The 72,089-nt window shown below is 44.8% G+C and overlaps 1 protein-coding gene across 1 annotated transcript; it reads right to left on the minus strand.

The window, feature by feature from the left end:
• Positions 1-31,541: 31,541 nt before the first annotated feature.
• Positions 31,542-57,238, minus strand: AQP1 (aquaporin 1 (Colton blood group)). The gene is made up of 4 exons (XM_073582201.1): positions 56,703-57,238; positions 41,825-41,989; positions 34,598-34,678; positions 31,542-34,425 (listed from the first exon to the last, which is right to left on the minus strand). The coding sequence occupies exons 1-4, from the start codon at positions 57,096-57,098 to the stop codon at positions 34,249-34,251; spliced, it is 819 nt and encodes a 272-aa protein (XP_073438302.1). The 5' UTR covers positions 57,099-57,238; the 3' UTR covers positions 31,542-34,248.
• Between the last annotated feature and the right edge of the window lie 14,851 nt (positions 57,239-72,089).

Genomic DNA, 72,089 nt, shown 5'->3' on the forward strand with positions numbered 1-72,089 from the left:
CGATACTTGCGGTATCGGAATGCTCAACACTAGTGACAAATAATATCAGCTGGTGCAACTGATGTCTATAAAAAGGGGTCTCATTACTAAGGTGCCACACAAGAAACATCTCATGATGGGGAAAACCAGTGAACTGCCTCAATACCTTCACAACCTTATTGTTGCAAAACAAAGTGATGGCATTGGTTACAGAAAAATGTCTAAACTTCTTAAGGTTGCAGTGAACACTGCTAGAGTCATAATCTGGAAGTGGAGGGAACATCATTTCACCATAAACTGGCCACGACCATGTGCTCCTCGCAAAATTTCAGACAGAGGAGTAAAAAGAATTATCAGAAGACTTGTCCAAGAGCCAGAAACCACCTGTAGAGTTACAGAAAAACCGGTTTCAAAGAAAACTGTAAGGCCGGGGTAACACTGCGTTATAGGCAGTCCTATAGGTTGTTACTCTGCTGAGAATTTCATGTCAATAGCAACTTTAGACATAGATTTAGAAAACTGGTGTTGTGTTCAATACTTATTTTACCTGTTATAGATGTGCCAAGCTGCCATTCGAGGGAGCTGAATACTTACAGATTTATACAGTCATCACTAGAGGGAGCTCACTACATACAAATTTATACTGCCTCCTCTAGGGGGGGCTCACTGCATACAGTTTTATACAAATATCGATTTAGACAGCCAACAAAAGGGGGATCTCACTACATACAGATTACACAGTTATCACTAGAGAGAGCTCAGTACATACAGATTTATACAGCCACCACTAGAGGTAGCTCACTACATATAGATTTATACAGTCACCACTAGAGGGAGCTCACTACATACAGGTTTATACAGCCACCACTAGGGGGAGCTCACTACATACAGATTTATACAGCCACCACTAGAGGGAGCTCACTGCATACAGATTTATACAGCCACCACTAGGGGGAGCTCACTACATACAGATTACACAGTTATCACTAGAGAGAGCTCAGTACATACAGATTTATACAGCCACCACTAGAGGAAGTTCACTACATATAGATTTATACAGTCACCACTAGGGGGAGCTCACTACATACAGATTTATACAGCCACCACTAGGGGGAGCTCACTACATACAGATTTATACAGCCACCACTAGAGGGAGCTCACTACATACAGATTTATACAGCCACTACTAGGGGGAGCTCACTACATACAGATTTATACAGCCACCACTAGAGGGAGCTCACTACATACAGATTTATACAGCCACCACTAGAGGGAGCTCACTACATACAGATTTATACAGTCACCACTAGAGGGAGCTCACTACATACAGATTTATACAACCAGCACTAGAGGGAAGCTCACTACTTATAGATTTATACAGCCACCACTATGGGGAGCTCACTACATACAGATTTATACAGCCACTACTAGAGGGAGCTCACTACATACAGATTTATACAGTCACCACTAGGGGAAGCTCACTACATACAGATTTATACAGCCACTACTAGAGGGAGCTCACTACATACAGATTTATACAGCCACCACTAGAGGGAGGTCACTTTATACAGATTTATACAGCCACCACTAGAGGGAGCTCACTACATACAGATTTATACAACCAGCACTAGAGGGAAGCTCACTACTTATAGATTTATACAGCCACCACTATGGGGAGCTCACTACATACAGATTTATACAGCCACTACTAGAGGGAGCTCACTACATACAGATTTATACAGTCACCACTAGGGGAAGCTCACTACATACAGATTTATACAGTCACCACTAGGGGGAGCTCACTACATGCAGATTTATACAGCCACCACTAGAGGGAGCTCACTACATACAGATTTATACAGCCACCACTAGAGGGAGCTCACTACATACAGATTTATACAGTCACCACTAGGGGGAGGTCACTACATACAGATTTATACAGTCACCACTAGGGGGAGGTCACTACATACAGATTTATACAGTCACCACTAGAGGAAGCTCACTACATACAGATTTATACAGCCACCACTAGAGGGAGCTCACTACATACAGATTTATATAGCCACCACTAGAGGGAGCTCATTACATACAGATTTATACAGTCACCACTAGGGGGAGCTCACTACATACAGATTTATACAGGCACCAGTGCAAATGTTTAGTTACAGTCTTATGCAAGCGTTTGGGCACCATATTTTTAATTATATTTAAAGATTATTTTATAATTGAAAATAAGTTTCTGTACCCAATTTACTGAATTTTTAACCCTTACAGGGGTTGTCTGAGAACTTTAAATTGATGGTTTATCCTTAGGATAGGTCGTCAATATTTGATCAGTGAGGGTGCGACACCCGACTCCCCAGCCGATCAGGTTTTACCGGTGCCTAGAAGTGCGCCACTAGCTGCATAGTACTGATAGCTGGGTCAGGGATGTCTGCCTCATACTCAAATCAATAGGGCGTCTGTGCAGCGCCCAGCCGTGGCCGGTAGCCAATTGACGTATTAGTGCTGTGCAGCTCCACAATTGATGGCATTCAGCCGCTACCGGTACCAGGAGATGATCGGTGAAGGTGCCGAGTGCCGCACACACCCACCGATCAGATATTGATGACCCATCGAGGTTACGAGGCTTTGCAAGCATTCAAGGGGCTTTGTATTTTTTAAACCTGCTTTTGTTTTTATTGATCATTTACCGCAGGTGAGCTGGCTCGTCTTTCATTTGTTCTCCCTTTTTTATTGCTCCAATTATAAAAGCAATTTGAAAATAGTTTTAATAAAAACCATCTTACACCGTTGAGTGTACACAGCTCCAGGCTCCTTTAGCTGTACAGAATACGCTGGGCATTTGTGTTGCTTCCTTCTATCACCCATTGTCTATTGAAAGAGCAACAGGGGTGAAAGTGACTGAGCTAAGATGAAGATGCAATGTGATCCGAAAAGTTGGTGAAGTAAGCTGAGACTTGTAGTTCTACAGTCACCATTTGTCTGAGGTAAGTCATAGAAAAGTATGTAACAGCGAATGTTTGGGTTTTTTTAATCTGGTCGCCCAATGGTGCATTGTGTCAGACAGATTATCCTGAAGAAGTCATATCAGCAGAGACAGCCCTGCCTGTAGCTGTGACTGCAGACTATCTCACCATCGCTCCTCCCGAGCACCACCCTCCGCCCCGGCTCTGCTGCATCACAACCAAGATAGGGAACTTGGAAGAAAAAATAACAGAAGTTTAAAAAATGTTCAAAACATTTCCTTTGTTCCTGTTCACATTATGTGATGTGATCTTGAATATACACTGTGCGTATCTGTGTATATACAGTGTTTATATACAGGGTATGTGTGTGTATCTGTATACAGTGCGTGTGTGTATATACAGTTCGTATGAGTATATACAGGAGCTTCTCACAAAATTACAATATCATCAAAAAGTGAATTTATTTCAGTTCTTCAATACAGACAGTGACTCTCCTCTATTCTACAGAGTCATTACACACAGAGTGATCTATATCACGGGTTTATTTCTGGTAATGTTGGTGATCATGGCTTACAGCCAATGAAAACCCAAAAGTCATTATCTCAGTAAATTAGAATAATAAACACCTGTAAAGTCTTCCTAAGTGTTTATAAAGGTCCCTCAGTCTGTTTCAGTAGTTCCACAATCATGGGGAAGACTGCTGACCTGACAGATGTCCAGAAGGCAGTCACTGACACACTCCACAAGGAGGGGAAGCCACAAAAGGTCATTGCTAAAAAAGCCGGCTGTTCACAGAGTGCTGTATCCAAGCAGATTAATGGAAAGTGGAGTGGAAGGAAAAAGTGTGGTAGAAAAAGGTGCACAAGCCACTGGGATAACCGCAGCCTGGAAAGGATTGCTAAGAAAATGCCATTCAGTAATGTGGGCGAGATTCACAAGGAGTGGACTGCTGCTGGAGTCATTGCTTCACACCACACACAGACGTCTCCAGGACATGGGCTACAAGTGTCACATTCCTTGTGTCACCCACTCATGACCAATAGACAACGCCAGAAGCGTCTTACCTGAGCCAAGGAGAAGAAGAACCGGACTGCTGTCAGTGGTCCGAGGTGTTGTTTTCAGATGAAAGTAAATGTTGCATTTCATTTGGAAATTGCGGTCCCAGAGTCTGGAGGAAGAGTGGAGAGGCCACAATCCAAGCTGCTGGAGGTCTAGTGTGAAGTCTCCACCATCAGTGATGGTTTGGGGGCCATGTCATCTGCTGGTGTAGCTCCACTGTGTTTTATCAAGACCAAAGTCAGCGCAGCCGTCTACCAGGACATGTTAGAGCTCTTCATGCTTCCCTCTGCCGACAAGCTTTATGGAGATGGAAATGTCATTCTCCAGCAGGACTTGGCCCCTGTCCACACGGCCAAAAGGACCAATACCTGGTGTACACACAACAGTATCACTGGGCTTGATTGGCAGCAAACTCGCCTAAACTTAAAGGGAACCTGTCAGCAGGACTGTACACAGTAACCTACACACACTGTCAGGTCCGCGCTGTTATACTGAATAAAATGATACCTTGGTTGCTGAAATCCCTCTTGTTGTTGTTTCTTAATCTTTCTTTTCAGTTTTTAGTTAATTATATGCTTGTGTCCTAAGGCGGGGCTGGGGGTTGGGGTGCTCTGATTAGCTATTCATAATGCAGACTGCTGACAGGTCACTGATCATTCAGTTACCCGCCCCCTAGTTTGCATAATAAATATGCTAATGTGTGTATTTGAAAAAAGTATGTCACTTAATCAAAATGGCGGTGCCTGGGGCACCTGCGGACCTTCTCTTATCGGTTAGTGCCTATTATCTTCCTGTGATTAAAAAAAAATCAACGTGAATATGGCGCCATCAGGTGCGCCTGCGCATTAGCATCTATCGTGTTCCGATAGGTGCTACGGCGCAAGCGCCTCCGTCGGCTCCTAGTTGCTGCAGTCCAAAAAAATTTACACTACAACAAAATGGCGCCAGAGGCGGCGCATGCGCAGTAGCATCTATCAGAACACGATAGATGCTAATGCGCCGGTCGCACCCAACGGCGCCATATTGACGGTGATTTTTTTCTTTGAAACACAGGAAGATAATAACTACTCAACTAATCAATAACACTACTCAGACAACACAGGGTGAAGGTAAAACAGTGTAGCAATACTTTATTGTACCACAAAACAGGCAAATAACGCATAAAACAGTCCCAAAAAAAATACCCAAGATGATGCACATTACAGAGTCTCTCCATTCTGCTGACTCGCCGGGATAAGAGCTGCTGTGACTTCAGAGCTTCCAGGGCTAACTACCCACCTGTGGAACGCACACAGAGAGGAGGTAACGACAAGCTTAGGAAGATGACAGTCCAATCAGGTACAAGGCCAGATGACAAGAGGGTCACAACCTGACTTCTCTTAACATCGCCATGGAGCCAGGCGACTGATAGGTCCCAATCATGACTTTCTCCAAACGTATCTGTGGGGAGGAGGACTCCCGTAGAGTGTCTGTGCCGGAACCAGGGGGGCCGCCATTTGGGTTCCTGAAGGAACGGTACCGGGGGGGGCAATGAAGGAGAGGGCACGACTGGAGGTGACAGGGCAACAGGGGGTGGGGCGAGGATAAAAGTATCAGGGAGCGCGCTGAAAGTTCAGTTGGCAGAGAGGCTGACAAGAGACAGGAAGCCGTGGAGGATAGAGAGAGCCGGCTTAACTGACGTTCCACGGGGAGACCGTCGGGGGTCTGTGGAGGGTAAGCGACAAACTCACTGACAAGAGACTTGTGCTTTACTCGAATCCGGGGCCGCTCCCGACCCACGGTCAGCTACAGCAGTTACCGCTGTTCCTCTCTCTGGTGCGGCTGGTCCGCGACCCTGAGCCGCCTCTGAGATTTCACATCAGCCCGCTGCGGCGTCTTTCCCACTTCCTCCCTGCCTCAGCCCACGGCTGCGGCCTCTTCATCGCCGACGGCAGTGTACGCCATCCCATCACAGTTGGCAGTTGAGGCCTACTTCCCACCTACAGAGGAAGCCTTAGCGTAGGCCTGCCAGCGGTCACCTCTGGAAACTGCGACACAACCTCGCATTGACACGGGAGCCTGATAAGACTTTCTGAAAGTCCTACCCCGCTTTGTTTACAGGGGGTCATCTCCACAAAGGACTACTCCAGGGCCTGTTGCGCCCCCAGCTGCAGGATTACTTCAGGGCCCATTGTGCCCCCAGCTTCAGGATTACCCCAGGGCCTGTTGCACCCCAACGGCAAAGAACCTTCAGGGCCTGGTGTGTCCCCAGCTTCAGGAATACTCCAGGGCCTGTTGCCCCCCAACGGCACAGATCCTACAGGGCCTGTTGTGCCCCAGCTGCAGGATTACTTCAGGGCCTGTTGTGCCTCAACAGCAAAGATCCTTTAGGGCCTGTTGTGCCCCAACTCCTCCTGGGTGCTGAGATGCCCAGGGGTCACGGCTGTTCTTCAGCAGCTGAACTTAGCAGCTGCAGCGTCAAAGCAGCCACATCCGCGACGCCGAAGCAGACGCACCAGCGACCCCAAAGGGCGTCCGGAAGGATAAGTTGACTTTAGGAGATAAGTTGAGTCCCTGCGTGGACAATTGTTGTTATCCCTTTTTGGTTGCCCAGCATAGCCCTAGAGGCTTCAGTTCATAAACGTTACTTTCCAAAATCACATTCAGTCTCGTGTCTCGTCACTGCATCCTGAGAACCTGCTGTTACCCTACATTTGGTGTAGTCGCAGGATGCAGTCTCCGAGCGCGGACGATGGTGCCCCAGATCAGGGCAGAACTGTGAACTCTACAAATAATGAGGGTCCCTGGTCCAGCATTTCATTGGGGGCTATGCTGAACAACCTGCCTAGAATTTCCAGCTCCAATACTATGCTATGGAGTTGAACGGAACGGATGCGGGGACTCTTTCGGATGCACCTAATGACTCCTGACCTGGAAGCTGAAGTGGCCCTCATGGCATTAGATGGGGAGGTACGGAGGTCAGTGATGTTGAGACCCCCGGGACACCGTAGCACTTTTGATAAGGTTTAACAGATAGTAGAACAGACCCATGGGGACCCAACTAATGTGGGAGAATTAAGGACCCGATTGTTCAGTCTAATGCAGGGAGAGGGGGAGACGATCATTCAGTATATGATTGTCCTCCAAGAATTGCATACGGCTATTGAAAGAAAGGACGGAGTAGGGGTAGGACCTACTGACATTACCCTACGCGACCTACTGGTGACTGGACTGCTTTGATAAAACAGGCATTACGGGAACAGATCAGAATGAATCCCCGTATAGGCTTTTCAGAGGTGGGAAGTCAAGCACGAGTTTGAGAGCAGGAGCAAGGGATGGCGGTCCCCGTGGCGAAGGTCCGGGGTGTGGAGGCTTCCGTGAACGCAGTTGAGGAGCCTCAGTGGGTGGAAGAGATGAAACAAGAGTTGAAGAACATTAAGGGCGAGCTGGCCGAAGTGAAGAGAAGGACTGAGACCGGGACTGGACGAGCTAGTGTTAACCCCGGCCCCTGGGGGTCACGCTCCCCGCGGGGCGGTAGGTCTGCACAGGCCCGGTGTTATGAGTGCGTAGAACCAGGCCACTTCGCCCGAGAGTGTCCACGGCGTGAGAAATACCCACCCCGGAGGCCATTAAACTAGAGGGCTCCGGGCTGGGGGGACGCCGCTCGGAGCCGAAATCCACGATTAGGGGTGGTGGATGTCCCGAAGATTTGGTCGCAAAATGTCCGGTGGTTTGGGCAGAGGTGGAGGGCCGGGCCGTCCGGTGCCTGGTTGACACGGGGTCACAAGTGACCACTATGCCCGCAACTTATTTTCAACAGAATTTCCCGGAGGCAGCGAGACCTCAGTGGGGGCCCATGATCACACTAATAGCTGCCAATCAACTACCGGTCCCGGTTGCCGAGGTAGTGTGGGTGCAGGTGACGTTGTGCGGTAAATCCCTTGGTCGCAGAGGGGTGGTACTGACTCAAGGAAAAACTGCTAAACAGCATCCAGTCACCCTAGGCATGAACATACTACGGGAGTTCGGCAACCTACTTCTCAATGATCCTACGCAGAAGATTCTGAAGCAGTGGGGTTCTCGTACGGCTCAGGGACAGGTATTCTAGCAGTTCGTGCAGGAGGCGCGGGTTCATCAGGACTGCCAGGAAGGCGAGGCTCTGGGCAAAGTCATCACGCCAGCGGCTCCCCTGCTCGTGCTACCTCCTGGGCAGACTGTGGAGGCCCAGCCAATTCGAGCCTCGATACCCTTGGAGGGCATGGAGATGCAGGTGGAGCCATGCCACTCAGAGCGTTTGCCTCCTGGCATGCTGGTGGCCCGTTCCCTGGCTATCGTGCAAAAAGGAACCGTCCTGGTGCGCTGCGTCAACCTTGAAAACCGAGACATCGTTCTCAAAGCGCGGACCGAACTGGCCAAGCTAGTAAGGCCCTTGGAGGAAGTGCTGCCGGCTCCTGCGGTTCAATTAAGAGTACAATGCGAGGATCCTTGGGAAGTAATGATTCGAACTCTACATGCAGCAGCAAAAAAGCAGCAACTCTGATGCAGCAGCAAAAAAGGCAAATGCAATTCTAGGATGTATTAACAGAAGCATACAGTCTAGATCACGTGAAGTCATTATTTCCCTCTACTCCTCTTTGGTCAGACCTCATCTGGAATATTGTGTCCAGTTTTGGGCACCACATTTTAAAAAAGACATCAACAAACTGGAGCAAGTTCAGAAAAAAGCAACCAGAATGGTGACCGGTCTGCAAACTCTGTCTTATGAGGAAAGGTTGCAGGATTTGGGAATGTTTAGTTTGCAAAAGAGAAGACTGAGAGGAGACTTAATAGCTGTCTACAAATATCTAAAGGGCTGTCACATTGTAGAAGGATCAACTTTATTCTCATTTGCACAAGGAAAGACTAGAAGCAATGGGATGAAACTGAATGGGAGGAGACACAGATTAGATATTAGAAAAAACTTTTTCACAGTTAGAGTGATCAATGAGTGGAACAGGCTGCCACAAGAAGTGGTGAGTTCTCCTTCAATGGAAGTCTTCAAACAGAGGCTGGACAGACATCTGACTGGGATGATTTAGCGAATCCTGCTTTGAGCAGGGGGTTGGACCAGATGGCCCAGGAGGTCCCTTCCAACTCTACGATTCTATGATTCTATGATTCTATGATTCTACAGGCCACCGAGGTCTCGGCTCAGGAGAAGGGTCGAAATATTCTGGAGCAGATGCAGGCCGAGCTCTCCAGGTTAACTTCAGCCCAGTTATCACAGATAAAAACATTGCTCGGACAGTACCATGAAGTATTTGCTAGTCATGAGTAAGATTTTGGGTGTACCACCGCCATCACTCATGAAATTCCCACGGCAGGAGCGGCCCCCATCCGGGAACGATACCGACAGATTCCTCCACAACTCTACCAAGAGGTGAAAACTTTGTTGGTCCAGATGTTGCGAAAAGGGGTGAAACGAGAAAGCCAAAGCCCCTGGGCGGCCCCTATCGTGTTGGTCCGAAAAAAAGATGGTACATTACGATTCTGTGTGGATTATCGGAAGCTGAATGCTTGCACTATTAAAGACTCATACCCACTGCCCCGCAAAGAAGAATCCTTGTCCGCCTTGGGGAAGGCGACATATTTTTCGACTCTGGATTTGGCCAGTGGGTACTGGCAGCTGCCCATGTCAGAAGAAGATAGAGCCAAGACGGCGTTCATATTGCCTATGGGACTATTTGCGTTTAATCGAATGCCGTTTGGACTGGCCAACGCCCCGCGGACCTTTCAGCGGTTGATGGAGCGGTGTCTGGGAGATCTAAACTTTGAGGCCACGTTGATCTACCTGGACGATATCATCGTCTATGCTGCCACATTCGAGGACCACCAAAAGCGGTTGGGACAGGTGCTCGGCCGGTTGCAAAAGTACGGGTTGAAGGTAAAACCTCAGAAATGCCACCTATTTCGCTCCCAGATCGAGTATCTGGGTCATGTCGTCTCGGCAGAAGGTGTGAGGCCAGCCCGGGAGAAGGTTGCTGCTATTCAGGGATGGCCTACCACCGAGACGGTCAAAGACGTGCAGGCTTTTCTGGGGCTAGCCGGATATTACCGTTGTTTCGTAAAGAATTTTGCTCATCGAGCTTGAGCCCTGCATGACCTGCTAAAGGGGGCTCCTGCTGGGGCAAATGGACGAAGAATCCAGTGGCAACAACCTCAGGAAGTGGCCTTCCGAGACCTCAAGGCTTCGCTCTCGGATGCCCTGGTGTTAGCCTATGCAGATTTCTCACAACCGTTCATCTTGCACACTGACGGGAGTCTTCACGGGCTGGGGGTTGTGTTGTCACAAGTTCAAGACGGCCGGGAGAGAGTGATCGCATATGGAAGCCGCTCACTCCATGACTCTGAGCATAACCCTGACAATTACAGCTCCTTCAAGCTCGAGCTCCTCGCGGTGGTGTGGGCCATGACGGAGACTTTCGCAGAGTACCTAGCGTGCTCCGAGGTAGTGGTACAGACCGACAACAAACCGCTGGCTCATTTGGAAAACGCCAAACTGGGGGCTCTGGAACAATGATGGGTGGCCCGGATGGCGAAGTTCAACTATAAAATCATCTACAAAAGAGGGGCCGAGAATGTACATGCTGACGCCCTCTCCAGGATTCGACATACAACTCCAGGAAGGAATCGAGACGAAGAATTAGAAGGGGAGGAGATACTGTTCGCCCTCACCGCTGCTGTACTCACAACTGCCAATCAAAAACTATCTTCCCCAGAGACACCAAGGGGTATATTGGAGCAGTCTCGAGATAAGTGGATACAACAGCAACAAGAAGACGAAGAAGTTGGACTTCTCCGGACGTGGGTCGCCGTTGGCCAATTGCCTTATGATTCCCAACGACAAACTTTGACTCAAGACATGTCGCTGATGTTGCGACAATAGGAGAGGCTGGTTATCTAAAAGGGACTATTGTACCATAAAATAACATCGCAGACAACCTTAACGATGGTGTGGCAGGTGGTTACACCCAGAACCCAACTCCACGAACTGGCTCGAGAGGCTCACGAAAAAGGGGCTCACCTCGGAGCTAAAAAGACCTTGTAATGGCTGCAACAGAAAGCTAATGTGGCGCCCCCAGGAGTATGGCCGCCACAGTGGCTTTGCCTTCCTCCAGGGGAGGGTAATGCCAGGCTTGGAGGCAATGATGGGTCTCTCTCGCAGTCAATCCATACATGCAACACAGTTTCACTCCAGGCCAGCAGGGGGAATTCTGAACCAGGATTAAGGGGAGGAGTGCTCTCTGAGGGCCAGGAGGAAGGGGTAGTCAGTTAGTCTGCGGAGGATGAAGTGTGCAGACGTGTAGAGAGAAGCTGGAGGTTGAGCTAGGAAGGAGAGCTCCCTCAGCTTGAGAGTGCAAGAACTGGAGCCTGGTCTCCATGGCTGTATGGACACTAACGGTCCTACAGCAGATACCAGAGGAGTAGGAGGCTGTAAATTCCCTACTCCCATCTAAGACTTGAGGCACAACAGCAGCTTGGATAGAGAGCCAGGACTCAAGAGAGGAGTCCCCAGAGGCTACAGCTGTCTGCCGTGCAAGTAAGGATCTTGGGAACATCTGACAGGAGGAACTTCAGAGTACCTTAGTACTGGAGTACTTCATTCAAACAAGCGCTAGGAAGGAGACTTCACAGCCCGTCTGCTGAGAGAGAATCCCTGAGTTGCTTCCAGGCTAGCCTGCTCTGTTACCATGTATAATCAGGACCCTGGACTGCAGTTATCAAGTAAAGGTACAGAAATTGCACCCCGCTGTGTCTTGTCTGCTTCCTACCCTTATGGCATTGCTACATCACCGTGCCATCCACATCTACACTGCCCTGGGACTATAGCTTCACCTGTGGGGAGCTTTTACACCCTTGCTGCACCCTACCATCAGTCCCAGCGGATCTGTCAGCAGCGTCGGCTTAACACCTCCCTTGCCAAACACCACAGGTGACGTCACGAACTATCCCATTCCATTAACTACATTCCCCCATTGCTTGGGCGCCCAGGGCCACGGACCGGGTCACCGCTGCTGTGACACATTCCCCTGACACTGGCCCGGTACCGAGTACCCCGCAGCCCTGGGAGGGCGACCCACTTACCACCCACCCTTGCCAGCTGTTGTGGACGAAATTTGCCAGACCTGCCGCTCATGTGAGTTAGCGAAACCGCCCACTCAACGAGCCCCAATACAGACAATTGTAACCTCAGCACCCCTTGAGCTCCTGACGGTAGATTACCTGACCATTGGTCCCGCATTCCAGGGATACGAACACTGCCTCGCCATGATGGATCATTTCACCAAGTTCGCTGTGGTCACCCCCACTCGAGACCAGACCGTGGAGTCGGCCGCCTCGGCAACTTGCAGAAACTTCATGCAAATGTACGGCTGCCCCCAACGAATACATTCCGATCAGGGAGCATGTTTTTTGGGAAAAGTTATGGAGGAAATACACCATCTCTAGGGGATTGATAAATCCCGGACTACACCATATCACCCACAAGGAAACGGGGCCTGTGAATGATTTAATCGGACATTGATTCAAATGTTGCGTACTCTGGAGAGTGACAAGAAGGCCCGTTGGCCAGAATATGTTCCTGAATTAGTATGGGTCAACAACAACAAGGTGCACCGAGTTACTGGCTATACCCCCTACTCCATGTTGTTCGGACGAGAGGGTAAAGGGATCACGGAGGTGGAGTTGGACCCCAAAGAGCCTCAGCCCTGGACCGGAGTGTCGTCTTGGGTCCGAAATCATCGTTACCGGCTGCAAACTCTTTATCGAATCGTATATACCAAACTCCGAGACTTGGAATACCCAGGAAGGAATACAACTCCACAGCGGAGACTGTGTACTTGTACTAGATCAACGACCCCAGAGCAAACTGGAGCCACGCTGGGAAGAGAGTCCCAATCGGGTCCTACGCCGTATCAACCCTGAAGGACCTGTGTACGAAATACGACCTGAGGAAGATGAAACGTTGCCTACCCGCATTGTGCATTGTAATATGCTATGCCCGTGTATTTTCACCAACCTAAAGCAACCGGAACCTGCCCCTTCGACATCTGAGCCGCCGCCCGTGTTTTGGGACCCGGACGACGACAAAGATTTTCCTCCGATATCCATAGGCCCTCCACTCAATAATGAGCCGACTGACACAATTAGCCCGCCCAGACCAATCGACCCACCACCATCCACCACCCCGGAAGACCCCACCCCAGTCGAACTAAGACGCTTCGAGCGGTGGGGTCTTTACAGGATGTAGGAGTGTGGGGAGGAGGACTCCCGTAGAGTGTCTGTGCCGGAACCAGGGGGGCCGCCATCTGGGTTCCTGAAGGAACGGTCCCGGGGGGGCAATGAAGGAGAGGGCACGACTGGAGGTGACAGGGCAACAGGGGGCGGGGAGAGGATAAAAGGAGCAGGGAGCACGCTGAGAGTTCAGTTGGCAGAGTGGCTGACAAGAGACAGGAAGCCGTGGAGGATAGAGAGAGCCGGCTTAACCGACGATGTTCCACGGGGAGACCGTCGGGGGTCTGTGGAGGGTAAGTGACGAACTCACCGACAAGAGACTTGTGGTTTACTTGAATCCGGGGCCGCTCCTGACCCACGATCAGCCACAGCAGTTACCGCTGTTCCTCGCTCTGGTGCGGCTGGTCCGCGACCCCGGGCTGCCGCTGAGATTTCACATCAGCCCGCTGCGGCGGCTTTCCCACTTCCTCCCTGCCTCAGCCCGCGGCTGCGGCCTCTTCATCGCCTATGGCAGGGTACGCCATCCCATCACAGTTGGCAGTTGAGGCCTACTCCCCGCCTACAGAGGAACACTTAGCGTAGGCCTGCCAACGGTCACTTCTGGAAATTGCGACACAACCTCGCTTTGACACGGGAGCCTGATAAGACTTTCTGAAAGTCCTACCCCGCTGTGTTTATAGGGTGTCATCTCCACAAAGGACTACTCCAGGGCCTGTTGCACCCCCAGCTGCAGAATTACTTCAGGGCCCGTTGTGCCCCCAGCTTCAGGATTACCCCAGGGCCTGTTGCGTCCCAACGGCAAAGAACCTTCAGGGCCTGGTGTGCCCCCAGCTTCAGGATTACTTCAGGGCCTGTTGCGCCCGAACAGCAAAGATCCTTTAGGGCCTGTTGTGCCCCAACTCCTCCTGGGTGCTGAGACGCCCAGGAGTCACGGCCGTTCTTCAGCAGCTGAACTTAGCGGCAGCGGCGTCAAAGCAGCCACATCCACGATGCCGAAGCAGACGCACCAGCGACACCGAAGGCATCCGAAAGGATAAGTTGACTTTAGGAGATAAGGACCCATAGTCGGCCATCGCGAGGCCCATAATAGCCGGCCTTGCCGGGTTAGTCGCATTCTTGATAAGAAAAGTATTGTTATTGTTGTTGAGTCCCTGCGTGGACAATTGTTGTTATCCCTTTTTGGTTGCCCAGCATAGCCCTAGTGGCTTCAGTTCATAAACGTTACTTTCCAAAATCACATTCAGTCTCGTGTCTCGTCACTGCATCCTGAGAACCTGCTGTTACCATACATATCATCCATTTACAAAGATCAGTTTTAACCTACAGGAAAAGTCAGCATTTCACACTCTTGAGGAACTGAAGAAAAAAATGCCTAAATTCCAAAGTCAACATATAGATAACAGATTTTTTTTTCTTCTGGCTTACTGAAAATAGACATCTGGTTAATTAAGATAAAATGCTGTGTCCTCACATCGCTCCCCCATCTTAATTAGCCAGACATGATAGGATTCTGGTCATCCTTCTCCACTTGTCGGGGACAGTCCACAACATACACAAACACGAATGTAAAAGGTTTCACCTTCATGAGAACGAAACTTTGTATCATCCATTTTCCTCAAAGCATATTCCATGTCATCCTTGTGAATAAACTCCACAGTCCCCATTCTACTATGGTGGACATCAATATAGTAGACATCTCCAGCTTGTCTCATGTGCTCTTTCAGATCCTGACAAGGAGACGAGGACTCTGTATTCAGTTTGCTGGGACAGGGGTCTGCTTTTCTAGCGGGGTCCTCCATATCCTCCCTCTGATCAACGGTTTGTCATGGGAAACTCCACACATACCCGAGAACCGAACTTGTATCCATTGCGCCCAACCCAAGAGTGCTGACCCACAGCTAGGGGGATGGTCACTTGGCGACCTGGTAAGTAGTGTTCTGGGGGGACAAGGGTGATGGTAGACCCCGTGTCCCGAAGTCCCTGGGCCTCCTTCTCTGATGTAATTTACCTCCCCCAGGTCACATTCCCTCATGGTAACAGTCACTGCATTTTGTGCATTACTCACCAATGGCAGGGGGTAGTCAACATTTTGAGATTGCTCTGCTCCCTCTCGGCTGACGCAGTGTGAACCGCACCTTGGCTTCGGGTTACAACATTGTTTCCCAGCATCACATATACTGGTAGGTGCTGCACTACTCCTACATCCACCATTCCATGACTGTGACCCCAGTGTAAATGTAGTCGGGCCCTCCGAATGTTCAAAGATTCGCGCAAAGCATTAATGGGACCGGAAGATGCCGGGAGCGTGGTGAGTGGCGGGAAGGACTCCGGGGGCCGCCGGAGGGTGAGTATATCTCTATTTTTTTATTTTTATTCTATTTTTTACAGAATTATGGTACCCAGAGCCTGGAGGAGAATCTCCTCTCCTCCAGACTCTGGGTACCATCCGCACATGATCTGCTTACTTTACGCATGGTGGGCCTTTCAATGCATTCCTATGGGTGTGGAATCACCACGATTCCGCAAAAATAATGAGCATGCTGCGTATTTTTCCGCTATGCGATTCCGCAACGGTAAAATCAGCAGCATTAGCACAGCATTGCGGAATCCCATAGAATTGCATGGGATGTGTTTTTTGCGTCTTTGCTGCGATTCCGAACGTAAAAAAATGCAGCAAAAAAAAAGGCAATGTGTGCACACAACCTTAAGCTCACAGAATTAAGCCTATTCCATAAGCCCATCACCTAGGACTGCATGTAAGATCCCTGTGGTGACAGATCCCCTGAGTCTACAATCCCCATTCACACTATGGACCTACCTATCCCCTGTATCCGCTTTACCTGCTGTATCCTCTGTATCTGCTCTATCTGCTGGTTTTTCTGTATCCACTGTATCCTCTGTATCTGCTTGTAATGTAAGATATGGCTATAAAGTATATCTGTAAAGTGTGATGTTTCTGTAGCATGCTAGAAATCTCCCATTTCACTCTACTGAGGACATTGTAGCTTTGTCACATAGCTGCAGCATTCCCTCTTGCCTTCCCCCCTCTGTGCCTGCATTTTGCATTTGGTAACAGGACACCGTCCATTTCCTGTTACAAGCATTTGGCCCCTCTCCACAGAAAGGAATGTTGATTAGTTAAGGGAAAGCATTTCTTTGTTGAGACATGTGGCTGAAATAAAACAATGAGAGATATTAAAGAAGCTCTAGCGTGCACCTCCCTCGCGGCAGAGATATAATAATTACATTTCTGTGAAGGGCACGAAACCAGCTTTCTAACCCCTAATTTTCACGGTCCTACCCCCTCCAGAAACTGAGATATGGATTGCTCCCAAATGGAGAGTCCTAATTACGGCATGTTTGATGTTGTTTTATTATATTCTATAAACTACAACCAATGATACCATATGTGTGTTTATACGAGCTTCCCTCGTTAAGATATAGTTATTATAAGTTTTACAGTGAAATTGCAACTTGGAGAAAGGGGGGATGAACTTCTCCAGACTGCCCCTTTCGTGATGTAACCGACCCTAGGGTATAGGATACCCCTCCCTTACAATTCTTCAGTTGAAGCTGGAGTTTTGATGCTGAAAAGACCTGCAGATGTCCGGGGACGTCTGGCTAAGCAGCCCATCCCCCTTGCCACACATGGTCTGCCTAATACCAACTAAGCACATGTAAGTGTTACTCTGTTTTATAATCCTTGTTGTTTTATACTTGCCTTGTACATATTTAATGTCTCAACTTTGTAACAACTTTTATCTATGTAATCGCTGCCCACCTTTTGGGAATAAATGATTAAATTATCAGTCTGTCTTCATGCTCTAAGAAACGAACTATGCGCATTTTTTAGATAATCGCTACTAATTTGGGGGCTTGCCACAGACCCTCTTAATTAACTCTTTGATTAAGTGAATCGTGGCTGGTGGCAGCGTGGTGTGCGCGGCTGGCGAGGCTAGCTGGCAGTACAGAAGGGTCTTATATGCTGAATGAGTGGCTGTGGCCAAAGCATTGATAATTCCCTTACTGCAGTAGTCTAATTGCCCATGCACAACAAGCAGCCCATCCGGTGACTAATTATCCTAGGTTTAGTTACCTGACTGACCTGAGGATAAGGGGGGTGCCGGAGAGCTGCGAGTTCCAAAGTGGAACTGAGAATGTGGGATATCCATAAATCCCTGCAGTTCTTGGAAGGTTGTTAGCAATGGTGGGGCATCCAAAATAACCCCCCTGCGATAAATTGTTAGGGCAAGATTAGCTTGCTGTATTTTTGTCACATGGTGCCAGTGGTGGTATAACTAAGATAAGCCCCCACTGGGCCTGTGATAGCCGTGTGCTGGTAGTGCGTTGCGTCCCTCCGTCCACTGACATACCAGTGTCTGCGGTGGGATCGTGACATATTGGTGGCACAGGGTGCGCTTTCGTCACACTGCTGTATCTTCTGTATCCTCTGTATCTGCTGTATCTGCTGTATCTGCTGTATCCGCTGTATCTTCTGTATCCGCTGTATCTTCTGTATCCGCTGTATCTGCTGTATCCTCTGTATCTGCTGTATCCTCTGTATCCTCTGTAACTTCTGTATACACTGCATCCTCTGTATCCGCTGTATCCTCTGTATCAGCTGTACCTGCTGTATCCTCTGTATCTGCTGTATCCTCTGTATCTGCTGTATCCTCTGTATCTGCTGTATCCACTGTATGCACTGTATCCACTGTATCCGCTGTATCTTCTGTATCTTCTGTATCCACTGTATCCTCTGTATACGCTGTATCCTCTGTATCCGCTATTTCCTCTGTATCTGCTGTATCCTCTGTATCATCTGTACCTGCTGTATCCTCTATCTGCTGTATCCGCTGTATCTTCTGTATCCTCTGTATCCACTGTATCCTCTGTATCTGCTGCATCTTCTGTATCTGCTGTATCTTCTGTATCCTCTGTAACTTCTGTATACACTGCATCCTCTGTATCTGCTGTATCCTCTGTATCTGCTGTATCCTCTGTATCTGCTGTATCCTCTGTATCCACTGTATCCGCTGTATGCACTGTATCCTCTGTATCCGCTGTATCTTCTGTATCCTCTGTATCTGCTGTATCTTCTGTATCCGCTGTATCCTCTGTATCTGCTGTATCCTCTGTATCTGCTGTATCCTCTGTGTCCTCTGTATCCCCTGTATCCGCTGCATCTTCAGTATTGGCTGTGTCCTCTGTATCCTCATTATAGCTGTTCTGAATCTCTACAAGAAGTTTCCATTCAGTGACAGAAAAACAGAAATATTATATTTATCGTTATATAAAATGTATCTTCTGTATCCTCTGTATCTGCTGTATCCTCTGTATCCGCTGTATCCTCTGTAGCCGCTGAAACCTCTGTATCCGCTGTATCCTCTGTATCCGCTGTATCTTCTGTATCTTCTGTATCAGCTGTATCTTTTGTATCCACTGTATCCTCTGTATCTGCTGTATCTGCTGTATACACTGTATCCTGTGTATCTGCTGTATACACTGTATCCTCTGTATCTTCTGTATCCGCTGTGTCCTCTTTATCCACTGTATACACTGTATCCGCTGTATCTGCTGTATACACTGTATCCTCTGTATCTTCTGTATCCGTTGTGTCTTCTGTATCCACTGTATACACTGTATCCTCTGTATCTTCTGTATCCGCTGTATCCTCTGTATCTGCTGTATACACGGTGTCCTCTGTATCTGCTGTATCTTCTGTATCCTCTGTATCCTCTATATCTGCTGTATCCACTGTATCCGCTGTATCCTGTGTATCCGCTGTATCCGCTGTATCCTCATTATAGCTGTTCTGAATCTCTACAAGAAGTTTCCATTCAGTGACAGAAAACAGAAATATTATATTTATCGTTATACAAAATGTATCTTAGAAGCTGACAAAGTGGAGGAGGATCCAGAGAAGCTGAGACTCTGTAGAGTGACGCCAGCGTCTCTGCCCACCATTATAGAACACGCGTCCTGTGAATGTTCTCATCATCTCCCGGTGACGAGACTTTTCCAAACCTTTCTAGGACTCCGTCTCCATATAATCATCATCCTGAATATAAGTGGAGGTGCCGCACCGTCCAGAATACATAATAACCGGGCCCTGACCTCGCCCGGCGGCTGACATGACGCCCACCAGGGCACACATCTATACTTAGGTTTTCCACATTTTTCTGCTTGTTGTCAGCTCATAATTGTCAGTGCGACCACGACGTAATAATACTGGAGAAAGTGACATCCAGAAGTGTCTCCTCACTGCGACTGTCACTTCCGAGCCCACGTATAGGTATAAAGACACAGTATATACAGATACAGCCACAGCTATATACACACACACCTACTGTATATACAGATACACACATCTATATACACACACCTACTGAATATACAGATACATCCACAGCTATATACACATACCTACTGTATATACAGATACACACATCTATATAAGAAAGAGAGATGGAAAGAAAGAAAGAAAGAAAGTAAAAAAAAAGAAAGAGGGGAAAGAAAGAAAAAAGAAAGAGGGGAAAGAAAGAAAGAAAGAAAGAGAAAGAAGAAGAAAGAAAGAAGAAGAAAGAAAGAAGAAGAAAGAAAGAAGAAGAAAGAAAGAAGAAGAAAGAAAGAAAAAGAACAGAGAGAGAAAGAAAGAGTGGACAGAAAAAAGAACAGAGAGAGAAAAAAAGAAAGAGGGGAAAGAAAGAACAGAGAGGGAGAGAGAAAGAAAGAGGGGAAAGAATAAAGAACCGAGATAAAGAAAGAACAGAGTGAGAAAGAAAGAGTAGACAGAAAAAAAGAACAGAGAGAGAGAAAAAAAGAAAGAGGGGAAAGAAAGAACAGAGAGGGTGAGAGAAACAAAAAGGAAAGAAATAAAGGACAAAGAGAAAGAAAGAACAGAGAGAGAAAGAAAGGGGAAAGAAAGAAATAAAGAACAGAGAGAGAGAAAGAAAGATGTAAAAGAAAGAAAGAATAGAGAGAGAAAGAAAGAAAGAGAAAGGAAGAACAGAGAGAGAGAAAGAACAGAGAGAGAAAGAAAGAGGGGAAAGTAAGAAAGAACAGAGAGAGAGAAATAAAAAAAGAAAGATTCAAGAGCGAAAGAAAGAACAGAGAGAGAAAGAAATAAAGGTTCTATAAAGATACTATAGCAGCCCGGCTCCCATTGTAGTGCCCAACTGAGCCTCCTGGTGCAGAACATGTAATTATCCACTCACATGACCGGCATCCCCGATTCCAAGGCAATTCCGCTGTCCGCGCTGACGGAGGAGGACACGGTGATGGATCTCAAGCATTCCCTGAAGTGCCTCCATGGTTCCGTCGCAATCTTCTCCCGAAATTACCTCATTTACGGTCAGCTTCAACCACGTCACTTCTGGTGCAATGTCACGTGCGAATTTTAAAATTAAAGTGCTCCTTGGGGCTCCGTCATGTACGCCTGCGTCCACGGGAAAAGTAAGCTCCCGGCCAGAGCAGTGGGGCAGACTCTCAAAATCGGGATTGTCCCGCTGGATCCGGGACGGTTGGGAGATATGAATGCTCCCCACCATACACCTTGTACACGGATGGCTCCGCACACCTCATACACACACGGTTCTGCTTTGCATGCTTCATACACACACGGCTCTGCTCTGTACACCTCGCGCACACACCGCTCCACTCAGTACACACATGGCTCCACTCCGTAAACCTCGTACACATGCGGCTCTGCTCCGTACACCTTGTACACACACGGCCACGCTCTGTACACCTTGTACACATGCGACCCCGCTCTGTACACCTTGTACACGCATGGCTCCACTCCATAAACCTTGTACACATGCGGCTATGCACCATACACCTCGTCCACACGCGGTTCCGCTCTGTACACCTCGCACACATGTGGCTCCGCTCCATACACCTCATACACACAGCTCTGCTACATCCACCCTGTAATCCCCTCCTTACCTCACATATAAACTTCCCCCATCCAGTACCAAGACAACCAGCACAACAGAGTCCTGCATACACTGAGGACCCTGATCATGTGACCCCTGACTACTCCCCTCCTGTGACTACATCACAGGTCCTGTGTGCACAGAGCAGCCCAGCGATGTCATTGCTGGCTGTGAGGGGCTGTGATGGTTCTCTCTGGGAGGGCGAGGATGGGGTGCATGGGGGGGCATGCAGCTTATCTTAGTGCAGTGTGGGAAAAATAGACTCCCGGGTGGGACAGCTGGTGGGGGGGGTCAAAATCAGGACTGTCCCGCTAGAGTCAGGACGGTTGGGAGGTATGCTACTGTATATACAGATACATCCACAGCTATATACACACACCTACTGCATATACAGATACATCCACTGCTATATACACACACCTACTGTATATACAGATACATCCAGAACTATATATATACAGATACATCCACAGCTATATACACACACCTACAATATATACAGATACATCCACAGCTATATACACACCTACTGTATATACAGATACATCCACAGCTATACACACCTACTGTACATACAGATACATCCATAGCTATATACACATACCTACTGTATATAAAGATACATCCACAGCTATATACACACACCTACTGTATATACAGATACATCTACAGCTATACACACACCTACTGTATATACAGATACATCCATAGCTATGTACACACACCTACTGTATATACAGGTACATCCACAGCTATGTACACACACCTACTGTATATACAGGTACATCCACAGCTATATACACACACCTACTGTATATACAGATACATCCACATCTATGTACACACACCTACTGTATATACAGACACATCCACAGCTATATGCACACACCTACTGTATATACAGATACATCAACATCTATGTACACACACCTACTGTATATACAGATACATACGCAGCTATATACGCACACCTACTGTATATGCAGATACATCCACATCTATGTACACACACCTACTGTATATACAGATACATTCACAGCTATATACAGATACGTTCACAGCTATATACACACACCTACTGTATATACAGATACATCCACATCTATGTACACACACCTACTGTATATACAGACACATCCACAGCTATATGCACACACCTACTGTATATACAGATACTTTCACAACTATATACACACACCTACTGTATATACAGATACATCAACATCTATGTACACACACCTACTGTATATACAGATACATACACAGCTATATACGCACACCTACTGTATATGCAGATACATCCACATCTATGTTCACACACCTACTGTATATACAGATACATCCACAGCTATATGCACACACCTACTGTATATACAGATACATACACAGCTATATACGCACACCTACTGTATATGCAGATACATCCACATCTATGTTCACACACCTACTGTATATACAGATGCATCCACATCTATATACACACACCTACTGTATATACAGACACATCCACAGCTATATGCACACACCTACTGTATATACAGATACTTTCACAACTATATACACACACCTACTGTATATACAGATACATCAACATCTATGTACACACACCTACTGTATATACAGATACATTCACAGCTATATACACACACCTCTGCATATACAGATACATCCACAGCTATATACGCACACCTACTGTATATGCAGATACATCCACATCTATGTACACACACCTACTGTATATACAGATACATTCACAGCTATATACACACACCTCTGCATATACAGATACATCCACAGCTATGTACACACACCTACTGTATATACAGATACATTCACAGCTATATACACACACCTCTGCATATACAGATACATCCACAGCTATATACACACACCTACTGTATATACAGATACATACACAGCTATATACGCACACCTACTGTATATGCAGATACATCCACATCTATGTACACACACCTACTGTATATACAGATACATTCACAGCTATATACACACACCTCTGCATATACAGATACATCCACAGCTATGTACACACACCTACTGTATATACAGATACATCCACAGCTATATACACACACCTACTGTATATACAGATACCTTCATAGCTATATACACACACCTACTGTATATACAGATACATCCACAGCTATATACACACACCTCTGCATATACAGATACATCCACATCTATGTACACACACCTACTGTATATACAGATACATTCACAGCTATATACACACACCTCTGCATATACAGATACATCCACATCTATGTACACACACCTACTGTATATACAGATACATTCACAGCTATATACACACACCTCTGCATATACAGATACATCCACAGCTATATACACACACCTACTGTATATACAGATACATACACAGCTATATACGCACACCTACTGTATATGCAGATACATCCACATCTATGTACACACACCTACTGTATATACAGATACATTCACAGCTATATACACACACCTCTGCATATACAGATACATCCACAGCTATGTACACACACCTACTGTATATACAGATACATCCACAGCTATATACACACACCTACTGTATATACAGATACCTTCATAGCTATATACACACACCTACTGTATATACAGATACATCCACAGCGATATACACACACCTACTGTATATGCAGATACATCCACATCTATGTACACACACCTACTGTATATACAGATACATCCACAGCTATACACACACCTACTGTATATACAGATACATCCACAGCTATATACACACTCCTACTGTATATACAGAAACGTTCACAGCTATATACACACATCTACTGTATATACAGATACGTCCACAGCTATATACACACACCTACTGCTGTATATACAGATACGTCCACAGCTATATACACACACCTACTGTATATACAGATACATCCACAGCTATATACACACACCTACTGTATATACAGATACATCCACAGCTATATACACACACCTCTGCATATACAGATACATCCACAGCTATGTACACACACCTACTGTATATACAGATACATCCACAGCTATATACACACACCTACTCTATATACAGATACATCCACAGCGATATACACACACCTACTGTATATACAGATACATCCACAGCTATGTACACACACCTACTGTATATACAGATACATCGACAGCTATGTACACACACCTACTGTATATACAGATACATCCACAGCTATATACACACACCTACTGTATATACAGATACATCCACATCTATATACACACACCTACTGTATATACAGAAACGTTCACAGCTATACACACATCTACTGTATATACAGATACATCCACAGCGATATACACACACCTACTGTATATACAGATACATCCACAGCTTTATACACACACCTACTGTATATACAGATACATCCACAGCTATATACACACCTACTGTATATACAGATACATCCACATCTATATACACACACCTACTGTATATACAGAAACGTTCACAGCTATACACACATCTACTGTATATACAGATACATCCACAGCTTTATACACACACCTACTGTATATACAGATACATCCACAGCTATATACACACCTACTGTATATACAGATACATCCACATCTATATACACACTCCTACTGTATATACAGAAACGTTCACAGCTATACACACATCTACTGTATATACAGATACATCCACAGCGATATACACACACCTACTGTATATACAGATACATCCACAGCTATGTACACACACCTACTGTATATACAGATACGTTCACAGCTATATACACACCTACTGTATATACAGATACATCCACATCTATGTACACACACCTACTGTATATACAGATACATCCACAGCTATATACACACACCTACTGTATATACAGATACATCCACATCTATATACACACCTACTGTATATACAGATACATCCACAGCTATGTACACACACCTACTGTATATACAGATACATCCACAGCTATATACACATACCTACTGTATATACAGATACATCCACAGCTATATGCACACACCTACTGTATATACAGATACGTTCACAGCTATATACACACACCTACTGTATATACAGATACATCCACATCTATGTACACACACCTACTGTATATACAGATACATCCACAGCTATATACACACACCTACTGTATATACAGATACATCCACATCTATATACACACACCTACTGTATATACAGATACATTCACAGCTATATACACACCTACTGTATATACAGATACATCCACATCTATGTACACATACCTACTGTATATACAGATACATCCACAGCTTTATACACACACCTACTGTATATACAGATACATCCACAGCTATATATACACACCTACTGTATATACAGATACATCCACAGCTATATACACACCTACTGTATATACAGATACATCCACATCTATGTACACACACCTACTGTATATACAGATACATCCACAGCTATATACACACACCTACTGTATATACAGATACATCCACATCTATATACACACACCTACTGTATATACAGATACATTCACAGCTATATACACACCTACTGTATATACAGATACATCCACATCTATGTACACATACCTACTGTATATACAGATACATCCACAGCTTTATACACACACCTACTGTATATACAGATACATCCACAGCTATATATACACACCTACTGTATATACAGATACATCCACAGCTATATACACACCTACTGTATATACAGATACATCCACATCTATGTACACACACCTACTGTATATACAGATACATCCACAGCTATATACACACACCTACTGTATATACAGATACATCCACATCTATATACACACACCTACTGTATATACAGATACGTTCACAGCTATATACACACCTACTGTATATACAGATACATCCACATCTATGTACACACACCTACTGTATATACAGATACATCCACAGCTTTATACACACACCTACTGTATATACAGATACGTTCACAGCTATATACACACCTACTGTATATACAGATACATCCACATCTATGTACACACACCTACTGTATATACAGATACATCCACAGCTATATACACATACCTACTGTATATACAGATACATCCACAGCTATATGCACACACCTACTGTATATACAGATACGTTCACAGCTATATACACACACCTACTGTATATACAGATACATCCACATCTATGTACACACACCTACTGTATATACAGATACATCCACAGCTATATACACACACCTACTGTATATACAGATACATCCACATCTATATACACACACCTACTGTATATACAGATACGTTCACAGCTATTTACACACCTACTGTATATACAGATACATCCACATCTATGTACACACACCTACTGTATATACAGATACATCCACAGCTATATACACACACCTACTGTATATACAGATACATCCACATCTATATACACACACCTACTGTATATACAGATACGTTCACAGCTATATATACACACCTACTGTATATACAGATACATCCACATCTATGTACACACACCTACGGTATATACAGATACATCCACAGCTATATACACACACCTACTGTATATACAGATACATCCACATCTATATACACACACCTACTGTATATACAGATACGTTCACAGCTATATACACACCTACTGTATATACAGATACATCCACAGCTATGTACACACACCTACTGTATATACAGATACATCCACAGCTATATACACACACCTACTGTATATACAGATACATCCACAGCTATATGCACACACCTACTGTATATACAGATACGTTCACAGCTATATACACACACCTACTGTATATACAGATACATCCACAGCTATATACACACACCTACTGTATATACAGATACGTTCACAGCTATATACACACCTACTGTATATACAGATACATCCACATCTATATACACACACCTACTGTATATACAGATACATCCACATCTATATACACACACCTACTGTATATACAGATACATCCACATCTATATACACACCTACTGTATATACAGATACATCCACATCTATATACACACCTACTGTATATACAGATACGTTCACAGCTATATACACACACCTACTGTATATACAGATACATCCACAGCTATATACACACACCTACTGTATATACAGATACGTTCACAGCTATATACACACCTACTGTATATACAGATACATCCACATCTATATACACACACCTACTGTATATACAGATACATCCACATCTATATACACACCTACTGTATATACAGATACATCCACATCTATATACACACCTACTGTATATACAGATACATCCACATCTATATACACACCTACTGTATATACAGATACATACACAGTGATATACACACACCTACTGTACTGTATATACAGAAACGTTCACAGCTATATACACACATCTACTGTATATACAGATACATCCACAGCGATATACACACACCTACTGTATATACAGATACATCCACAGCTATGTACACACACCTACTGTATATACAGATACATCCACAGCTATGTACACACACCTACTGTATATACAGATACATACACAGCTATGTACACACACCTACTGTATATACAGATACATCCACATCTATGTACACACACCTACTGTATATACAGATACATCCACAGCTATGTACACACACCTACTGTATATACAGATACATCCACATCTATATACACACACCTACTGTATATACAGATACATACACAGCTATGTACACACACCTACTGAATATACAGATACATCCACATCTATATACACACACCTACTGTATATACAGATACATCCACAGCTATGTACACACACCTACTGTATATACAGATACATCCACATCTATATACACACACCTACTGTATATACAGATACATCCACAGCTATATACACACACCTACTGTATATACAGATACATCCACAGCTATGTACACACACCTACTGTATATACAGATACATCCACAGCGATATACACACACGTACTGTATATACAGATACATCCACAGCTATGTACACACACCTACTGTATATACAGATACATCCACAGCTATGTACACACACCTACTGTATATACAGATACATCCACAGCTATATACACATACCTACTGTATATACAGATACGTCCACAGCTATATACACATACCTACTGTATATACAGATACATCCACAGCTATATACACACCTACTGTATATACAGATACATCCACAGCTATATACACACACCTACTGTATATACAGATACATCCAGAGCTTTATACACACCAACTATATATATACAGATATATCCACAGCTATATACACACACCTACTGTATATACAGATACATCCACATCTATATACACACCTACTGTATATACAGATACATCCACAGCTATATACACACACCTAGTGTATATACAGATACATCCACAGCTATATACACATACCTACTGTATATACAGATACATCCACAGCTATATACACACACCTACTGTATATACAGATACGTCCACAGCAATATACACATACCTACTGTATATACAGATACATCCACATCTATGTACACACACCTACTGTATATACAGATACGTCCACAGCTATATACACATACCTACTGTATATACAGATACATCCACAGCTATATACACACACCTACTGTATATACAGATACGTCCACAGCAATATACACACACCTACTGTATATACAGATACATCCAGAGCTATATACACATACCTACTGTATATACAGATACAGATACATCCACATCTATATACACATACCTACTGTATATACAGATACAGATACATCCACATCTATATACACACCTACTGTATATACAGATACGTCCACAGCTATATACACATACCTACTGTATATACAGATACATCCACAGCTATATACACATACCTACTGTATATACAGATACATCCACAGCTATATACACACACCTACTGTATATACAGATACGTCCACAGCGATATACACACACCTACTGTATATACAGATACATCCACATCCATATACACACACCTACTATACAGTATATACAGTGTAGTGCTGCGGTAGCACCGTACACAGTGATGAGGCAGTGACCCACAAAATTCAAACACAAAAGACTCTTCACTCAGCATTACATGTTGCAGGCACTACACGCGCTAGTCCTCCTCTGACTAGTTCCCGTGGGTGCCCTGCATCGCTGCATTACTGTCTCTTTACTCAGACAGCCGTACACAGTCCAGGATATCCTTCGGATTGCAGCCGGGCACCATATCCACCTGTTTTACAATTGCTAACCACGCCAGTCCTCTTTCAGGCACAGGACATTCACCTCTGGTTCACCCCCGGGCACAGGACTGTCCATACCTGAGACCAGTTACCGTGGACAACTTGCATCGCTGTGTACGCTGTGGGTGCCAGGCTATTCTGCTGCCTCGGCTGCTGGCTCCGCTGACCTGCGCTGCTTCACACACACAGCCAGCGCTCTGCAGGCCTCTGCTCTGCACATCAACACACACCAGACTGACACTGATTCTGCACCTGACACCCCCATACCCCTAACTACAGGGATTTTTATCCAGAACCTGTGGCCTTCACCCACATGGAAAACCCAGATCGGAAATTAAACAGACTGCACTACTGACATACTGCAGTCAGTTTCAAAACACCTTCTCCAGAGCAGGTTTTCCCTACATCTGCCTTGGACACTATCATGTCCAAGACTACACTGAATTTTATTATCAGTCTGCAATGCAGTCACAGCTACGCCCATGACTGCCATGCACACCTATGGACTTCATGTGTCTCCATACACACCCTGGGGAGAACAAACAGTGACCCCTACATGTGACATGGGTCACTGCTTTACTATTGCAATCCCAGCTACACCTGTGACCGCAATGCATTCCCATAGGCTCAATACGCCTCCATGTGTATCCTGGGGAGAACATACAGCACCCCCTAGCTGTAACAGGGGTCACTGCCTCACAACAGATACACATCTATATACACACACCTACTGTATATACAGATACATCCACAGCTACATACACACACCTCCTATATATACAGATACACACACATCTATATACACACACCTACTATATATACCGATACACACATCTACACTTACCAGCTATATTCAGAACACATGACACATGCACAAAAACTGAACGGGTCATAAGACCCTGTTCACACCACCCAAGAACTAAGACACAAAAACAGAACACAGTATGACAAACGTGCATAAATACTCTGCTGTAAAACATATGTAACTGTAAGTAGCAAGTGCTAGTAAAAGATGTTAACAAAACCAGGGTATTTTGTTGATATTTTTTTTGCAAAAAAATGTACGCTAAGCCACTCCGCCGCGTCAAGGCATACCCTTCTCGGAGCAGTCCTATCTAATATATTTAAAAACCTGAACATGTGAATAATACCTTCATGAGCAGGGTTCAGAAAGGTGCTGCCCGGTATGGGCTCGCTGGGCAAAATGGCTTTTTATGCATGTCCCAAAGGAGAGAGGCGGGGATCTCCCAAAGCTTGCATAAGCAAGAAATCAATGGATTCAGAACACATGACACATGCACAAAAACTGAACGGGTCATAAGACCCTGTTCACACCACCCAAGAACTAAGACACAAAAACAGAACACAGTATGACAAACGTTCATAAATACTCTGCTGTAAAACATATGTAACTGTAAGTAGCGAGTTCAGTTTTTGAATATATTAGATAGGACTGCTCCGAGAAGGGTATGCCTTGACGCGGCGGAGTGGCTTAGCGTACATTTTTTTGCAAAAAAACGTATCAACAAAATACCCTGGTTTTGTTAACATCTTTTACTAGCACTTGCTACTTACAGTTACATATGTTTTACAGCAGAGTATTTATGCACGTTTGTCATACTGTGTTCTGTTTTTGTGTCTTACTTACCAGCTATATGTATATTTGTATCAGGGGTGGACATATACTTGGTGCAACCATGACATGTATCATCATCACATATAAGGGCGACACCGCATTTTGCAATTCTATATATGAGTTTTTGTGAACCGATTCGCACATCTTATTGCACCGTCCACTGGTCTGTGGTTGCTACACTGAATCTGGAAGGCTTCCTCTTACCTGCCGGGGTCCGCAGTGCTGTGGGGGTCCTCTGTATTTTTCCCCCGATGGTTTATTATTGACCTTATCACATTATTTCACACCATCCATCAGAATATGTAAGACGGGTTCACACTGCCATTGGTGCGCAGGTTATGTGTCCGCGCGGTGGACGCCATCATGCCGCACCGCCATTCATACACTGAGAATAAGCGAGAGGCCGGGGGGGTCTGTTAGTAAAAGCTTATTTTATTTAGAAATCATCCCCAATATATTTTCAAAGACGAGAGGGATAATGATAGAACATGGCAGCTAATCAGGAGAACCATCCTATAGCAATCAGTCCTACTAGATCCTGACCGCTGGCTCTGAGCAGCGACCGTATGAGAACTGCAGCCTCATCCTGAGAAGTTTATGACCATATTCACACCAGGAAAATAACAACTAATGGAAAGCAGGAAAGTCCTACGTGTTGTATCTGCAGCGGGAGGATCACCCTGTGATTAGTCTAGAAACAGGTCAGATGCATTAATTTATGTTGTTAGGTTTCTATATATATTGTATCTATGTGGTTTTTTTTCCAGTAAATTTATAAGAAAATGTACAATTTTTTTTATACTTCCTGATTTTTCTTATCCTGCCCATATCCAGAGACGTCACCCTCATTGCCTCTCCCATTCTGCATCGGTCCATCCTTATCTCTTAACTTCACTTTTGTGCAAAAATTCAAGTAAAATGAACAAAAAATGTAATTTACTCCAGTCACAACCAAAGCCGCATTCAAAATATAGGATGCAGCTGGCTGCCATTACTGAGAACCTATCATCAGAGCGCGACCTATTCTGTCAATCGGGATTTTGTGTTCAATACATTTTTTTTTAAATACCGTAATCTGTATAAAAAAAGAGTCTTGCAGTTTTCACACTGGTCACTAGGGCTTATTTTAGATCCATAGTTCCTATTCTTGCCAAAGTAGCTTTTCAAAAGTCTCATTATCAGCACAGACAGGATTACAATGACACCTGTATGTACAGATAATAACACAAGATAGACCACAATAGCTGATGTCACAGCTCACCTCCTCCTCCTCCTCCTGCACAATGACTGATAACACCTCTGTATACAGTAGATAACACAGGATCCTCCATTCACGATAGGTGATGTCACAGCTCACTTCCCCCTACTCCTGTACAATGACGGATAACACCTCTATATACAGTAGATAACACAGGATCCACTATCCACAATAGGTGATGTCACAGCTCACCTCCTCCTGTACAATGAGTGATAACAGTTCTACTGTGTATACAGTAGATAACACAGGATCCTCCATTCATGATAGGTGATGTCACAGCTCACCTCACCTCACCTCACAGCTCAGTACAATAGCTGAAAACACCTCTATATACAGTTGATGACACAGGATCCTTAGATCAGAAAAGGTGATGTCACAGCTCACCTCCTCCTCCTATACAAAGAGTGATGACACCTCTATATATAGTAGATAACACAGGATCCACCATTCAACATAGGTGATGTCACAGCTCACCTCTTTCTCCTGTACAATGACTGATAACTCTACTATATACAGTAGATAACACAACATCCAACATTCATAAGTGATGTCACAGCTCACCTCCCCTCCTGTAAAATGACTGATAACACCTCTATATACAGTAGATAACACAGGATCCACCATTCACAATAGGTGATGTCACAACTCACCTCCTCCTCCTGTATATAATGACTGATAACAACTCTATTTACAGTAGATAACACAGGATCCACCATTCACAATAGGTGATGTCACAGCTCACCTCCTTCTCCTGTACAATAAGTGATAACACCTCTATATACAGTAGATAACATCGGGTTCACAATGGGTGATGTCACAGCTCACCTCCTCCTCCTGTACAATTACTGATAACACCTTTATGTACAGATAATATCACAGGATCTATGATTCACAATAGGGGATGTCACAGCTCACCTCCTCCTCCTGTTCAATGATTGATAACACCTCTATATACAGTAGACAACACAGGACACACCACTCACAATATGTGAAGTCACAGCTCACCTCCTCCTCCTTTGTTCACAATTCCGTTTGCACACTCTCATAAGATGCTTCAATGATAAAGATAAGGTCTTCGTCAGGCTATTGATGCTAATACACACGTGAATTTCCAAAAAGAACATGAAGTTTGAGTCTAGATTGGCCCCAGTGATCCCTCTAAAATTTGCAAGATTTTAAATTTTTTAATACAGATCATGATGTGAAAAATAAAAAAAAAATTGCCAAAAATATATAAAAAAAAGACAATTAATATATATAAAAAAAACACAATTTAATGAAATAAAACCCCAGTAAAAAATTGTCTGTTTTTTCGTTTGCTGGCTCTACAGATACATAGGATCAGCTCGTTTTCCTATCTTATGACTTAAATGAAGATCGTTTTTATTTTTTTATGTGCAATACCCTTTTTGACCATTTCCCTCAGAGGGGGCGCTGTTGTGTCATGTTTTTAAACAGTGATTCCGTTAAATCAAGTAATATCAGATTCCCACCTCCTAATATAGCTAATGATTGAGCAAATATCTATATAAGTGTCTCTTTATGACTTATAACCCAAAAATAATGCTCTGTTTCCTCCCACCCTCACCGCAGATTAGTGGCCTCTATTGGTACTGCAGCGTCAGCCATATGTAACGGAGCATGCAATCGCCTAGGAGAAGCATAAAATCTTACAGTACGTCTTGTATGTGTTCTTGGGGTAAGGACATACACCGCACAAGGCAAAAAAGAAGCACAAAAAAGAAAAACAAACTGCAAATAACAAAACTCATTTTGGAATATTTTTGTCTTTTTTTTGTACAATTGAGTCCATAATACTGACGTCTCCTGAAGTTTTTTATATCCTTTTTTTTACTTTTCTTTATTTTGGTTTCATCTCCATGCGGGCGTTGTCGTCCCCGTCCAGCTCGTACTCCTCCACCTGTCCATTGGTCCACACTTTTAGGCGGTCCGTTAGGTCGCTGGTCCGTGGCGCTAAGATGAAGTCATAGATGATGGCGGCGGCTGCTCCTCCGATCATTGGTCCAACCCAAAATATCTGGGGAGAGAAAAAGTGAAAAGTTTAGTTGACTTTATGTTGAGAATATTATTTACATGTGAGAGAAGGCTAAACGTGAAGGTATTAGGCGATTGCTACTTAAGCAGTTGTCTCATCTGTTGTTGTAGGGCAGCCAAGGTCACAGATATCGGGAGCGCAGGTGGAGTCTTACCCAGTGATGCTGGAAGTTTTTAGCGATTACCGCAGAACCGAAAGACCTTGCAGGGTTCATTCCGCATCCAGTGTAATCGATCTGAAAAAAAAGGAATCAAGAATATTACACCGCACACTGGATCCACAGGGGAAAACCGCTGCCAACTGCGTAGTGTGTGCCTCATCGAGGCGCCATGTATGTGAAAACACAAACCAGTTATAGTCCATGAGTCTGATCACATATCTGCACCGAGTCAGTGATCAACTTACATCACTCACAGTGATATATCTACATAGGGGCAGTATTATAGTAGTTATAGTCTTGTATATAGGGGGCAGTATTATAGTAGTTATATTCTTGTACATAGGAGCAGTATTATAGTAGTTATATTCTTGTATATAGGGGGCAGTATTATAGTAGTTATATTCTTGTATATAGGGGGCAGTATTATAGTAGTTTTATTCTTGTACATAGGGGGCAGTATTATAGTAGTTATATTCTTGTACATAGGGGGCAGTATTATAGTACTTATATTCTTGTACATAGGGGCAGTATTATAGTAGTTATATTCTTGTACATAGGGGGCAGTATTATAGTAGTTATATTCTTGTATATAGGGGCAGTATTATAGTAGTTATATTCTTGTACATAGGGGCAGTATTATAGTAGTTATATTCTTGTACATAGGGGGCAGTATTATAGTAGTTATATTCTTGTACATAGGGAGCAGTAGTAGAGTAGTTATATTCTTGTATATAGGGGACAGTATTATAGTAGTTATATTATTGTACATAAGGGGCAGTATTATAGTAGCTATATTCTTGTACATAGGAGCAGTATTATAGTAGTTATATTCTTGTACATAGGGAGCAGTATTATAGTAGTTATATTCTTGTACATAGGGGCAGTATTATAGTAGTTATATTCTTGTATATAGGGGACAGTATTATAGTAGTTATATTATTGTACATAAGGGGCAGTATTATAGTAGTTATATTCTTGTACATAGGAGCAGTATTATAGTAGTTATATTCTTGTACATAGGGAGCAGTAGTATAGTAGTTATATTCTTGTACATAGGGGCAGTATTATAGTAGTTATATTCTTGTATATAGGGGACAGTATTATAGTAGTTATATTATTGTACATAAGGGGCAGTATTATAGTAGTTATATTCTTGTACATAGGGGCAGTATTATAGCAGTTGTATTCATGTACATACGGAGCAGTATTATAGTAGTTATATTCTTGTACATAGGGAGCAGTATTATAGTAGTTATATTCTTGTACATAGGGACAGTATTATAGTAGTTATATTCTTGTACATAGGGAGCAGTAGTAGAGTAGTTATATTCTTGTATATAGGGACAGTATTATAGTAGTTATATTCTTGTACACAGGAGCAGTATTATAGTAGCTATATTCTTGTACATAGGGATCAGTATTATAGTATTTAAATTCTTGTACATAGGGAGCAGTATTATAGTAGTTATATTCTTGTATATAGGGGGCAGTATTATAGTAGTTATATTCTTGTACATAGGGAGCAGTATTATAGTAGTTATATTCTTGTATATAGGGGGCAGTATTATAGTAGTTATATTCTTGTACATAGGGATCAGTATTATAGTATTTATATTCTTGTACATAGGGAGCAGTATTATAGTAGTTATATTCTTGTAAATAGGGGCAGTATTATAGTATTTATATTCTTGTACATAGGGAGCAGTATTATAGTAGTTATATTCTTGTAAATAGGGGCAGTATTATAGTAGTTATATTCTTGTACATAGGGGCAGTATTATAGTAGTTATATTCTTGCACATGGGGGCAGTATTATAGTAGTTATATTCTTGTACATAGGGGCAGTATTATAGTAGTTATATTCTTGTACATAGGGGGCAGTATTATAGTAGTTATATTCTTGTACATAGGGGGCAGTAATATAGTAGTTATATTCTTGTACATAGGGGGCAGTAATATAGTAGTTATATTCTTGTATATAGGAGAAGTATTATAGTAGTTATATTCTTGTACATAGGGGGCAGTATTATAGTAGTTATATTCTTGTACATAGGGGGCAGTATTATAGTAGATAAATTCTTGTACATAGGGGGCAGTATTATAGTAGTTATATTCTTGTAAATAGGAGCAGTATTATAGTAGTTATAGTCTTGTACATAGGGAGCAGTATTATAGTAGTTATATTCTTGTACATAGGGAGCAGTATTATAGTAGTTATATTCTTGTACATAGGGGGCAGTATTATAGTAGATATATTCTTGTACATAGGGGGCAGTATTATAGTAGTTATATTCTTGTACATAGGGGGCAGTATTATAGTAGATATATTCTTGTACATAGGGGGCAGTATTATAGTAGATATATTCTTGTACATAGGGGGCAGTATTATAGTAGTTATAGTCTTGTACATAGGGAGCAGTATTATAGTAGTTATATTCTTGTACATAGGGGGCAGTATTATAGTAGTTATATTCTTGTACATAGGGGGCAGTATTATAGTAGATATATTCTTGTACATAGGGGGCAGTATTATAGTAGTTATATTCTTGTACATAGGAGCAGTATTATAGTAGTTATAGTCTTGTACATAGGGAGCAGTATTATAGTAGTTATATTCTTGTACATAGGGAGCAGTATTATAGTAGTTATATTTGTAATGTAAAATGTCTGTAAGATCTGTATGTTAAAGTAAAGTATGATGTTTCTAGAACTGTGATGAACGCAAGCAGGAGGCACGTCGTTGCCACCAAATTGTGACGAACGGTGCGGCCGGTGCCACCAAAACGTCACGATCCCACCACCGACATAGGTTTGTCAGCGGACAGATGGACGTGACGCACAGCCGGCACACGGCTGTCACAGGCACAGTGGGGGCTTATTTTAGTTATCCCACCACCGGCACCACGTGTAAAAAATACAGCAAGCTAATCTTGCTCTAACAATTTATCGCAGGGGGGTATTTTGGATGCCCCACCACTTCTAACAACCTTCCAAGAACTGCGGGGATTTATGTATTTCCCACTTTCTCAGTTCCACTTTGGAACTCGCAGCTCTCCGGCGCCCCCCTTACCCTCAGGTCAGTCAGGGAACTGCACCTAGGATAATTAGTCGCCGGACGGGCTCCTTGTTGTGCACAGGCCACTAGACTACTGCAGTAAGGGAATTATCAATGCTTTGGCCACACTACCTCATTCAGCATGTAAGACCCATCCGTACTGCCAGCTAGCCTAGCCCGCCGTGCACACCACGCTGCCACCAGCCACGCTTTACTTAATCAAAGAGAAAATAGATATCCGGCACCGTTGTGTGGAAAAATACCCTGAATGTCTGCACATAAATTTTTCACATTAATAAAAAACACCTTAATCCCATTTGGAACGGGTGCTCCCATATTGTAAAAAACAGAACATTTTGTTGTGGAGAAAGAGAAAAAGCGGCATAGGCAAGGGAGCAATGTGCTGGAAGACTCTCCGTCTTCCAGCACATTGCTCCCGTGCCTATGCCGATACCTTGTGTATGTGAAATAAAGTGATTTGATTCACATGAACGGTGAGCGTCATCCTGCTTTTTCTCTTTCTCCACTACTTAATCAAAGAGTTAATTAAGAGGGTCCATGACAAACCCCAAATTAGTAGCGATTATCTAAAAAAGGCGCATAGTTCGTTTCTTAGAGCATGGAGACAGAGCTAATAGATTTTTTATCATTTATTCCCAAAATGTGGGCAGTAATTACATAGATAAAAGTTGCTATAAAGTTGAGACATTACATATGTACAAATACAAATATAAAACAACGTGGATGAAAGAACAGAAAGTAACACTCACATGTGCGTAGTTGGTATTAGGCAGACCATGTGGCTGGGGGAGGGGCGCTTAACCAAACGTCCCCACTCATCGGCACGTCTCTCTGGCAGGAGGACTCCAGCTGAACTGACTGGATTTTGGTAGGGAATACCTATAGCCTAGGGTCTGTAACCTCACGAAATGGGCGGTCTGGAGAGGTCCAACCTCCCTCTCTCCAAGTTAGGATTTGGCTACAAAACTTAGAATAACTATATCTAAACAAGAAAAGCCTGTACCAACACACATAGGGCATCATTGTTTGTGATTTACTGAATAGAATCCGAAGACACCAAGCATGCCATACTTAAGGACACTCCGTTTGGGAGTAATACATATCTCAGTTTCTGGAGGGATTAGGATTATGTAAATTAGAGATTGGTAAGCTGCTTTCGTTGCCTACGCAGTGATATGGCTATTATATCTCTGAGTTGTATGGTTTTTGCAACATAACTTGTTTTAATACCTCCCATATACTGGCATCCAGCCTCGGCCAGAACAAAGAGATCTTTTCCCCCTAGCTGTGCTTCTAGAGGAAATGCCCAGTATCAGGTTTCAGATGCCAGCAGAAAGCACACACACAGCTGCTAAGGGGGGAAAAAGGAGGGGGCTGTAAGGGAGGGGGGAAGTGCTGCCACCTGACAGTGGACAATGTCCTCAGTAGTGTGAAATGGGAGATTTCAAGAAGGTTCTAGAAACATCATACTTTATAGACATTTTACATTACACCTCCCCTTTTAGAGGGCGCTATGGAGGCATTACCTCTTGGTAATCGGCCATGCGCACCTCAGCGGGTTCGCCCCGGCGGGACAACCCATCGGCATTTCCATGGCTGCAACCCCCCTCCTTATCAGCTCTGTGCTTGCTGGCAACATGAAACCGTCCATTTCCTTTCGCAGCCTTCCCCCCTGCAAGGGAAAGCATTGCTTTGTTCTGAAACCATGAAGCTTGAATACAGGTATAGGAAATATTAAAAGAAGCCTAGCGTGCACTTCACTTGTGACAGAGATATGAAACTCACATTTCTGCAAAGGGCACGAAGCCAGCTTTCTAAACCCCTAAGTTTCACGATTCTCGGACTTCCAGAAATTGAGATATGGATTGCTCCCAAATGGAGTGTCCTATCTAGTGAATTCTTGATGTTTTCTTGTTGGGTTCGTTACACTGGGAAACATGATACCCTTGGTGAGTTCATACGAGCTTCCCCCATTAAGATATGGTTATCATAACTTTTTTAGTTAAGTTATAACTGAGAGAGAAGGGGGGTTGGACCTCACCAGACCACCCATTTCGTGAGGTCACAGACCCTAGGCTATAGGTATTTCCTACCAAATTCCAGTCAGTTCAGCTGGAGTCCTCCTGCCAGAGAGACATGCCGATGAGTGGGGATGTTTGGTTAAGTGCCCCTCCCCCAGCCACATGGTCTGCCTAATACCAACTATGCACATGTGAGTGTTGCTTTCTGTTCTTTCATCCACTTTGTTTTATATTTGTATTTATACATATGTAATGTCTCAACTTTATAGCAACTTTTATCTGTGTAATCACTGCCCGCATTCTTTTGGGAATAAATGATAAAATCTATTAGCTCTGTCTCCATGCTCTAGGAAATGGACTATGCGCCTTTTTTAGATAATTGCTACTAATTTCAGGGGTTTGCCGCGGACCCTCTTAATTAACTCTTTGATTAAGTAAAGCGTGGCTGGTGGCAGCGTGGTGTGCATAGCTGGTGAGGCTAGCTGGCAGTACAGAAGGGTCTTATATTGCTGAATGAGTGGTTGAGGCCACAGCATTGATAATTCCCTTACTGCAGTAGTCTAGTTGCCCGTGCACAACAAGCAGCCCGTCCGGCGACTAATTATCCTAGGTGCAGTTCCCTGATTGACTTGAGGGTAAGGGGGCGCCGGAGAGCTGCGAGTTCCAAAGTGGAACTGAGAAACGGATATACATAAATCTCCGCAGTTCTTGGAAGGTTGTTAGCAGTGGTGGGGCATCCAAAATACCCCCTGCAATAAATTGTTAGAGCAAGATTAGCTTGCTGTGTTTTTGTCACATGGTGCCAGTGGTGGAATAACTAAGATAAGCCCCACTGTGCCTGTGATAACCGTGTGCCGGCAGTGCGTCACGTCCCTCCGTCCGCTGACAAACCCGTGTCGGTGGTGGGATTGTGACCTATTGCTGGCACAGGGTCCGCTGTCTGTCACAATTTGGCGACAGCGGTCCACTGTTTGCCACAATATTCTTGTACATTGGGGCAGTATTATAGTAGTTATATTCTTGTATATAGGAGCAGTATTATAGTAGTTATATTCTCATACATAGGGGCAGTATTATAGTAGTTATATTCTCATACATAGGGGCAGTATTATAGTAGTTATACTCTTGTATATAGGAGCAGTATTATAGTAGTTATATTCTTGTATATAGAAGCAGTATTATAGTAGTTATATTCTTGTACATAGGGGCTGTATTATATTAGTTATATTCTCATACATAGGGGCAGTATTATAGTAGTTATATTCTTGTACATAGGGGCAGTATTATAGTAGTTATATTCTTGTACATAGGAGCAGTATTATAGTAGTTATATTCTTGTACATAGGGGCAGTATTATAGTAGTTATATTCTTGTACATAGGGAGCAGTATTATAGTAGTTACATTCTTGTACATAGGGGCAGTATTATAGTAGTTATATTCTTGTACATAGGGGCAGTATTATAGCAGTTATATTCTTGTACATAGGGGCAGTATTATAGCAGTTATATTCTAGTACTTAGGGGCAGTATTATAGTAGTTATATTCTTGTACATAGGGGCAGTATTATAGTAGTTATACTCTTGTACATAGGGGCAGTATTATAGTATCATAGTAGTTATATTCATAGAATCATAGAATCATAGAATGGTAGAGTTGGAAGGGACCTCCTGGGCCATCTGGTCCAACCCCCTGCTCAAAGCAGGATTCGCTAAATCATCCCAGTCAGATGGTAGTAGTTATATTCTTGTACATAGGGGGCAGTATTATAGTAGTTATATTCTTGTACATAGGGGCAGTATTATAGCAGTTATATTCTTGTACATAGGGGCAGTATTATAGCAGTTATATTCTTGTACATAGGGGGCAGTATTATAGTAGTTATATTCTTGTACATAGGGGCAGTATTATAGCAGTTATATTGTTGTACATAGGGGGCAGTATTATAGTAGTTATATTCTTGTACATAGGGGCAGTATTATAGTAGTTATATTCTTGTACATAGGGGGCAGTATTATAGTAGTTATATTCTTGTACTGTACATAGGGGGCAGTATTCGTTCTGTTTATCGTATACACTCGTACTGCTGCCTTCTCTGTTTATAGCTGGACCTTGCATTTTCTTACCGCAATTAGATGTCCTAGAGCAACAGAAAGTCCTATCGCCAGAGGAACGGATCCTGAAATATCGTGTCTTCTTCTGTCTGTGACAGCAACTACACACAACACCAACTGGAATGTTACCATGATCTCGACCCCTAGACCTTGTCCTGCTGTCACTCCATCACTTAGCTGAAAAACACAAGATGGTAAAGACAAATTTAATTGTATTACATATTGGAAATGTATCTTGCTGGTTTTTCATCTGAGACTGCACCGCACAGGTTAGATACAACAGGGAGTATCACAATTGTTGACTTTGGCTCCGCGAGCAGTCGTTCCATCAGAGATTTACGACATCTTTATTTCATGCTATTTGACCATATGTTAACATTTTTCTGAATGTGATATATGTTTTCATCCTAAGACGTCTTGCACTATTTACTATTTAGATAGATAATAGATAGATAGATAGATAGATAGATAGATAGCTTGATATATAGATAATAGATAATACTGTACATAGTAATAGATAATTGATAGATAATAGATAGATAGGAAATGATACAGGGTTTTATAATTATTGTAAAAATAAAAATCTGATAATTGCGATTTGCATTTGTATTCAGCCCCCTGTAGACTGATTCTCCTAAATAAAAACCCGAGTGACCATTCGTCCCCCAGAGGTCACATAATTAGTATATTGATTCCTCCTGGGTGTGATTTCTTCAGTGTAACTACAGCTGATCTGGGAAGGCCTCAGAGGTTTGTGTGAGAACATTAGAGATCAAACTACATCATGAAAACCAAGGAGCCCATCAGACAGGTCAGGGATAAAGTTGTGGAGAAGATGAAAGCAGGGTTAGGTTATAAAAAATTATTCCAATAACCTGAACACGGAGCACTGTTCAATCATCATCCAAAAATGGAAGGAGTATGGCACAACTGTAAACCTACCAAGACATGGCCGTCCATCTAACCTGACATCCCAAGCAAGGAGAGCACTAATTAGAGAAGCATCCAAGAGACCCATGGTCACTGGAGGTAGCTGCAGAGATCCACAGCTCAGGGGGAGAATTTGTCCAGAGGATAATTATTAAGTCATGTTCAGCATTTGGTCAGTATTTTACATCAGTATTTATAAGCTACAATCAGAAGTGGAATGATGAGAGGAGAACTGTAATAGAAACATGAGCGAAATTTCTGCTTTCTTTACCCACTCTTGGTTTTGGCCTACAAATACTGATGTAAAATACTGACCATATACTGATTGCATGAATGTGGCCTAAGTCGTATACTCCACAAATCTGGCCTTTATGGAAGAGTGGCAAGAAGAAAGCCATAAGAAGTCCCCTTTGCTGTTTGCAAAATCCATGAAGGGGAAAAAGTGAACAAGAAGGTAATCTGGTCAGATGAGACCAAAGGAGAACTTTTTGGACTAAATGCAAAATGCCATTTATTGTGGAAAACTAACACTGCACATCACTCAGAAAACATCATCCCCACCGTCACACATGGTGGTGGCAGTATCCTGCTGTGGGGAGGCTTTTCTTCAGCAGGGGCAGGGAAGCTAGTCAGAGATGATAGGAAGATGGATGCAGCTACATGCAGAGCAATCCTGGAGGAAAACCTGTTTGAAGCTGCAAGAGATTTCAGACTGGGGAATAGGTTCACCTTCCAGCAGGACACCGACCCCAAACATTCTGACAGAGCTACAGCGGAGTGTTTTCATCAGAGCATATTTCTATGTGTGAACGGCCCAGTCACAGTCCAGACCCAAATCCCATTATTGTGAATCTGTGACAAAACGTGAAAATTGCTGATCACAGACATCGCCATCCAATCTCACTGAGCGAGAGCACGTGTGCAAAGAAGAACAGAGAAAAATGTTATCTTTAGATGTGCAAAGTTGGAAGAGACAAACCCCAAAAGACTGCAACAGTAACAACAGCAAAAGGTGGTGCATCACGGTGGCTCAAGGTTTCATACCATGCTCCAAAGACATTCTCTTAGGGATTTAGATTATGAGTCCCATTGGGGACAGTGATGCTGATGTCTGTACAGCGCAACAGAATATCATGGCGCTATAGAAGTAAGTAAATACTTAGGTAAATACAGTTGGTGAAGTTTATTTTTGAGCTTCCATGTAGTGTAATCTGCGGCCAGTATAATTCCTTTACTCGGGATCCTCGTCACCCCGACGCGCGCTCGGCATCCTGCTCTCTTCATGTTTCTATGTATTTTTCTTGCTTATATGGTGCCATTATTTTCCACTACACTTTACATCATCATCTTCGATTCTTAGTTTTCAATAATCATTAGATCCTCGTATAAGCGCCATCTCTGTAATCTGAGACACATTGCCTACAAGCCCGTGGCCGGTATTCACCGCTGACGCTCCCATCTCTGGGGACCACGGTGCTGCAGACACATGAGGGTGTCTCGGACATTACACATCATTTATGGGGCAGTTGGATAACTCTGCAGAATTCCATCACCATGGCGTCCATTATGTGATCGGCCTGTAACCAGCTCATTAATAATCAGCCTTTTATATACTTTTTTTTACTTTGTGCACGATTCAGCGGCACGACGCGAAGTATCACAATAACACTGGAAAATCTCCCCGTAAAGTTAGGAATGTCCGTCCCCTCCTGTGTAAGCGAGCGAGGACGCCATAGCGACTGCATCAAAATGCTTAGCGCCACGTTTAGGTATTTTTACTGTTGTGCTTCTTTGAATAGAATTTTTTTCTTAATTCCGAGTGAATTTTTCGCCCCCGAGATGGTAACGCACATTTACATCCAATGGGGGTTTTGGGCATTAAATGAGGATCTCATGATTTCACCAGGGAGGGGTTTTTTATTTAGAGCCATCGCTCCTGTTGTTTATATGGAACACGAGGACAGAATCCGGATAAGCCACTCTTTCATCACCAGGGCGGGCGTGATCACCGCGCATACACTCTATGGCCAACGTCCCGGCACAGCGAGAGGCTGCAGAAAAGCTCGGACTAAAGGCCTCTATTCATGGCAGCCTCGCTCTACATTCCTCCGCTAACCTTCACAAAGCGTCGCCGGCTATAGGTATTCTGTCCGCCATTGATCACACATATGACAGATTAAGCACATTAATGGCCATTCACGCATCAAACACTCAGCCAAAATCTGACTGCAGAGATTCCAGGGTCCTGAACTTTATCCAGTGTAACAAAAGGTAACAGGAGCACAAAACAACAATGTATCTATGGATGGAGGGAAAGATAGAGAATACAGCTCTGGCAAAATTCAGAGACCCCTGCAGAATGTTCAGATTGTCTGATTCTCCTCTTTATGTTTTTGAGTAAAAGGTAAATTGTTCTTTTAGTCTATAAACATCTGACAACATGTCTCCGAATTTCCAAACAATAAATTTTGTATTTTCAGAAAATGAGAAATGGTCAAAATAACAAAAAAAAATGCAGACCACAAATAATGCTAAGAAAACAAGTTCATAATCATGTAGAAACAGCAATACTAATGTTTTACCTCAGGAAGAGTTCAGAGATCAATATTCTGTGGGATCCCCATGATTGTTAACCCCAGCTTTCCTGCGTCTTGGCTGCTTTCCTCCAGACTCTCACACGGCTTTTGGGTGACCTTATGCTCCTGGTACACACATGTCAGCAGTTCTTCTTTGTCTGATGGCTTGTGACTCTCCATCTTCCTCTTCATTACATTCCGGAGGTTCTCAGTGGGGTTCAGGTCTGGAGATTGGGCGGCCATGACAGGGATGTGATGTGGTGGTCCTTCATCCACACATTGACTGACCTAGCTGTGTGGCATGGCGCATTGTCCTCAGAGTTGGGGAACATTGCCTGAGCAGAAGGAATCAGCTGTTTTCCAGGATAACCTTGTATGCGGCTTGATTCATACGTCCTTCACAAAGAGTAACCTGCCCAACTCCAGCCTTGCTGAAGCATCCCCAGATCATCACCGATCCTCCACCAAATTTCACAGTGGGTACAAGACACTGTGGCTTGTACACCTCTCCTGGTCTCCGTCTAACCATTAGACGACCAGGTGTTGGGCAAAGCTGACAATTAGACTCATCAGTGAAGATTACCTTACTCCAGTCCTCTAGCGTCAATCCTTATGGTCTTTGGCAAACTTCAGTCTGGCTCTCCTTTGCTTCTCATTGATGAAAGGCTTTTTTCTAGCTTTACATGACTTGAGCTCTGCCTCTAGGAGCCTGTTACGGACTGTTCTTGCCGTGCACTACACCCCAGCTGCCATTTGCCATTCCTTTTGTAGGTCACTTGATGTCATCCTGCAGTTGCTAAGTGACACTTGAATAAGATGACGGTCATCCCTGTCAGTGGAGAGTCGTTTTCGCCCTCTGCCGGTCTGTAGCTTTGTTGTCCCCAATGTCTGCTGCTTGACCTTGTTGTAATGGACTGCCATCTTAGAAATTTTAAGGATGGAGGCATCATGACGCTCACTGTATCCCTCTGCTAGTAACGCCAGAACTGAGCCCTTCTTTTACTCACTCAAGACATTTCTTTTCAACTCCTTTGGCATGGTTAAAAGTTATTTTTTCATTGCTATTACTTTTGGGATATTACTAGCACTTGTTTTGCCATCCAGCTTGTCCTATTGCAGGAGGATTGTGAACACCACAGCAGGGTTTTTATACTTTCCTTCGTTAAATTAGATTTGGTTCAGGTGAAGCTGATTTTTATAAAACTGTGCAGTGGGCTCTTAATTTTTGCCAGAGCTGTAGATAGAAAGATAGATAGAAAGATAGATAGATGATAGCTAGATAGATAGATAATAAATAGATGATAGATAGATAATAGATAGATGATAGATAGATAACAGATAATAGATAGGTAATAGATAGATAATTGATAGATAATAGATCATAGATAGATAGATATTGGAGTGTTGTATAGCCTCACACACAGAGTTCAGATAAATCTTTTGTGGAACAGTTGATGAAAAGTTTCTCTGCGGCTGAAGACTTGAATGTCGTTCTTTCCCGGTGACGGTTCATCGGTCGACAGTCACTTAGGTTTCGTCACTTCTGTCAGATGAATGTGTCTTCTGCATCACACAGTCACGTGCACTTTCTGTATTACAGATCCAGAAACCCTCCTAAAACAAGTCCATGACTATTGTAAGCTCCATTATCTCCCCTAGCTCTCTATATGCATATAACAGCGCCATAAGCAGCCCAGAAATACCGCCATAGAGTGCGCCAAATATATTGTGCTACAGCACTGTATATGGTGCAGTATAATCCCACCGCCCAGTATATATATATATATCCACTACCTGGTGCTCAGGAATACTCGGGCACACAACAGATCATATGAGATTGTGGCTCGTGCATCGCTCCGGACCCGCAGATCTGTGCTCTGCATTCGTCATTGGTATTACCAGTATTCCTGTATATTCTGCTTCTGTAGGTACAGTAAACATCTGACCTTTCCTAAAGGGGTCGTCACATTCTACTATTGCAATTTCCTGGCTTTAACAGTAAAGAATCCTTTCATGAATTGATATAATATCTCCTTTTATTTGCAAAGGGAAACAACACTTTTGCTAAATGGTGCTGGCAATAAAACCCATTTTCACCAAGGCGCCAGTCCAAGCCAGCTCATCTCATCACCACTGCTGTACTGTGCATTGTCTATACAGTATACACTATGTATATAGGGCAAAGAGTGAAGAGTTGTGGGTCATTAGATCTGCCTGTGTGTGTTCATGGCTATAATACAATTATCCATCACAGGCGCACCTGAGGATCAGCCTGATGGTTGCAGGGAAAGCATTCCAGAGAGTACGTGCAGCACAAGAGGAGTCTGGGAGATATTTAGAGCTCAGGTGCAAAAATAAATTCTCTTTTACGTTTTTTTATGAGGATATGTTTAGTTTTATTATAACTTTTCTCACTTGTAATGGAATAAAATAAACTCTTAGCTGATTCAGAAATCCTCATGGCACATGACTTACAATATCTCCTCAGGAGCCTTATCAGTTATGGTGAAATCCCTGACATTTGTCTCTGACCTCCAGGATGAGAGAAAACACCTGTGCAATTTCCAAAGCTGTAAGTGCAGCATAAACATCGCCTGGGCCTCTATATGTGGAGAACAAGGGGCCCCAAAAATGAGGCCACATTCCTCCATGACGGTTCACCATAGAGTCGAAAGGAATATAGGACCTGGAAATAACGTACCCTCTAAGAGAAGGGGGCGCTATTCCCCTCCGGGCAGCTCCTCACTTATATACTAACGTTGGGGGTCTATGAGGAGGAAGGCTCTGCAGAGTTTCTGAAAACGTACAAAACTTCTCCCTGACAGCAGATGTCAGTAGGATGGAAGAATTGGACATTTTAGATGATAAAATACCCCTTCCTTTGCTCAAGGGAGGAGACTGCAGAGTCAAAGGAAGGAGTAGTATGTGGGGTCAGAGGAGGGGGAAGTCTGTGGGGTCAGAGGAGGGGGAAGTATGTGGGGTCAGAGGAGGGGGAAGTCTGTGGGGTCAGAGGAGGGGGAAGTCTGTGGGGTCAGAGGAGGGGGAAGTCTGTGGGGTCAGAGGAGGGGGAAGTCTGTGGGGTCAGAGGAGGGGGAAGTATGTGGGGTCAGAGGAGGGGGAAGTCTGTGGGGTCAGAGGAGGGGGAATTATCTGTGGGGTCAGAGGAGGGGGAATTAGCTGGGGTCAAAGGAGGAAGAAGTCTGTGGGGTCAGAGGAGGGGGAAGTCTGTAGGGTCAGAGGAGGGAGAATTATCTGTGGGGTCAGAGGAGGAAGAAGTCTGTGGGGTCAGAGGAGGGGGAAGTCTGTAGGGTCAGAGGAGGGAGAATTATCTGGGGTCAAAGGAGGGAGAAGTCTGTGGGGTCAGAGGAGGGGGAAGTCTGTAGGGTCAGAGGAGGGAGAATTATCTGGGGTCAAAGGAGGGAGAAGTCTGTGGGGTCAGAGGAGGGGGAAGTCTGTAGGGTCAGAGGAGGGAGAATTATCTGGGGTCAAAGGAGGGAGAAGTCTGTGGGGTCAGAGGAGGGGGAAGTCTGTAGGGTCAGAGGAGGGAGAAGTCTGTGGGGTCAGAGGAGGAAGAAGTCTGTGGGGTCAGAGGAGGAAGAAGTCTGTGGGGTCAGAGGAGGAAGAAGTCTGTGGGGTCAGAGGAGGGAGAAGTCTGTGGGGTCAGAGAAGGGAGAAGTCTGGGATCAGAAAAGGGAGAAGTCTGTGGGGTCAGCAGCTTTTTCCCTTCAGTGGACAATGCATGCTCACTTAGTTGAGTGTGCATGTGCATGAAGTGATCAGGAGTGACAGCTTTTGGCTGAATGAGCTAGAGACAGCAATTTGATTCACTGACCAGGTCAGTACTTTGTGGCCTCTGGACAGGAGCACAGCACACATCCTCCTACCTGTCTGCATCCCTGGTCCCCTTTTTTTAGTCTTCAGCATAGCATGACATTGCTGCAGCATGACCCACACACCATGTTGTGCCAGGCTGGCTACTCAAACAAGGAGCTGGGCATAGCAGCAAGCAGGAGGTGATCTGCTGGGCTCCTGTCTGGCGGCCACGGAACCCTGACCTTGAGGACAGTAAAACAATGGACGTGTTAAAATTCAATATTCCAAATTGTTTCCCTAATATCTGTTGTTGAAGGAGTGTCGGCATAGCCCCAATCAGAGCATTGGAATTCCCAGTCTCGGGCTGACCAACATTAATTAATTTTGCATGGCCACCATAAGAATATGACCAAAGGATCTGCTAATGTCATTCATCTAGAGACCAATCTGTTTGATCTTCTTACCCCTCATCAGCACCTATCAGGAATCTGGTGCTCTATCGGATATCACGTTGCTTAATTAGTGACCAGACGAGTAGTAGAAGAGAAGTTCTAAGAAGTCTGTAAGAGTCTGTACCCCAGAGACTCAACAGAGACCCACACATCATAGCAGAATTTTTACCCTGTGCTGATGAGATACAAAAAGTCAGGATGGACCGGTCGGTCCCCAGATGAGTGTCTGCAATTAGCTGCTTCTTGGTCAGGTTCTAAAGTTCCTTCTAACTTGACATACGTACTTCTTGTATCTTTACTGAAGGTTTCCCTCGGGGATCTCCATGTGACCTGTGTAATTATGGGCAGCCGGTGTCACCTTCGCGAACCACAACGCCAGTACAACATCTGGAACGTCTGCCAGGTCTATGTGGAAACTGTTCCATCACACGTCAGCCGCAATGCTATGGGACAATAGGAAACAGTTGTGGGCGATGGATCTCCCGTGGGTGGTGGATGACAGACGCGTGGAATGAATTCCAACCACTTGTTTGCGGCAGACTTGGCAACATCTGCTTCTCCGCTGGGTTGGAATGGAATCGGGCCAGCATTGGGTCGGCCGAGTAGGCCTGGGCGCACAAACTGCTGCAATCCCTGACAACCCGGACAGAAAATCCCAGTGAATAAATGGGAACCAGTGGTCAGAGGAAGATCGCCTGCGATCACATAGGAGTGGCATAGCCTGCAGGCCATGAGCCCTGCGCTGTGTCTACGGGGCTCGGCGGACCCCCATCTGTAGGCCTCTATAGAGAGATGGGCCCTAGAGTGATCCACCGATACAAGGAGTCAGTGCCAGACAATGATGGCTGCAATCCCACTTACATCAGCCACAGAGGGTCCACAGCTGAGGGTTTGTTACAGTTATATCCAGTCAAAACGGTGAAAAAGAGCCGGGACCCCAAACTGATCCATTCTGCCTCTCTCTTCCACTAATCATTTCCCCCAGCCTGTAACATGATAATAAAGCCAGGGGTGAATTCTAAACCCACCATAAGCAGAAAATCGTAGATAGTATAAATGCTCATGTACTAGAGTAGGGACTTGTCATGGAGGTAGGCTGCGTTTCGCCGTCCACACGCTTCATCAGGAGGCCTGGTGGATAGTGGCCATGCCAAGGATGCAGGGTGCTATGATGGAGTTAGTGGAAACGAGAGGTTCCGCTCCTTTTTGCCCTTGGGAGTTGTCATAGGGACAGGATTCCGCTTTGACTTTCCTGCTTTCTATCTTGTACTGTGTATAACCTTCCTAGCACCTGACGGAGATTTAACTTCAACTTTATTTGGCAATCTTTTTATGTCTATTTACTTCATCTCTTACCTTTAACCTATATATTATCCCACCTGCCTATCACAAGGGACATCCAGGGAAGACAGGGTTAACCATCGCTGAGTGGGGCACCAAAAAAAAGTACTGCACTCCCTAGGATGACTGTCAGGAGTGAGTGAGGAGCAGCTGAGGGTCCCTGTACGTCTCTTGTAGGTATTTGCTCCATGCTAGTGTTATCGCCTGATTATTTCCAACCGTTGTCTTACACTGGGTAGATGCAGGTTCCCAAATAATCTACTATTCCCTGCACTGATACAATGTAACAAGCTCTCAGCTGTGAGGATCAAGAGATCAGGAAGCTTATTCAGCCCCTCAGTGTCATTTAGTGGTGATACATAGGACTGCAGGTGACATCTACTACATTATCTGTACTCAGAGAGTTATCACTGTGTTATATATGGTGTTACATAGGACTGCAGGTGACATCTACTACATTATCTGTACTCAGAGAGTTATCACTGTGTTATATATGGTGTTACATAGGACTGCAGGTGACATCTACTACATTATCTGTACTCAGAGAGTTATCACTGTGTTATCTGTGGTGTTACACAGGACTGCAGGTGACATCTACTACGTTATCTGTACTCAGAGAGTTATCACTGCGTTATCTGTGGTATTACATAGGACTGCGGGTGACATCTACTACATTATCTGTACTCAGAGAGTTATCACTGTGTTATCTGTGGTGTTACATAGGACTGCAGGTGACATCTACTACATTATCTGTACTCAGAGTTATCACTGTTATCTGTGGTATTACATAGGACTGCAGGTGACATCTACTACATTATCTGTACTCAGAGAGTTATCACTGCGTTATCTGTGGTATTACATAGGACTGCAGGTGACATCTACTACATTATCTGTACTCAGAGAGTTATCACTGCGTTATCTGTGGTGTTACATAGGACTGCAGGTGACATCTACTACATTATCTGTACTCAGAGAGTTATCACTGTGTTATCTGTGGTGTTACATAGGACTGCAGGTGACATCTACTACATTATCTGTACTCAGAGTTATCACTGTTATCTGTGGTATTACATAGGACTGCAGGTGACATCTACTACATTATCTGTACTCAGAGAGTTATCACTGCGTTATCTGTGGTATTACATAGGACTGCAGGTGACATCTACTACATTATCTGTACTCAGAGAGTTATCACTGTGTTATCTGTGGTGTTACATAGGACTGCAGGTGACATCTACTACATTATCTGTACTCAGAGAGTTATCACTGCGTTATCTGTGGTGTTACATAGGACTGCAGGTGACATCTACTACATTATCTGTACTCAGAGAGTTATCACTGTGTTATCTGTGGTGTTACATAGGACTGCAGGTGACATCTACTACATTATCTGTACTCAGAGAGTTATCACTGTGTTATCTATGGTGTTACATAGGACTGCAGGTGACATCTACTACATTATCTGTACTCAGAGAGTTATCACTGTGTTATCTGTGGTGTTACACAGGACTGCAGGTGACATCTACTACGTTATCTGTACTCAGAGAGTTATCACTGCGTTATCTGTGGTATTACATAGGACTGCGGGTGACATATACTACATTATCTGTACTCAGAGAGTTATCACTGCGTTATCTGTGGTGTTACATAGGACTGCGGGTGACATCTACTACATTATCTGTACTCAGAGTTATCACTGTGTTATCTGTGGTGTTACATAGGACTGCAGGTGACATCTACTACATTATCTGTACTCAGAGTTATCACTGTTATCTGTGGTATTACATAGGACTGCAGGTGACATCTACTACATTATCTGTACTCAGAGAGTTATCACTGCGTTATCTGTGGTATTACATAGGACTGCAGGTGACATCTACTACATTATCTGTACTCAGAGAGTTATCACTGCGTTATCTGTGGTGTTACATAGGACTGCAGGTGACATCTACTACATTATCTGAACATGGGGGAAGAAAAACCGGCAAGGTGACAGGTGAAAATAAATAAAATATATGCAACAAAGTGTGGTTATAATTAAAATACCCTTTATTAAAATATGGGTATACACATAAAACAATTAAAAGACGAAGGTAATTCATTCCGAAACGCGCGTCGGGGCGCGTCACCAGGCACATTATACAGCTCACCAGGTAGTTGTTCATCCCCTGATTTTTATTTTGTGGTTTCCACACATTCAGTGTGGTTTCTTCTGCACACTTTTGGTTAGATTATGTGCGTCTTCACCATTTTTATTTTATATTGACTATTGTTGTGTCACTTCATTTGTATATTATTATTTACACAACATTCATATATATTTTATACTTCACTATATATATTTTTTCTTTGCATTTTTTTCACCATTTTATCTTTGGGGTCCATATAAAAATATACAACTATTACCTGTTTATTATTGAGCTTGTTTCTATATTTTTACATGGTTATATATCAAGCCTCATGCTACAACATATTATATTATGACACCGTGTACATGCCTGGTATGTCTTTCTTTTAATTGTTTTATGTGTATACCCATATTTTAATAAAGGGTATTTTAATTATAACCACACTTTGTTGCATATATTTTATTTATTTTCACCTGTCACCTTGCCGGTTTTTCTTCCCCCATATTCAGTGTGTATAGTCACTCTCTACCGGATGGTCTGCCATCCATAGTTTCTGAGGGGTGTTCCAACTCGGATTTTATTTTATTATATTTCATTATAGTGCTCTATTAAGTATAGAATTTATTAAGTTCATCACCCTTTTTGTTTTAATTTACATTATCTGAACGCAGAGAGTTATCACTGTGTTATTTGTGGTGTGACATAGGACTGCAGATGACATCTACTGCATTATCTGAACGCAGAGAGTTCTCACTGTGTTATTTGTGGTGTGACATAGGACTGCAGATGACATCTACTGCATTATCTGAACGCAGAGAGTTCTCACTGTGTTATTTGTGGTGTTACATAGGACTGCAGGTGACATCTTACTGTGTTATCTGAACTCAATGTCATACTTCTAAACCATACTTTGCTACACCAAAACATTGTAGCAGATGTAGCAGCGCTAAGTGTGCTACCTGCACGGGGCTGCATTGCTTTGGGACATCTCAATAAGGATGGATAGTGCAGTCAGTTCACCTGCAGTCCTATGTAACACCATAGGCGACACATGAGCAGCATGGCAGGGTGCAGGTGTCAATGTCAGCTCTGCTACTTCTAATTCCACACCAGTAAGTAAAAGTCATTAGATTGCAGTCACCAGTTTCATTGTTGGGAAAGCTGGGTAATAAGGAACGTGGCCGGAATTAGGATTCACCCTGGTGTCACCCAGCTTTTCTAGGCTCCTGAATGGCACAGCTGTATATGGGATGCACAGTCACAAGCCAAAAAGAGATCAGGAATAGCCCCTATACAAGCCAGAGGCTGTCACCCTGTAAATTATGTCATTATTGGACCCTAAGAAAGGGATGGAAGATGTAATCCATGGCTGCACTAATCATCCGCAGCGGAGCAGAGCCTGAAATTCTTCCCTAGAGAACGGCACAAACCGAGCAGCTGACAGGAATAATAATAAGTGCGATGTGAGCGCCGCAGCCTTGACCACAAAGTGTAATCTGCACCAGGGAGAGGGCGGCTGATAACAGAGAACACAGGCGTCAGCGCGGAGCACAGAGTCACAGCGACATGTGTATCCGCGTGACTAATATACATACGTGTCATCTGTGGTGTTACATAGGACTGCAGGCGACATCTACTGCATTATCTGTACTCAGAGAGATGTCACTGTGTTATCTGTGGTGTTACATGGGACTGCAGGTGATATCTACTACATTATCTGTACTCAGAGAGATGTCACTGTTTATCTGTGGTGTTACATGGGACTGCAGGTGATATCTACTACATTATCTATACTCAGAGAGTTGTCACTGTGTTATCTGTGGTGTTACATAGGACTTCAGGTGACATCTACTACATTATCTGTACTCAGAGAGTTATCACTGTGCTATCTGTGGTGTTACATAGGACTGCAGGTGACATCTACTACATTTTCTGTACTCGGCGAGTTATTACTGTGTTATCTGTGCTGTTACATGGGACTGCAGGTAAACAAGTATACCAGTGAGAAGGCAGGAATCGCTTTGTGATATTTGTTCTCCGGACATCAGGATCCTCTGGTGTTTTGTGAATAGAGTTTTCTGCAGAGAATCTGATCCTTATGATTACGAATTTCGTCCATGGAGAACGTTTTCTGCACGGGTCCAGAAATCATCCAATGGAGGCAGCGGATTATATGGACACAGTGTTTCTTCTGGTACAGCAGACAATGTCTTACAGTCACACTGCGATTGCCAGAGTACAGATAGTTCAGTGTGTTACCAGCAGTCCTATGTAACACCAGAAAATGCATAGAAACAAAAACACACCAGCACCTCCAAACAGAATGAAGCGAGTGTGAACAGGTGCAAGATGCTGTTACCGTATACATAGAGAGCGCAGCAGCCCCTGTATATGCTGCAGTGTCTGCAGACACCGAGCACATGAACAGCAATCTGCATACTCCTATGGGCCAATTCGTGGGAACCCACCAGCCACAGCAAGGCGACCTCTCTAAAGCGGGATCCTCACCTTTACTAACAGACGTGATTCTCCTGGGCACAAAATACAGTCCGACCACAGAAAGAAAGTTCACGTTATCCCTGAATTCTGTACAGTAGTGATAGCTGACACTGGGGCTCAGGGAGGCGGCAGCAGTCATTGATTGCTAAGTACCACTGATGTCACCTGCAGTCCTATGTAACACCACAGATAACACAGTGATAACTCTCTGAGTATAGATAATGTAGTAGATGTCACCTGCGGTCCTATGTAACACCACAGATAGCACAGTGATACCTCTCTGAGTACAGATAATGTAGTAGATGTCACCTGCAGTCCTATGTAACACCATAGATAGCACAGTGATAACTCTCTGAGTACAGATAATGTAGTAGATGTCACCTGCAGTCTTATGTAACACCACAGATAGCACAGTGATAACTCTCTGAGTACAGATAATGTAGTAGATGTCACCTGCAGTCCTGTGTAACACCACAGATAACACAGTGATAACTCTCTGAGTACAGATAATGTAGTAGATGTCACCTGCAGTCCTATGTAACACCATAGATAACACAGTGATACCTCTCTGAGTACAGATAATGTAGTAGATGTCGCCTGCAGTCCTACGTAACACCACAGATAACAGTGATAACTCTCTGAGTACAGATAATGTAGTAGATGTCACCTGCAGTCCTATGTAACACCATAGATAACACAGTGATACCTCTCTGAGTACAGATAATGTAGTAGATGTCGCCTGCAGTCCTACGTAACACCACAGATAACAGTGATAACTCTCTAAGTACAGATAATGTAGTAGATGTCACCTGCAGTCCTATGTAACACCACAGATAACACAGTGATAACTCTCTGAGTACAGATAATGTAGTAGATGTCACCTGCAGTCCTATGTAACACCATAGATAGCACAGTGATACCTCTCTGAGTACATATTATGTAGTAGATAACACATGAAGTCCTATGTAAATCCATCAGGATGGCCTATTGAACATTTAGTGTCAGCTCTGTTGCTCCTGTACACTTGGATCTGTTGTTCTACAGAAATGTTACATATAAATCGTTACGATGCAAGTTATAATATAATAACATAAAGTGATGACGACATTTACATTGTTTCCTGAATTTCGGGGGGTGACGGTGAACTTACCCCATTCAGACCCAGAGTGTTGCCCTCCAGGTTGCTGGTGATGCCGGACAGGATGGCGGTGGCGACCACGGCGCCCAGACACTGCGCAGTAATGTACAGGACGGCCTTTAGGATGCTGATCTGACAGCTGAGGAGGCAGCCCAGGGTCACGGCGGGGTTCAGGTGGGCCCCACTGATGTGCCCCACACTCTGCGCCATGGTGGCAATGGACAACCCAAACGCTAGAGACACCTTCACGATGTCTTGTGTCCGGCCGGCGGTTTCATTGGTTTTGTCTTGGATGGGAAAATTGACCCCAAGAGCGGCGCCGATACTAATGAAAACGAACAGAATCATCGCTAAGAACTCGGCCACCACCGCCCTCCAGAACGCTTTCTTCTTGAATTCGCCGGCCATTTTTTAAAATTTTTTTTATCCAATTGGAGAAAAAAAAAAACTTAATTTTTTTCAGAATGAAAAAAAGAAATAAATAAAATATTTCTAATGGATAAAGTTTTTGTTTGCGTCCTAGAAAGTGGAAGAAGGATTGTGAGTGAAAAGTTATAGTGTTGTGTTATTTATAGGGGTTGGGTGGTCCGGGTCGGAGGAAAGGGGTGTTCCACAAAAGAAGGAAGGAACATTTACATAGAGGCCGTTGTAAGAAAAAAAAAAGCTGCCACCGCCGGCTGCCAAGTTCTCCCAGCACTTTCCATCAATTCTTCTTTCCCTCCTGTCTTTCTCTCAGTTTAAAAAAAAAAAGAAAAAACTAAAAAAAAAACCCATGCCTTCACTGCCCTGAGCCCTCACTGTACAGTACATTCCAGCCCCATAAGGCGCTCGCACTACAAGCTGCCATCTCTGGGGGTCTAGTGTTCTTGATGCATCGTGATACATAATCCTTTTGCTTTTTTGTTTATTTATTTTTCTGTTCTTTGTCCATTCATTTTAGGAAACTTTTTTTTTGTTCTAAAAAGTTTTGTAACTTTTTTGTGTTCCAAGAAGATAACAGTTTGTCGTTCTTACTTTGTTGTTGTGCCTCTTTAAAAAAAAATACTTTTTAGCCTGTATATTTATTTAAAGATCCTTACACACAAACTTTTTTCATTTCACATATATGACCCTTATTACACACACAAATATAAGTATTTATTATTATTTCATGTATAATTTTTTCATATAGATTTTTTAATATATATATATTGAATATATAGATATATATGTATAGATTTCATGTATAAATTTTTTATGAATATACATAGATTTTTTTTCATGTGTGTATATATTTTTTCATGTATATGTTGTGATGCAGTGACCTCTGTTACAGCTAGGGGGGCGCTGTATGTGCTCCTCAGGATATGCATGCAGGCGTTTCCTTGATTGTGATGGTGAAGCAGTGACCAGCATGATTGTAAATGGCCGGTATGTGTCGCACAGGTCCTCTGCGCTGTATGCCCAAAAATGATGTTGTTGTGCTGGGACTTGTAGTTCCATGAGTTTATTTACCTATAAGGGGGGCTTACAGGGCTAGTCGGAGAGCTGGGCGCCGCGGCAAATTTTAGGCCATGCCCCCGACCACATCCATTTCACAACTAGTCACACCCATGTCCATGCCCCAACTACACCCATTTAGCATTGCTAATCAAAACTGACTGGTACTGAGGGCACAGTGGCTGGTACTGTGGGCACACTGACTGGTATTGAGGAAACGAAAGAAATAACAGAGAGAGAGAAAGAAAGGAGAGAGAAAGAAGAGGGAAAAGAAAGAAAAAATAGAGAGAAAGAAAGAAACGGAGAGAAAGAAAGGAAGAACAGGGAGAAAGAAAAAGGGGACAGAAAAAAGAACAGAGAGAGAGATAGAAAAAAGAAAGAAGGGAAAGAAAGAAAGAGTAAGAAAGAGGGGAAAGAAAAAACAAAGAGGTACAGAGAAAGAAAGAGGGGAAAGAAAGAACAGAGAGAAAGAAAGAAAAAGAAAGAAAGAGGGGAAAGAAAGAAAGAACAGAGAGAGAAAGGGGAAGGAAAGAGCAGAGAGATAGAGAGAGAGAAAGAAAGAGAAAGAAACAGAGAGAGAAAGGGGGACACAAAATAACAAAGAGAGAAAAAAAGATAGAGGGGAAAGAAAGAAACAGTAAGAAAGAGAGAGAAAGAACAGAGAGATAGAGAGACAGAAACAGAGAGAGAGAAATAAAGAACAGAGAAAGAAAGAGGGGAAAGAAAGAACAGAGAGTGGAAAGAAAGAAAGAACAGAGAGAGAAAGAAAGGGGAAAGAAAAACAGAGAGATAGAGAGAAAAAAAGAACAGAGAGAGAAAGAAAGAGGGGAAAAGAAAGAAAGAAAAGGGAAAGAAAAAGAACAGAGAGAGAAAGAAAGAACAGAGAGAAAGGAAGAACAGAGAGAAAGAAAGTTTAGGGAGAGAAAGAAAGATTAGAGAGAGAGAAAGAAAGAGGGGAAGAAAAGAAAGAACAGAGAGAGAAAGAAGAAAGAGAAAAAGAACAGAGGGAGAGAGAGGAAAAAAAGAAAGAGGGGAAAGAAAGAACAGAAAGGGAGAGAGAAAGAAAGAGGGGAAAGAAACAAAGACCAGAGAGAGAAAGAAATAAAAAAATAAAGAAAGAGGGGAAAGAAGGAAAGAACAGAGAAAAAGAAAGAGGGGAAAGAAAGAAAGAACAGAGAGAGTGAGAGATGGGAAAGAAACAGAGAGAGAAAGAAAAAGAAAGAAAGAACAGAGAGAGAAGGAAAGAACAGAAAGACAGGAAGGAACACAGAAAGAGAGAGAAAGGAAGAACAGATAGAGAGAGAAATAAAGAACAGAGAGAGAGAAAGAAAGAACAGAGAGAAAGAAATAAAGAACAGAGAGAGAAAGAAAGATTAGAGAGAGAAAGAAAGAGGGGAAAGAAAGAAAGAAAGAACAGAGAGAAAGAAAGAGGGAAAGAGAGAACAGAGCGAAAGAAAGAACAGAGAGAGAGAAAGGAAGAGGGGAAAGAAAGAAAGAACAGAGAGAAAGAAACAAAGAAAGAAAGAAGAGAGAAAGAGAGGAAAGAAAGAAAGATTAGAGAGAGAAAGAGGGGAAAGAAAGAACAGAGCAAAGGAAAGAACAGAGAGAGAGAGAAAGGAAGAGGGGAAAGAAAGAAAGAACAGAGTGAAAGAAAACGAAAAAGAAAGAAAGAGAGGAAAGAAAGAAAGATTAGAGAGAGAAAGAAAGAAACATATAGAGAAAGAAAGATTCTATAAAGATACTATAGCAGCCCAGCTCCCATTGTAGTGCCCACCTGAGCCTCCCAGTGCAGGACACAGTGATGGATCTGAAGCATTCCCTGAAGTGCCTCCAGAGCAAAAGAAAGAACAGAGAGAGAGAAAGGAAGAGGGGAAAGAAAGAAAGAAGAGAAAGAAAGAAAGAAGAGAAAGAAAGAAAGAAGAGAGAGAAAGAGAGGAAAGAAAGAAAGAACAAAGAGAAAGATAAGAGAGAGAAAGAAAGAGGGGAAAGAAAGAAAGAATAGAGCGAAGAAAAGAACAGAGAGAGAACGGAAGAGGGGAAAGAAAGAAAGAACAGAGTGAAAGAGAAAGAAAGAAAGAAAGAGAGGAAAGAAAGATTAGAGAAAGAAACATAGAGAGAAAGAAAGATTCTATAAAGATACTATAGCAGCCCAGCTCCCATTGTAGTGCCCACCTGAGCCTCCCAGTGCAGGACACAGTGATGGATCTGAAGCATTCCCTGAAGTGCCTCCAGAGCAAAAGAAAGAACAGAGAGAGAGAAAGGAAGAGGGGAAAGGAAGAGGGGAAAGAAAGAAAGAAAGAAGAGAGAGAAAGAGAGGAAAGAAAGAAAGAACAAAGAGAAAGATTAGAGAGAGGAAGAAAGAGGGGAAAGAAAGAAAGAATAGAGCGAAGAAAAGAACAGAGAGAGAACGGAAGAGGGGAAAGAAAGAAAGAACAGAGTGAAAGAGAAAGAAAGAAAGAGAGGAAAGAAAGATTAGAGAAAGAAACATAGAGAGAAAGAAAGATTCTATAAAGATACTATAGCAGCCCAGCTCCCATTGTAGTGCCCACCTGAGCCTCCCGGTGCAGGACATATTATGATCTGCTCACATGGCCGACATCCCTGAGTCCAAGGCGATCCCGCTGTCTGCGTTATCGGAGGAGGACATGGTGATGGATCTGAAGCATTCCCTGAAGTACCTCCATGGTTCCGTCACAATCTCCTCCCGAAATTACCTAATTTCCGGTCAGCTTCTAGCATGTCGCTTCCGGTGGAACGTCACTTGTGAATTTTAAAGTGCTCTTTGGGGCTCCGACGTGTAGTCCTGTGTCCGCGGGAAAAGTAAGCTCCCGGCCAGGGCAGTGGGGCAGACTGTCAAAATCAGGACTGTCCCGTTGGATCCGGGACACCTCATACACACACGGTTCCGCTCCGTACACCTCGCACACACACGGCTCCACTCAGTACACACATGGCTCCACTCCGTAAACCTCATACACTAGCGGCTCTGCTCTGTACACCTTGTACACACACGGCCACGCTCTATACACCTTGTACACACATGGCTCCACACCGTAAACCTTGTACACATGCAGCTTTGCTCCATACACCTTGTACATACGCAGTTCTGCTCCATACACCTTGTACACACGAGGCTCCGCTTCATACACACACAGCACTGCTCCGCTCCGTAAACACACGGCTGAGCTCTGTACACTTTGTACACACAGGGCTCTGTTCCGTACACTTCGTACAAACACGGCTCCGCTCCGTACACCTCCTATACACACGGCTCCGCTCCATACACCTTGAATACACACTGCTCTGCTCTGTACACCTCGTACACACGCGGCTCCGCTCCATACACATCGTACATGTGTGGCTCTGCTCCATACACCTCTTACACGCGTGGCTCTGCTCCGTACACACACAGCTCTGCTCCGCACACCTCATACACACAAGGCTCTGATCCGTCCACCTTGTACACACGCGGCTCTGCTACATCCACACTATAAACCCCTCCTGACCCCACACATAAACTTCCCCTCATCCAGCACCATGACAACCAGCACAGCAGAGTACTGCATACACCAAGGGCTGTACGCACAGGACCTGTGATGAAGTCACAGGAGGAGAGGAATCAGGGGTCACATGATTAGGGGCCTCGGACAGAGGCCGGTGGGTCTGTATGGGAGGGCGAGGTTGGGGTCGGTGCATGGGGGGCGTGCGGCTCAGGGACATGCGGGAAAAATAAGCTCCCGCCTGGGACAGGCATTCAAAAACGGGACTGTCCCGCCAAATTCGGGACAGTTGGGAGCTATGGCTGAAGAGCCCGGCGTTGCCTGGGCACAGTGACTAACTGTAGATAGTTATAGCAAATTATAATGATTATATTGCACTTTTTACACAGCCTGCTCCTGCACCTCATGCTCCTCCTTTATTCACAGCATTTTTCTGCAGAACAGCTTTTCTCCTTTATAGTCACCTCTTCCGGCAGGACCTCACACTCTTCTTTCATATACAATTGGAAACACTTGATCCCAAGAGAAATTGCACTAATTGCAATAAAGCATATTGCATACATATACAGCCTACTTCTTCTGCAGCACCACACTTTTCTCCTTTAGACCTCGTTCACACGTTATTTGGTCAGTATTTTTACCTCAGTATTTGTAAGCTAAAACTTGTATCATAAGTAAAGTATATAAGAAACATGTCACCACTTCTGTATTTTTCTCCCACTCATTGTTTTGGCTTATAGATACTGAGTAAAATACTGACCATATATGGAATGTGTGAATGTGGCCTTATACACAGCCTCCACCTGCAGTGCCTCACTCTTCTCTATACACAGCCTCATACTGCAGCAGCACCTCACATCTCTCATTCTCCCATCACGCCTCTCATTTTCCCCCTCACCTCTCTCATTTTCCCCCTCACATCTCTCATTTTTCCCTCACTCCTCTCATTTTCCCCTCACTCCTCTATTTTCCCTTCATTCTGTCATGATCTGAAGTGATCTGACAGTTTTAAATCACTGGGTGAACTTTTTTTTACTTTGGAAAGTTCCAAGGTGTCTTGACTGTCCCCGGTGGTGGTTTTGATATTGCACTTTAGGTTTTGTGCACTTAATCATGTATCAGGTGTTACACCCTATAAAGGTGTGCTAGAGGTGTGCAATCACGGCCTGTGATAATGTCATGATCACGTGTGTCAGGACGCAGATGTTTCCCCAAGGCGGACCCATAACACACGTGACCCTGGATACACCGCCTCCAGTGGGGCTCATTTAAATAATAAAACGTGCAGGTGGATACGCCGCCTCCACCTGGCGAATTTAGGTATTACACGTTATACATACAATAATCAAATGATAAAGGGGGAACCTGGGAAACTATAACAATGGTGGGCCCTGCGATAGGGAATGGGGAAATGGAGACCTCCTAAGCTCCCCTGAGCCAGTGTCCCTGCACTCCTGACATTCCCTAAACAGGCTCCGCACCGACCCATTCCCTAGTGAGGGTTTAGGGTCAGGGTGAGCAAGGGCGTTAAGGTACGCGTGCGGCGACAGGTGTGGAGCCTGTTTAGGGAATATCAGGAGTGCAGGGACACTGGCTCAGGGGAGCTTAGGAGGTCTCCATTTCCCCATTCCCTATCGCAGGGCCCACCATTGTTATAGTTTCCCAGGTTCCCCTTTATCATTTGATTATTGTATGTATAACGTGTAATACCTAAATTCGCCAGGTGGAGGCGGCGTATCCACCTGCACGTTTTATTATTTAAATGCGCCCCACTGGAGGCGGTGTATCCAGGGTCACGTGTGTTATGGGTCCGCCTTGCGGAAACATCTGCGTCCTGACACACGTGATCATGACACATTCCTCTATTTTCCCCTCACTCCTCTCATTTTCCCCTCACTCCTCTATTTTCCCCTAACACCTCTCATTTTCCCTTCACTCCTCTCATTTTCCCCTCACTCCTCTCATTTTCCTCTCACTCCTCTATTTTCCTCTCACTTCACTATTTTCCCCTCACCCCTATCATTTTCACCTCACTCCTCTCATTTCCCCCTCACTCCTCTCATTTTTCCCTCACTCCACTATTTTCCCCTCACTCCTCTATTTTCCCCTCACTCCTCTATTTTCCCCTCACTCCTCTCATTTTCCCTTCAGTCCTCTATTTTCCCTTCACTCCTCTATTTTCCCCTCACTCCTCTCATTTTCCCCTCACTCCTCTCATTTTCCCCTCACTCCTCTATTTTCCCCTAACACCTCTCATTTTCCCCTCACTCCTCTCATTTTCCCCTCACTCCTCTCATTTTCCCCTCACTCCTCTCATTTTCCGGTCACTCCTCTATTTTCCCCTCACTCCTCTCATTTTCCTCTCACTCCTCTCATTTTCCTCTCACTCCACTATTTTCCCCTCACGCCTATCATTTTCACCTCACTCCTCTCATTTCCCCCTCACTCCTCTCATTTTTCCCTCACTCCACTATTTTCCCCTCACTCCTCTCATTTTCCCCTCAGTCCTCTATTTTCCCTTCACTCCTCTATTTTCCCCTCACTCCTCTATTTTCCCTTCACTCCTCTATTTTCCCCTCACCCCTCTCATTTTCTCCTCACTCCTCTATTTTCCCCTCACACCTCTCATTTTCCCCTCCACTATTTTCTCCTCACTCCTCTCATTTTCCCCACTCCTCACATTTTCCCCTCCATTATTTTCCCCACTCCACTATTTTCCCCTCACACCTCTCATTATCCCCTCACTCCTCTATTTTCCCCTCACACCTCTAATTTTCCCCTCACACCTCTCATTTTCCCCTCACTCCACTATTTTCTCTTCACTCCTCTCATTTCCCCCTCTCCTCACATTTTCCCCTCACTCCATTATTTTCCCCACTCCACTATTTTCCCCTCACTCCTCTCATTTTCCCCTCATTCCTCTATTTTCCCCTCACTCCTCTCATTTTTCCCTCACTCCACTATTTTTCCCTCACTTCACTATCTTCCCCTCACTCCACTATTTTCTATTTTCTCCTCACTCCTCTCATTTTACCCCTCACACCTCTCATTATCCCCTCACTCCTTTATTTTTCCCTCACACCTCTCATTTTCTCCTCACTCCTCTCATTTTCCCCTCACTCCTCTCATTTTCCCCTCACTCCGCTCATTTTCCGCTCACTCTTCTATTTTCCCCTCACTCCTCTCATTTTCCTCTCACTCCACTATTTTCCCCTCACCCCTATCATTTTCACCTCACTCCTCTCATTTCCCCCTCACTCCTCTCATTTTTCCCTCACTCCACTATTTTCCCCTCACTCCTCTATTTTCCCCTCACTCCTCTATTTTCCCCTCACTTCTCTCATTTTCCTCTCACTCCTCTATTTTCCCCTAACACCTCTCATTTTCCCTTCACTCCTCTCATTTTCCCCTCAATCCTCTCATTTTCCTCTCACTCCTCTATTTTCCGCTCACTCCACTATTTTCCCCTCACCCCTATCATTTTCACCTCACTCCTCTCATTTTCCCCTCACTCCTCTCATTTTCCCATCAGTCCTCTATTTTCCCTTCACTCCTCTATTTTCCCCTCACCCCTCTCATTTTCTCCTCACTCCACTATTTTCCCCTCACTCCTCTCATTTTCCCTTCACTCCACTTTTTTGCCCTCACTCCACTTTTTTCCCCTCACTCCTCTCATTTTCACCTCACTCCTCTCATTTTCACACAGCAACTTCCTGTTATGAGCACAGCGGTGTAATCCATGAGGCTCCTCCCTTTCCTTTGACGTCATGCCTCACAGGAGCAGCTCCACTCTAGACACGATGGAGCTAGATGTGGCCTGTGCCTGCCGCGCACTGATACACTGAAGGTGGCAGCCCTGATTGTAGCTCACAGCAGCTGGGATGCCGCAGCCAGTGAGTTTTGCAGAGTGGCTTTCAAGGTGAATGTGTCTCCGCCGTGTGTGCTTGCGTGTGGGGTGAGTTTGGCTATATGGAGTGGGCAGGGCTATGTGGAGTGGGCATGGCTTGATACATACACACATACACTTAGCTTTATTTATAGATGTGTGTGTGTATATATACTGTAAAAAAATTCTTTCTCACCCCCAAGTGGTCTTTTTTGCCTTTTCTCATTCTCAGGTCCTCTACCAGAGTCCTGGGAGTTTGAGGGTTCCACGCAGGATCTTAGCTGTTCCCAGCATTGCACTTTCCTGGACAGAGAGCTCAGATGTTGCTCCTGGGATCTGCTGTAGCCATTTTCCCAACTTAGGGGTCATTGCTCCGAGTGCTCCTCACCACTGGAATCACTGTTCCCTTCACCTTCCACATCTTCTCCAGTTCTCCTTTGAGGCCCTGGTATTTCTCCAGCTTCTCATATTCCTTCTTTCTGATGTTGCTGTCACTTGGCACTGCCACATCTATTGTCATTGTTAATGATAGTGGCTGGGTATAGTGTAATGGCTAAGTTGACAGCCTACGACATGAGAGGTTCAAATCCCGGCTCTGCCCTGTGAAAAAAAAATTATATACCAAGGTTCCTAACATTATAATACATACCCTAGGTGGCTGTTATACAACCACCAACATGGGAGACTGGGGGCACAGTTGGAAATAATATACCAGTAGTGGTCCTTGGGCAAGACTACTAACACTATAGTGCTTACCTCAATAAACATGAGAGTGTCATGAACAAAGAGAGTCATGCCGGCTCGTACGTCGCCCGGATTAACAAGGTCCGCATCAGATGTCGAGGAACCAGGACAATCTGATGATAAATGGGTTACATGGACAAGGCAAGAGAACCCGGATCTGATGAAATGCTACAATAACAGCAGACCAAATGAGAGAGGGTATCTGAAGTGTATGAGGAAACTCTGGATGGATATATATATACTAGCTGCTGGCCCGATTCTAAAGCATCGGGTACTCTAGAATATGGCCAGCGGCAGATTAAAATAAAAAATGTGATATACTTACCATCCAACGGCCCCCGGAATCTGTCCCTCCTCTCCACGCTGCCGGCATCTTCCGTTCCCAGTACTACTTTGCGCCAAAGACCGCTGCTGGCGTCCTCTCGCGAGAGCGCAACGTCATCAGCGGTATTTCGCGCAAAGCAGTACTGGGAGCGGAAGATACTGACAGCGTGGAGAGGAGGGACAGATTCCAGGGGCCGTTGGATGGTGAGTAGATCACTATTTTTATTCTAATTCTATTTTTTACACGTTTATGGTACCGAGGGTCCGAAGGAGTCTCTTCTCCTCCGGACCCTGGGTACTGGCTAGCGCTGGGCATCTCCGGCTGCGTCGCCGCTGACGCCCGTGTGTGGCACCCCTGAGGCTCAGTCGCCACAGAGGTACTGTACCTCCTCCTGAGGTGTAGTATCCCACCACCCAGGTAAGGTGGAGACTCCTGACCACACTCCAACACCTGCATCCCACACCACAAAGTAGCGTAGCAAAGCACCTTCGGCGGCTCCCTGCTTGGAGTATAGCAAAGCACCCATTGGTGGCTCTCTGCTTGGAATACGAAACGTGCTGGGAGGTGGGTGGAGTTAGTTTACATTACAAGGAGCGGGAAAAGTTTAGGATGAGAGGTCAGTTGGTTAGAGAGTTGGAGAGGAGAAGATCCCCGGAGAGAGGGATGGATGGATGGAGGTGCTGCAGCGGATCCCAGTGACCTGGGTCTGCTGGCACGGGAGAGGAAGAGAAAGAGCAACGTAGCCTGAAAGCCTGATTCTCAATAGAAAGAAAGATTAGTATGGAACGTGAGGAGTAAGAGAGAACAGAGGACGTGGGTTAGAAGAGCACCCTTCCTAGAAGTTCCAAGCGCAAGGCCGGGGCCCTGTCCCCGAGGTTGTAAGGATACTAATGGTCCTGCAGCAGACACCGGAGGAATAGAAGTAGTGACTACTTTATTCCCACACCAGACTTGGGGCACAACAGCAACTGGATAGTGAGCCGGGACTTAGTAGCAAGGAGTCCCCGAAGCAGGCTACAGCTGTCTGCCGTACAAGTAGAGTTCATAAGAACATCGGACAGGAGGCACTCCATTGTAACTCAGTACTAGGAGTACTTCACTTAAAGGCGCTATAAGAGGAGACGTTCAGAAAGACACATGTTGGCGGAGTGTTGGAAAGGAGTATTCCATCTGGCCTGGAGGTTGACTGAGTCCCTGACCCAGAGGACACGGCACAGAGGCAGGCACCTGTTTGTACAACAGACTGTGAGTAAAGCTTTGGAAATACATACTCTGGTGTCCTGCACTCATTCTTGCACCAACCTGCCCAGCACTGCTGCATCCTCTGCGCCTGACACTACACCATCTGTGTGTCACCTCACCTACACTGCCCTGGGACTACAGCCCTGCCTGTGGAGGGCTATAACATCATTGCTGCACCACACCATCTGTCCCAGAGGATCCGTCTGCAGGGTCGGCTTACATCTTCATTGCCGAACACCACAGGTGGTGTCACGAATCACTGATAAACTTTCACTACCACAAGCACACTGAAACAACCCCCTTTTATAATGGGCACCCAGGGCCATGGGCCGGGCCACAGGGTGACATCTCCCATTGAGGCTCATCGGGCCCGGTGCCGAGTACCCCACAGCCCTGGGAGGGCGACCCATTTTTGACGTCACGAACAGGATGATGAGACCCGTCGCCATCGGGTTCTGTGTGCCTAAGACTCGAACCTTTTGAAAATGTGTAGAAGACCCAATTTAATAGACTGTGCAATGAACGATAAACATGGCCGCCGGTGCGGTGAAGAAGGGCATTTCAACATGGGTGGTCCTAAGAAAAGTGCACGGACTGTCCTGAGCCTCCCCTGTCTGAACTTCTATGCGACAGCAACATGGCCCACCCCCCGAGGGGTTCATATACTGGCTTGGTTTGGAGGAGTAGGAAGAAGATGCCGCCCTCAGAAGGAGGGGCGAGAGCCAGTGGCGGGAAGAGAACCCAGGGAGGGGGAAGAACGCCAGAACACCATATTGGAAGGAGAAGGGAAGAGGCCTGCGGAGCGTGAGGAGGTTGAGCTGAACATCCCCGGCGCCATGGCTGAAGGCTCTGACCCGGCTTCCAGGATGAACCGCCAGCAGCTGGAGGAGGAAATTGCCCAGCTGACGCACCGTTCACGACTGAGGCAGGAAGCCTTATGGACCATGAATCTGCAGCGTGCCCAGGAGGGGCCTACACCCGCGGTACCCACAACACCGGTACCTGCCACCGCTGCACCGGATCTCCCCCGGGAAGACCCAGTAGCACCTGAGACGACTACAATGACCCCGGCAGTGTCTATGGGCACCTCACCGCCGCTGTGTGAAGCTTTGGGAGCTGAAGCAAAGGAAGGGGAGCTCCTGTCTGGACCTGACGCGGCTGCGCAGGTCCCACCAGACATTCCCGTGGACCGGACAACTACAACCACCATCGCTGCCACTCGGGCCCGCACCATGCCTGTTCCGGGAACGGGACTGCGCCACCGGGAGACACCATGTATAGATCCGGGCCCTCCTAACGGGTTACCCCCCCGAATTTACCTTGTCGGAGGCTGGCCTGCTGCAGCTTAAGATGGGGGTGTTGGATGAGCTGTCCGGGGGGCAGCAGACTGTCAGAAATGGGGAGGTGGAAGAGGTCCCTGCTGAGAAGGGTCCGGCTGGAGCAGGCACGCATGATTCCACACCTTCAGGGCTTGGAGGAGTCCACGCCGCTTTCGGATATCGAAATCCCTTGGCCACAAAGCCCCCGTGTAGCTGCCTACCAATGCCAACAGGCCGCAGTGTCTTTAGATGTCAGGCCACGCACCAGAGCTGCAGTATCAACCGCAAGGGAGGAACGGTATTGTCACGGGGGGCTTAGTCCCACTAAGGCTGTAATACCCGGGGGCCCTGTGATGTCCCTATAACTAGGGGAAACCCTGTCTGACCCTCAACCCAGGGTTTTTGCTGATGGTGCAAATGCCTGAGCCTCCACCCTTTCCTTGTCTCCTGCTCAGCCCTGCACTTAGCCCTCCACCCTCCACCCAGTGAGGAGACACACCACCAAAGCCCCCACACAAATAATGACAGACAGGGAGAACTTAAACTGCACCGCGCCGCAGACACACAGGACTATACAGTAATGTGAACAGGGCACAACTAAACACAAATATGGGAAGGAGAAAGGATAACAACGGATCATACGACAACAGATACGAATCTCTCTCTCTGCAACACCTCCACTCCAGACCGGAACCACTTGGTATGAAACACAAGCTATAATCGGCGACGCCCATAGGCCAGCATGACTATTTAAAGACCGTGGGCGTGACTAACCATCCAACCTGGTCTCCAGCAGGATTAACCCCCGAGAGCCTGAAGATCAGGCTGGCGCCACTGAGGCTATAGTGGCTGGAGGTGGAACTACCTCTGCCTGCTGGACGCTGTGGTGTGAACAGCGTCCGACATGACAGGTATCCATCAGTACCAGCTGCTACTCCTACTGAACTCCTGGCAGCAGAGGCACCACCAGCAACCGTTGACATCACCACCCCTGCTGTACCTCAGGCAGCAGCCATGCCAGACGAGAATCAGCAGTTCCTCAACCCATCTGGACACCCAGAGCATCTCCCCTGGAAGCAGCCCAAGCAATCTGCTTCCAGAAACCCAGGAGGGGATAACTAGCTACAATGTTGATCTAAACTAACTTTTGTTGCCCAGGAGGGTATTAGCAAGTTCCAGTTTTTTCTATTTTTGATTATGATGTTTATTTGTTGATCTTGTTGTTGCCCAGTGTTATTGGCAGCGTTTTTCATACTTGAACTGTGGACATCATGGACGCTGAGTGATCCGGAACTGTACTTGTAATAGTTTGCACCTCTTTAGGTGCTCTCTCTTGGTTTTACATAGGAACTTTTCCCTTGGAACAAGGACTACCTCGTTATAAGGACATTTCCAGACGTGATGGCCGGCCCAATGTCTATTCTTTGCACTTATGAATAATGCTTAGTATTTTTGAACAAGAAAATAGAAAGTGATAATGTGTAGTAACAGTATTAATGACAGATTTTATAGGGTCCAATTGAGCAAGAAATATAGAGAATGTTTTAATAAAGATGTGAGAATTGAATAAAAGTATGCAGGTGTCGAACCAGGTGTTGACGGTTGTCACTCCTTCAGAAAGTGGAAAATGTGACAGATAATAAAGAAAAGAAATGTGATGATAGAAAATGTGTTACTCAATCTGATAGTGAGTTTGCTTCCATAGCACTTTAAATTAGGTAGCATAACTTTAAAGATAGTTAGTTAAAATTGTTTGCAACATTCAAGAAACAGTGCCTCCCACATTGGGAAGTTTAGTATAAGATATGTTCATTATGCAATATAAAATTTTGTATGTTCCTGTATTGTCAACTGTGTTTACCTTGCAGCCCGCGGACGTGCTGTGTTTAACGGGGGGTATGTGGCGCCCCTGAGGCTCAGTCGCCACAGAGGTACTGCACCTCCTCCTGAGGTGTAGTATCCCACCACCCAGGTAAGGTGGAGACTCCTGACCACACTCCAACACCTGCACCCCACACCACAAAGTAGTGCAGCAAAGCACCTTCGGCGGCTCCCTGCTTGGAGTATAGCAAACAGGCCCGGATTGGCAATATAACCAACCGGGCATTTTCACGTGGGCGGCAGTGCCCGATCATCTGGCCGCTTGCCAGCTGCTGCGGCCACTGTTGCTCCTGCCGCCGGCCCTGGCGGTGATAGTTTCCAAGTTCCCCCCACACTGCAGGGAGATAAGCCGCCACGCCCCCCCGCACCCCCGCACCCCATCCTCGCCTTAGCATGAGACCCCCTCCCCCCCGCAGCCACTCACAGCGTCGCACTCGCTTGCCTGCTCGCTCTGTTCGCAGGACCTGTGATGAGGTCACAGGAGGGGAGGAGTCAGGGGGTCACATGATCAAGAGCCTTTGTCCAGACCCCCGACATGTCACCCCTGACTCCACCCCTCCTGTGACCTCATCACAGGTCCTGTGCGCTCAGCCTTGCCTCTACCGTCTGCAAGACTCTGCTTTGTTGTTGTCATGGTGCTGGTTGAGGTAAGTATGTGTGGGGTCAGGATTTACAGTGTGGATGTAGCAGAGCTGTGTGTGTATGAGGTGTACGGAGCAGAGCCGTGTGTGTACGAGGTGTACGGAGCGGAGCCGCGTGTGTATACGAGGTGTACGGAGCGGAGCAGTGTGTGTACGAGGCGTACGGAGCGGAGCCGTGTGTGTACGAGGTGTACGGAGCGGAGCCGTGTGTGTACGAGGTGTACGGAGCGGAGCCGTGTGTGTACGAGGTGTACGGAGCGGCGCCCTGTGTGTACGAGGTGTACGGAGCGGAGCCGTGTGTGTACGAGGTGTACGGAGCGGAGCCGCGTGTGTACGAGGTGTACGGAGAGGAGCCGTGTGTATGAGGTGTACGGAGAGGAGC

The sequence above is a fragment of the Dendrobates tinctorius genome, unplaced genomic scaffold (assembly GCF_039654945.1).
Source record: "Dendrobates tinctorius isolate UK_male_01 unplaced genomic scaffold, ASM3965494v1 ptg000070l, whole genome shotgun sequence".
Taxonomy (NCBI): Eukaryota; Metazoa; Chordata; class Amphibia; order Anura; family Dendrobatidae; genus Dendrobates; species Dendrobates tinctorius.

Coding starts and splice junctions, on each gene's coding strand:
- AQP1 (XM_073582201.1), bottom strand. CDS start 57,098: ATGGCCGGCGAATTCAAGAAGAAAGCGTTCTGGAGGGCGGTGGTGGCC. Junction 41,990..56,702: donor ACACTCTGGGTCTGAATGGG/GTAAGTTCACCG, acceptor TGTGTTTTTCAG/CTAAGTGATGGAGTGACAGC. Junction 34,679..41,824: donor CTCTAGGACATCTAATTGCG/GTAAGAAAATGC, acceptor CTTTTTTTTCAG/ATCGATTACACTGGATGCGG.